Consider the following 71,807-nt stretch of genomic DNA (forward strand, 5'->3'; position numbering starts at 1 on the left):
CAATACATAACATTTCAGGTAAAAACATGTCTATTTTGATCTTATACATTAGAATTTATCTCATTTCAGTACGATAATATGAACATTTTCGATATTCCCATACATACAACAGTCACGCAATTTGTGTGGATTCCCTGTTATATAGATGGAAGCAAAATGCAAATTTTTGCTTAGCCTCAGGGCAGAAAGATCAAAACCGTACAAAAACCAGTGTGAGCTCTGGTGATCTGCTCAGTTTTGGCCGGACACGGACCCTTTTGCTTGCAGTTTATCACCGTGGCTTATAGTCAGTTCCTCGGCTTATTTGCCATCATTAAAACAGTTTAAACACGTTGACATGTGTTAGGCTTACAAACTGACATATTTTTAAATTAAAATTTGTAGTTCCACGTCGCGACCCCTTATGAGCCTCTTCGGATTCTTTTGATCGCATACGTTCCGGACCAAAGTTCGATCTCAGCAGGATGCGATACAGGCATACCAACTGAATGGATATGAAATTTGCGGGGTCCCAGTTAGTCTCATAACACAGATTTGAATCTAAATGTTCAACGAGAGCGTCCTATGAAAGGGAATCCAAGACAGTCTTGGATTTTGAATTTTACGCCACGGATTCCAGGTTATTTATTTCAGTCTGTCAGTGGAACTTGGATTCTGGATTCCAATCGTTAGTGGGATTCCGGATTCTTTGAGTTGTATTCCGGATCCCAAGGCCCAGGATTTCGGATTCCACGAGCAAAAATTTCCCTGTTTACGGTATTCGGACTCTCTTGCATGAGGCGAAAAGTTCACCTCATAAAAGACAACCCAGGACAACCGGGGCCTACCAGCAGACTGAACCTTGCCAATGAAGTACATACCCAAATTATACCTAAGTAAAAGAAAGTCTGACTGTTTTTTCTAAGTCATAAACATGTGAATATTTGATAGATGTGCTTCACAGGATCTCTGGGGATTCAAGGAGCTAAAACAGGGAGGAGCCGTAAGAGTCGCAATGCCTTGGTGAGTTGACAAAAATATAGATACTGACAGAGTGTGAAGTTCAATTGCTGTTTTCAATGCTGCAAGCATGAACGGGTTAAGGAGCACGGTAGGGATATTAAGCTCTCACGAAATCAAACTTCAGTTTCTGAACACGCCAATAAGACCGGGCATTATCCGCTCTGGGAGAAGGTTAACTTTATTGACCGAGACCCTCAGAAACATTGCATATGCATACCGTACGGTTTGAAGACTAGACGATGAGATTTCATCAATCGAAATACTTCACACTAATAGACTTATCCAAGGCTAACAGCAAAGCTCTCCTTTATACACTTGAACAAAAAATAAACTTGAAACCACTGCGAAGAAATCTGTCTGCAAATCTGTGCTTAATATTAGTTCGATTAAAAACATGCAAGGAAACTGAGCCACTCTAGCATAAAAATGTCAAGCGTGTACAACGTTATCGCGTTTAAAAAAAAGAAAGCACACTGCATGTAGAACTGCTGTATTTATCAAAAATCAATGGGTCTAATTAGAAAAAAAAAGAAAACAACTTTGCAAGTGCATCACGCCTTTTTGTACATTTCAATGTCGTTGTTGCTGCACGACTACAACGTTAAACTTGACAAACTTCCTAGTAGTAATACACGTTTTATGCATGAAATGCCGTATGTGCTCACAAAATGTCGTATGTGCTCAAAAAAGATTTTGTTGCTTGTGCTCCTGTTTGCCTTTTTCTTCACTGCCGCTCATTTTCATGCTTCTGGTCGCTAGCATTTCTCATTTTGAATTTCTCGCCGCCGCTATAAAATTCTCATGTTGTTTTTGTGACGAAATACATCCCCTTTGTCTCACTTTAGCTTTTTCTCTGTTTAATCCACCTTAGTGTAGACATAATTAAAGTTTAGTCGAAAAAAAGACTCGGCTTTGTTTTCTTTTTCTCTCTAAAAGTCCGGATAGCCATGCGATTTACTGCCAAAACGCATGAGCGCTTGGATGAGAAATTTATTATTTAGTGGCGGACGTACGGTCGGACGGTCACGTGATTACCAAAATTTCTCACATCTATAGGCTACCATTTTTTCTTACCCATGGTGCTCCGCTATAAATGATGAGCACAACCGGAAAAACTTATGTGATCCCTCCAGATCATTTAAAAGCCATAATTTATTTCTAGGTTGGTACCTTTATGGGCTTTGCCATCATCTCAACTTTTTGGGGGATTGTGCTCATTATTTTCTACATTCCTTCTAAAACATCGGTAGATGAGAGCATCGGGGTTTTAACAATTCCTATCCTGATATTTGGCATCGCTGAGTTTGCTACTGGATTCGTGGGTTCAGTTGTGTCTTGCTTAGCTCATGATTGCTGCATTGCTCAGTCCTCTGGTCAGGTAAGTAAGAAGGACAACTAGCGATTCAAACCTTTTTTTCAGCAGCTGGGATAATGTTTGTAATGAACTAAATAAGACGAAAGGTAAACGTTATATCAGAAGCATATAACCAGCTTATATGTAATAAATTTATTTAGGGAATTATTCTTTGACAGTGTAATAAATATCTTTCATACATTTCTTAACCAGGCTGACCACATTTCACGTTTGAATATAATCATTTCTTATCCAGCGCTTATTTTATTTCAGTCACTTTTCATATGAAGCGTTTTCAAAACAAATTGTCTTGATGGAATATCCGTAGGAAATTTAGCTAAGTAGTTAATTGTGCTGGTAGTACTGTAGTTTATTACAAACTAAGGTACCGTTAAATCTCAAAATTGATTCTAGATAGGAACTTTTGCAGTTTTTATTTGTAATTTCCGTTCAGTGTTAATTATAGTGTATTTTTATAAGGGACTATAATAACGTGTATGTAAGGATGTATGCATGTGACTATTATCCCTATCTGCAAATCCAGTCCTAGCTTTGTGTTCTATGGAAAATTTAATAGTTTAATTTTTTGGTCAGGGAGCGCGGGGGCGGGGGGAGGGGGGGTTGGTTGAAGGAGGTGGGGGGCTTCTGCCACATTCTGTTGGTACGTTATATACTATAGCGACTGTGCTGTTATTTTGTTTGTTTGTTTTTTACTTTTTTAACAGTCCACACCAGCTATATCAGTTACGAGACCAGAGTTTGGTCAGGATGCGTTCCCTAGTGGTCACGTCATCGGACAAGAACATCCCGTGGGAACCCCTGTGGTGCTTCCTGCGCGGCAGGCTGAAGGTGTTGTTACCTTTCCTGGTGACCAACCTGCATCTCATCAAATTTTCACAACTGGAGGTCAGTTAACTGAAGCAGAGCGGAGAGACCAGCCTCCTCCCTATAGAGGAAGCGAACAAGTAAGAGTGAAGTCTTGGGTCATGTTCCTACTTAAAATATTAGGGGGCTCGCTTAGCAACAATAAAAGCGACGGCAACGAAGTACTGAAAACAAGAACAATTTAAAAAGTAAGACAAGAAATTTGCATAGGCATCACAATTTTGGGCTTGATTCTTTAATGTCTCTGCTCAACGACGATGTGAAACTTCTTAACATGACCACAAACGTGGCCTGCATAGCGGGCGGTTTTGTGGTGTGTTTTCCGTTTGTGGTCATGGTTCATAAAGTTAGAGGAGAAGCCGCGCGGAAGATAGACAAAGGTCTAACGAAAAAACGATGGGAAAGGGATCGAGTGGAAAAAGGCAAAGAGAATGTTTTCCTTCTCCCTCCCTGAAAATCTGTACGGACGGTCGATGGACGTACTCTGACGTCATTACCAAATTTCCTTGGATCGATAGGTGTTCAATTCCTATCAGAATGTTTATATACCATTCAATTCCGCTTTTATATGTTCAGAGCCACCTAAATTTCGAAAAAGTTATGACCCTTTTCAATCAACACTCTGTCAAATTATTTTGATCCATCAGTTACTTAATCTTATTTGCGTTCTTTATTTTCCCTAGTATTCTGTAAAGACTTACCTGTGAAGTTGGAGCCTACAGTTATTAACCCGTTTTTCATTGTCTGCGTCACAAACATTTCACGAAAGACAAGCGACTGGAAGAGTGTGGAGAGTAGACCCTGGAGCGAGGAGGGGGCGAGGGGCGGGGGGGGGGGGGGGTGTTATTTTCTGTAAGGGCCTGTACCGGGAGGTTCCACCCGAAAGGGTACCTTTTTCATGCTTTAGGTATATGAAAGGGCTGGGATTTCACTAGTTGGTGTGTATGAAAGGAAAGGGAAATCTGTCATTTCTGTCGGTAAAAAAATCCCCACTAGCTAACAGATGCATTTTATTGCTGTGAAAAAGTCAAAAAAAACGTTCTGATTTTGCGATTTATTCATATTTAAAGATAGTGCATTCATAGCAGTTTAAAGGGAAGCAAAGTATGTGTGAAAGGGCTACCATTTGTCAATAGAAGGTCCGACAGGAGAGGGGTACATCATTCTGTCGAAAATGGTATATACAAGGGTAAGGGGTTGGACCTTGGGGCAGAGCCTCCGCGTATAAAACTTTGTTGAGTAGCCCGCCTCGGGGAGCAGAACAGGCTGATGTTAATTTATATCTTCCAATTAGTGACATGAATCAAATAAACCAAACTTCTGTGTTAAATGTTTACGTAGCTTTTGTCATGAATATGATGAGTAAATTATTTCGCTATTTTCATACACAATGCAAAAAAAAACTAAATTTAAGGTCTTAAGACCAAGTCAAAAACATATGGATTGTGATGCTCAAGTAAGTATACATGTAGATATTCATCGTTCGCGTAAAGTACACAATTCTCCCAGGAGTAATCTTGACTGAAAACCGAAATTTTATATCCCGTGTAAAGTTGCGAAATCAGTCGGTATATAAAATTTAATAAATATTTGCAGCTTCTTATTCCTAATACTTCTCTATTTAAGGCATACTGTACTACTCCTAAATTCATTTTTATTTTCAGTACTGTGATTTATTATATTTTATTTATTTATACATTTGCCATATGGAATAAAAATTACAGAAAAAAAATTACTAAGATTACAAATTTACGGGGCAGGAAGAGCTACAGATAAAGTGGCAAGGAAGCCCAAAAGAAGTTATATAGCTGGTAGAAAGTGGGATCCTCATATTTAATTATAATTTATTGTAAGCTGCCACATTATGGTCAGGTAAGTGATGTAATAATAGTAATAATAATAATAATAATAATAAGATTATTAACGAATTTATTTAAGAAAAAAACTGATTGGAGGGCTTCGCTCCTCCCATCTCGTTGTAAAGCTCATGTTTATAATCGTAAATGAATTACATTTCCATGCTTATACAGACCCCATTTTAAGGAACTTGGTATACTAGAACTTAATGATAGCTCCAGTGAAGCCAATTTATGTATTTTAGCAAAACTTCAAGTTTCCTTTAAGGTTTTGTAACAACTTCTCCCAAAAACTAGAAATTTCCATGTGTAACGTCTACCCGAGTGTCGGACAAACAATGAGAAGTTGACATCGAAGTCATTAAATCTAGACCCCTTTCTTTCTTAGTTCCTTATCAGTAATGATCTTAATCTTTCCATCTTAGACTCTACGCCTTCCGTTTGCTGTAATACATCCATAGTTTGTAGTCAAGAAGGTTTAATAATCTCTTAGAAGTTTTCTATAATTTCTTTTAGGTCTCATCGCCAATTTTCGTTTCTCTACTTAGCAATAAAAATAAATAAAGAAACCAATAAACAAATATGGTTATTGTTGTTGTTGTTGCTGCTGTTATTGTTGAGCTTTAATTTGCTGGAAGCTCTGTTGTTAGCTTTCGGCTAAATCTGTATCATTACCATTACCATTATAGCTAATAAATTGTGTGACTTGACGTAACATGACGTAACACTTGGGTTTACTTGTCCCCCGACCATCCATTTCAAATTTATTACAAAGTGCGACAAGTGTTATTACAAAGAGCGACAAGTGTTATTACAAAATGCTACAGCTTATTTTATTACAAAGTGCGACAGGTTTTTTATTATAAAGTGTGACAGGTATTACCACAGGGCACCCACACAATCTGTTTGTGTAGCCGATCGTTATTTTATAGTAAATGTAGTGGTTTACCGTTTGCCTCACCTATACCGATATATCGCCAACTATGTATATAAATCAATGATAAATAAACGTTGAATTACCTTACCTGTGGTATATAGTCGTCCTTTTACCCCAAAAGCGGTTTTTTGAGCGATTTTGAAGGAGTTTGAGTTCGCCGTTGACAAAGTGCGATAGGTATTACAAAGTGTGACAGATAGTCAGAACACGCGTGATCAGATTACGAGTGGTAGAAGGTCCAAACGCGCGTGATCAAAGTGCGTTCTGTGCATCAATACATATCCAAACGAATGCTGGCTACATAATTACGAAGCATGTGCAATAACAACCTGGAGATTAGGATTACGGGCTCCTCTTGTCGCCCGCAAAAAGATGGTGTCGAGGAAGCCTGAACTGGAAGCCTGGGGCTTATATGGGGTCTAGGGTCCCTCTAGGTTAGTTTAGGAAATGACAACGCGATTTTACGAAATAGACTTAAGTCAGTAAACTAAGATGCTGTGAAAAGAAGAATGATAAAACTTAATTACATACTACTTTCAAAAAGGAGAGTCAGGCTAATAATATATTTTAACTAGAATATTTAAGTTAAAGTTCACATTCAACTGATTTAACGGTAAATTTTAAATTAGATAGACTAGTCACAATACATACGGTACTTAAATGTTTGTATAAAGAGCTTCAAAAGAGTCACGTTGGGCCTTGGTAGGAATCAAGGTTATGCGAAATTGTGGGATCGAAGGCACTTGGAAAATCGAGTTTTATAAGGCAGATGTGAATAAATTGTCGAGGGTCGAAGGCAATAGTGAAGATCATTAGATGGTTACTATACCGCCGCCCGGTTAGCTCGGTTGGGAGAGCGCCGGTCTGCTGAGCGGGAGGCCGTAGGTTCAAACCCCGGCCGGACCAACACTCAGGGTCTTTAAATAACTGAGGAGAAAGTGCTGCCTTTGTAATAACATCTGCAAATGGTTAGACTTTCTAGTCTTCTCGGATAAGGACGATAAACCGTAGGCCCCGTCTCACAAACCCTTGCACATGTAATAAATCTGTGGGACGTTAAAGAACCCACACACTCTTCGTAAAGAGTAGGGCACGTAGTGCCCGGTGTAGTGGTCTATCTCACTTTCACACTCATGTATGGGGGCGTCATCACTCATTCCTTCAGTACTTGTAAACTGCACCTTAAGCAGTCTGGCAAAGTCCCCAACCAGTGTTGTAAGTTATCCCTGAAAAGCCCTGTGGGGAGTGGATAATAAGATATTTACACTTCATACGAGAACATAAAAGTGATCTCGAAAACGTTTAAGACGAAATGGAATCCAGCAAGAAATTGAGTAATTTCAATTTCAGTCGACAAAAACCTTGTACCAGAATAATTTTAAGCATATTACATTCTTTTTCACATTTTTTAAGGGCTGTAGTGTTTTCTGTAATACCACCAAAGAAAATTTCTTTTCGGAACCCGAGAAAATAAATGTCAAATTTCACAAAATGACATCTTTACACATGAATTTTCAGAATTTTACCTGTGTTTTTCACATTTCTTGTAAAATATGACATTAATTTTCTCAGGCTCCCATGAGAAATTGTCTTTGGAGTTATTACAGATAACTAATTATATCTATCGCCATTGAAAAGTGTAAAAAAAGAATGCGATATTGTTCCACTTTGTCCACTGGAAATTATAAACTTACTCAGTTTCCTAATGGACTCCGTCTTAATATTTTTAAATTCTTAAAGTAAGGTTCCGAACGAGCTCGATAATCTTTATTGTCAATTATTTGAACAGTGCGTTTCTGTACAAGAATGAGCGCGACGTAAATTGGTTTTATAAGTTGAAGCCCAGCAGAAGGTTGCAGTAATGTAAGTAAGGACATGAAGGATAAACAAGTGAATATATAGTAAAACGAGCGAAGAGATTTCTTGGGTAGACAGTATTTAGGCTTATAAATCATACCAATTGTTTTGGCCATCTTAGTAAGTAGCGCCAAATATTTCTGATATTTCAGTCGCACCGATAATAGTAAATGTTCCATTTGACTTCAGACTGAAATCGGCTCCGGAAATTCTGCTTGAATGGATCGCGTTCTAAAATATGCATAGTCATTGAGTAGAAATCACAATGGCGGAAAGCACACCAAACATATGGTTGAAATTCGCCGCCATAGCACACATCATTTTCGGGGTGTTCTTGTTTGCCTTGGGAATCTTAGATTATGTCTTCGGCGATGTCACAGCTGATGTCAAAGTCAGAGGAGAAATGTTACTTGGTGTTTGGTCTGGAATTTTGGTAGGCCTAAGCTAGAAGCAACTTCAGAATACCGGCCACCTTGAAACGATATTAATCAACTATTCAGTTCCGTGGTCGTTCAGTGATCTAGTAAAAGACGTGATTGCGGTTTACATTCTTGCAGACCATCTTACAGACTCCTTTGAAGGGTCACCGATTTCAAGTAGTGGAACGAGTGCCCCTGCATTCAGTAATGTATTACATAATTAGTGTAACTTTAAAATGTCGCTTTACTTAAGCTTTAGAACGAAGAACCATGTGAATCACAATGTAGGATTAATAACTCCCTTATTGCAAGTCCGGCTTTATTTTCGCATTTTTTATATAAATTTTAAAATAATTTGGCGACTGCCGGACTGTGGGAGCAGAGTTTCGACGTATAAGAGTGGCCGGGTATTCTGAAGTATAGACACAGAGAGTCCACCCATATTGTGTAGCTCAGGTTAATGTTTGAATTCAAAGGAGACGTATGGGAATATCGAAAACGTTCATATCATCTTAATGAATTGAAAATCGGCTCGGAGGTGGGCGCTAGACTGGTCCAGCGCTGGGTCGCCGAGTTTCCTCCCATGTCTCTCTTCCATACTCGATTGTAAAACCCTTCAAACCGCTATAATTCGCCGTTTTCAGCTGCGAGAACGACAATACACAACATTTCAGGTAAAAAGATGTCTATTTTGATCTTATTAAGAATTCATCTCATTTTTTTACGATAATAGGAGCACTTTCGATATTCCCATTCATTATATAGACACGAGTATTTTACTGGAAAATATACCACTCGTAAAATTCATAAAAACTGCACCCGGGACCCGAGTGGTTTGTTTTCCATAATCTCACACGTGAGATTATCGATGACGTAATTTCTGTCATTTACCTCTATTATTTTATCGATGTCTTTTTGTCTATATAATAAAAAGAACATTACACGGAGGCTTGAAGAGATGAATTTTATTTTCTCGCGGCAAAACTAAAATATTGTTTTTGCCACTCGAAAATAAAATTCATATCTTTACGCCACCGTGTAATAGCCTCTATGTATTGGGCTTGCAAGCTGTTTTTTTATTCGGACTTGCACGTCGACCCCCTCAAGAGCCGCTGCGGATTCTTTTGATCGCGTACGTTCCGGACCAGTCTTCGATTTCAGCAGTATCAATACAGGCATATCAACTGAATGGAGATGAAATTTGTGGTGGTCCCAGTTAGTCCCAAAAAAAAGATTTGAATGTAAATGTCCAACGAAATTTTCGCCCATGAAAGGGAATCCAAGACAGTCTTGGATTCTGGATTCTACTCTGCGGATTCTGGATTCCAGGTTATTTCAATCTTTTGTCAGTGGAACTTAGATTCTGGATTTCAATCGGTAGTTGGATTTCGGATTCTTTGAGCTGTATTCCGGATTCCAAAGCCCAGGATTTCGGATTCCACAAGCAAAAATTCCGCCGTTTCCGGAATTCGGATTCCCTTACATGAGGCGAAAAGTTCAGTAGCAATGTTAGCCTAATCATGTGTCATAAAAGACAACCCAGAACATACCAGAACCTTGCTAATGAAATACCCACCAAAATTATATCTAAGTAAAAGTAGGTCGGTACACACCCTGGCTCTCATAGCGGGCGACAAGAGGAGCCCGCAATCCTAATCTCCAGGTTGTTAGTACGTATGCGTCGCATGTATGTAGCCAGCTTTTGTTTGGACTTCCACAAAGAATGAATGGAATGCACAGAACGCAATTTAATCACGAGCATGTTCACCTTCTACCCCTCGTAATCTGATCACGCGTGTTTTGACCACCTGTCACGCGCGTGAAACCTACGCAATTAACGCAAAGCACAGAGACAGAGCAAAAGTTTCTGGACCTTCAATCGTTGTCGCCCTCACTCTTTAACCTTTGGTTATTACTAGTTTCGAAATCATAATCATGTGAATATTTGATAGATGTGCTTCACAGGATATCTGGGGATTCAAGGAGCTAAAACAGGGAGGAGCCGTAAGAGCCGCAATACCTTGGTGAGTTGACAAAAATATAGATACTGACAGAGTCTGAAGTTCAATTGCTGTTTTCATTGCTGCATGCACGAAGCACGTGCACGGCAGGGATATCAAGCTTTCACGAAATCAAACTTCAGTTTCTGAATAGTACACGCCAATGAGACCGGGCATTATCCGCTCTGGCAGGAGGTTAACTTTATTGACCGAGACCGTCAGAAACATTGCATACCGTACGGTTTGAGAAAGTATCAATCGAAATACTGCCCACTATAAATGAGCAACGGAAAACCTTATGGGATTCCTCCGTTTAAAAGCCATAATTTTTTTCTAGGTTGGTACCTTTATGGGATTTACCGTCATCTCAACTTTTTGGGGCATTGTGCTCATTATTTTCTACATTCCTTCTAAAACATCGGTAGAAGAGAGCATCGGGGTTTTAACAATTCCTATCCTGATATTTGGCATCGCTGCGTTTGCTACTGGATGCGTGGGTTCAGTTGTGTCTTGCTTAGCTCATGATTGCTGCATTGCTCAGTCCTCTGGTCAGGTAAGTGAGACAGACAACTAGCGATTCAAAACTGTTTATCAGCAGCTGGGATAATGTTTGTAAAGAAGTTTCAAAATATGTGATCGCGTGGTTGAACTGCTGTTTAGCCAAAATATTCTGTGCCAGCCATTAATATTGTTTCGTTGGTGTTTAACTTAGCTGATTGTTCCCTGGAAAAGCAACTCTCGACTCAGGAAAATTGGATCTAGGTCTAGTTTCAGCGGGCTCTAATGGCATTGAACCATAGGCCGGTTTTTGCAGATAAGAAGGTGATAATTTGTGCACAATGTTTCTTTCAGTTTGATGTCTATTCGATGCGAAATCCTATTGTTTATCGGACCGCGAAAAAAGTAGTGTTTTGCTAACTATTTAAGTTGTTATGTAAGCCTTAACCAGGCACTATTTCGCTGCAGTTCACTCAATTTTAAAATTTCTAGACTGAGATGACACCGGTTTGAAACCTCGCAAAGTCAGATTACTGAATAAATGTTCTAAAATTTGCTTCATTTTAAACTTGGACTCGTTGGAATGTTTCTAGGGACCATTAATTTACTGCCCGGCGTTAGATAAAGGCTTTTAACCGGCCTTTGAATGAGTTTTATTGTTTTAAATTGCCAAGTAGTAGAATGAGTTGATATTTTTGCTAACCCGGTTTTCAAAAATCCCGGTATACATAAGAGACTATACTAGGGTAAACGAGCTCATGTATGTGACCATTATTTCTTTCAGCAAACCCAACCTGCATCTCATCAAATTTCCACAATTGGAGGTCAGTTAACTGAATTATAGAGCGTAGAGACCAGCCTCCTAATTTTACCAAAGACGAACAGGTAAGAGTAAAGTCTTGTGTTATGTTTTATTAGGGAGCTCAGCACTTAGCAACAATGAAAGCGATGGCAACGAAGTGGTACAAACAAGAAAAATTTAAAAAGGAAAACAACAAATCTGCATAGGCATCACAATTTTGGGTTTGTTTCTCAACGACGATGTGAAACTTCTTAACATGACCACAAACGTAGCCTGCATAGTATAGACGGTTTTTTTGTGTGTGTTGTTTCCGTTTGTGGTCATGGTTTGTAAAGATGACGATTGGTAGACAGAGGTCTAACTAGAAAACGATGGGGGACGGGTGAGTGGAAAAAGGCAAAAAGAATTTCTTCCTTTTCCCTCCCTGAAAGTCTGTACGGACGGACGGCGGACGCGTACAATGACGTCATAACCAAATAGATTTCCATTGTTTATAGCAATGGAGGCTCCTCGCGTGCCTCGCGCACGCGGAAGCTTTGCTATTATATGTATTTCGAAAACGTTATGACCCCTATCAATCTATACAGTGTCAAATTCCTTCGATTCAGTTACTTATCTTAATTGCGTTCTTTCTTTTTTCTAGTATTCTGTAAAGACTTACCTGTGAAGTTGGTGTCTCCAGTTTTTAACTGTTTTTCATTGTCTGCGTCTCATTTCTAACACTTCTCTACCTATACAGTAAAACCCCGCAACTAAGAACCTGGATTTTTCCAAGTTAGCCTAAACAGGTTGTTAGTCGCGGGGTTTTATTGTATTGTACAACTCCTAAATTCTATATCTTTATTTTTACTACTGTTATACTACCACATGAGAAATTTCTGCAATTTGATTTGCTCAAAGCATTGGTATTTCAGCTTAATTTGAAATACTTACATGTGAAAATTACAAACCTTTTGCGGGTAGTAGTATAAACAAATAATAGCATGATTTGTACGTGATATTTGGCATAAATACCACTTGTGATATTTCAAAATTGTCTCAAATTTCACTCGCCTAACGGCTCGTGAAATTACGTATAACAATTTTGAAATATCACTCGTGGTATTTTTGCCAAATATCACTACAAATCATGCTATTACCTAATATAATAACTAATATAATAATGTAATAGTAATAATAATAATAATAATAATAATAACAATAATTACATTATTGAATAATTTATATAAGAAAAGAAAACTGATTAGCGGGCTTCGAACCCGCCGTCTCGTTGAAAAGAGCGTTATTAGAATCAACAAAGAAACAAATATACCGGTACAAATATTATTGTTGTTGTTGTTGTTACTGTTATTGTTGAGCTTAATGATATCGGAAGCTCTGCTGTTAGGTTTCGGCTAAATCTACATCATTACCATTACCATTACCATTATTGCCCCCGCACGGATTTGGCCCAGAAGGCGAAATCCCGAGGAGGCACTCCTGTAATTCGCGCGTATATTAAGAAAAGTACTTACAGTTGAAATATACAGACATACAGCCAATATAGAAAAAATCTTTATTTGCTTGAACAGGGGCCGCGAGGAATCGGTAGGTAATGATGACGTTTCTATTGTTTGCGCCCGCAAGTACGAAATGGTTAGGATGACGTAAAGACAGAAAATCCTGAAGGGACCGCTCAGGTAGATTTTGTGACATTTATTGTGCAGTCATACTTCGGCACTCTTTTACGTTACGCAGACATTCTGTGGAGCAGTTATTTTGAAAGTTATGGACCAAAGACACTCGTTAAGCGCTGATGAGGTTATAAGGTGCGTTTAACTGTGTATATATTAACACTTGGAGAGTTTGCCAGACACGAGTTCACAAATCTTTGATTTATATTGGAAACCTTGCCAGACACTCTTTCTCTCTCTTTGACCGGAATAAGACTCAGCCCCAAACAACCAAGACCAGTGAGCAACGGCTAGCTTATGACTAGCAGAATGATGGACGATTACAGAAATTCGCCCACAATCAAATTCTGTGCTGACTTTTAGGGCCTGTTTACGTGGAAGCGGGGGACCCCAGATGGGTGAGGTAACCCGCTTGGGTGGGGTAACCCGCCTGTCCGTATAATCTCTCATTTTAATTTGATCACGTTTACATGATAGGTGGGGTGACCCGCCAAATGTTACCTCACCTACCTGTGGTCCCCCACCTCCAAGTAAACAGGCCCTTATTCCGTGCTCACAGATGTCCTTCCGTTATAAAGTTTCAAATAAGACTAGAACGCGCGAACGTGAATCGATCAAACGTCCTTAAGTTTTAATTTCTAAGGCTTATTTTCCGGCAAATAAAATGAACTGAATGTAAAAAGTGAAAGAGAAATAGCGAAAAATTCAACTTCTAATTAAATCTTTTGTTATGATTTAGTATAAACTATTCTCGAAACAGAGAATGTTTTGATCAAAGCTGTGTAAATCGAGCTAAAACTGTGCATGGAACCTTGCGTTTCCTGTATTTATCTCACCTATTGTCTGGAATATGTGTGAAAATCTTCATTATGAATCGGTATATTTCAAAGAGCTACACAACGAGCAAGAATACTATTGACCGACAATATACAGAACGGGGGCAGCTGTGGTGTCAACTATTACTAGTAGCTAAGAAATTGTGAGACTGGACGGGGCAGTTGCGGTTTGATTCACAAATACGGTATTGCAGGTGCCTCAACACGGCGAATTCCCTGGGGAAGTGATCACCAAGGTTTTAAACCAACATGCTCTATCATCCTTTTCCTCCCTTCGTAGAAAAAGGTTTCCACTTTTGGATGTTTTTGTTTTTCAAATGAGCGGCTCACTGTCCTCTCGAGTAACACTTTAAGACAATCATCTTTAAGTAGTTGAGTCGTTTACAGGTGCGTCATAATTATCTTTTCGGCTACTCGTCTGTTTACTACGTTTGAGCTCAAGGAGCAGAGGAATTAATGCTACAGGAGTTATGCTTGATCTTGATTGTCGTTTAATTCAATGTGCGACTCTACAAACAAACGTGGCCGGTAATAGTGTAATGCAACTCTGATGAAGATTACCTGAGGAGTACCCGACAGTAAAGACTTTTGGGTTCTAAGAAGAGAACGAGAATTAGAACGAGAACGATGCTAAGTGTTGCGCGTGCGTGTGAACCAGGGTCATTTTGGCGGGAAAACGTGACTGCCGTCGTCATTCTACAGTGAGTTTTAGCGAGAATGTCGTAGTGCCATTTATTTTGCCTGTAACCTCCTTCAATAAAGATAAAAGTGCTAACTTTTCTAGAGAGACAAAAAGACTATGAGGCTTTCCGGGGGGTCTATTTTTTTGAGAATACGTGAAAAAACTTTAAGTCAAATCTAGTCCTCCTCCTCAAATCTAAAGGTTTCTATTGGCTGGTTGGAAGGTGACGTCTTCGGAATGCGAAGCTTACTCTGTCATGCGTCGACTGCTGTGAGTTTGATCGCCATCCTGGCAAACCAATTCAATATATCGCACGAAGATTATTTTAGTAGATACGCGTTACAATGAAACCCTTTATCCGAATCCTTGAGTAAACAGTCCCAATTCATTAAAAAATCTTTATTTACATGAAAGACTATCTAGGCTACTTACAAGGGATAAAAGATTGACGTCCGTAGAAATTTGCACTTTGTTAGGGACCAAAATGTAAACACTATTGTAGCAAAACCAATGTTAGAACGAACAGAACTGGCTCCCGATTTACATACATCGTACCTGACTTAAAGATTTAGCAGAGTACGTGCTTTCCAAAAACAATTAATCATATTTTTTTTCACGTTGGTGCTCTGTAAATAAATGTTTTCACTGGCACACACCCTTTAAGATTTTCACATTGTCTTTTGCTCAAAAATAATAACTACTTTATTCAATGAGCAAGACTAAATTTTGGGCCTGTGATAAAATCGCCGAGGGATCATTTTAGTGTAACGACGAACACTTACAGTGTTGGTTTCTGTTTTCCAGTGTCCAACAAAAGTGAGGGATTTTCATAAAAAAATGACGTTTTTATCCCTCTGTAGTAACAAAAAGAAAGAACTGAAAAAAATCATATTCGTCTGCATTCCTTGAATTAATATGTACAATACCGACCAAAGGTTTTATTTACAGTTGAAGTCGTTGACAAAACTAGACATGTTTAAATACTATTGTAATAATCCTTGAACAAACCAACGTGCCGTCATCTTTCTTTGTTTATCTTCTGATAGTTTTCCACCATGCGGTCATAATAGTCACGTGACAACCAGAAGCACTGCAGGGGGTCCACGTGACTTGAGCTAATGAGAACAACACATTCTTGGTAAGTGGTAATGTCGTTTAATGGGTCTCCACTGTCATGTAGAGATCTGGTTTAAGATGGTTAGTCAATTAAGTAGCGACGTTATTGGTCGTCTGTAAGTTTTTAAACAGTCGTTTATTGTTATTCAAATTGTCGGTTGTTATTTAAATTGTCAGTCGTTCTGTCGTAGTTAGTTTTGGTCTGAATCCGTCAATAAGTCGTTTGTACAGTGCCGGTAACTGTTGACTGCTATTCAAAGGCGTTTGTTCCAAGTTAGCAAACCAGCTTTCTAAAATGAGTCGTTGATAGCAGTTTGTGGAAAACGTAATCAATTGCAACCCACAGTTTGCATTAAACTACAGAACATTTCAGTGTCAAATTTACAGTCAAACTCTTGTCACAGACTTTTTTAAAGTACTGTCGTGGAATCATGTTTCATAACATGACTCAAAAGTGACGCACCTTTTGCCGTTACAAAACTTGATCACCAGTCTTCGGCCATTTGAACCAGCAATCCAACCGGGGAGGTAGACATACAATGCTGTAATAAACAAACAATAGTTACAATAATAAGTACAGCTAAACTCTGAGGAATCGCCGAGAATTTACTTCAGCAGGCTGTAACTCACAGCTTTCAACCCTCAAACGGTTCCCATAGAGACGCGAAAGTAATCAGTGACAAACAGTTGATTAGAAAGCTTACTAAAATAAGATATCAGAAAACTAAGTGATGAAATGGCCGAAACAACTTTATATATATATATTTATCTTGTGAATGCAAGTATGTTCAACTTCACGAAGGATATACTGCCTCAAATTCGTTACTGAAGTGGTTTTAAGCACAAACAGTACACTTGAAACGTTGTTTAGTTGTTGCAAACTTTCGTTTCGAGTTCAAAATGTTGGCTCTTTACCTGGATCACAAAGTGCGAGCACGCGATCCCCTATAGTCAGCGGACGGCGTTTTGTATGAGCACCGAACATGTAACCAGAACTCTGAAGAAATAAGCAAAAACAAAACCTGTTATGGTAAAACTAGGGTCTCCTTTCTTCCACCCCTGCCCTTTTTGTCATGGCGTCGTTATTGGCCGAACGACCAATTCAAACGGCGATCGGCGCAAATCCAGGATTAGTTACCAAAACAACTGTTTACATACTATTATCCAATACTTGGAGCTTAATGGACTTCAAACAAATTGGCGAAAGTATTTTCAAACTACAACTTTCGTGTGAACCATACTAAAACTTTAGCAGAGTGATTTACTCATTTATTTGAGTATTTCGGTTGTACCTGTAACTGCACAGACTGATCTGCCCACTCGATAATGTACTGACGCCCATTTCCAACACGTTCTCGCACAGTTCCTAAACAAAGTAAAGTGCAAGTTAGATCTCATTGCATTTTACATAATACGTACTAAACCCACCAATGATTAAAGAGAAGGATACGACATAACATGTACTTAACACGCCGCGTGTTAAGTTCGTGTTATGTCGATACCTGACCGTAAATTACTAGACAGATTTGTGCGCAAACAAAATTTAAAGTTCCCAGCGACATAAAATAAAGCTTAATTCACTGCGCGATCTCTCTGGTCAAACAGCCGTGTTTGATCGTTTTGTGTCTCGCTTAAAGTTTTTGCCCCAGTAGACCACTACTAAGTAAACAAATGTCGCAAAGAAAATTTACCGATCATACCCGATTAAAGGTCGAACGCCGCTTATCGAAACACAAAAGAATGTGAGAAACAAAAGCACTATTGTCTTCCAAAAATGCAACCCGAACAATACGCAAAGTTTGATACGCGACTGTAAACCTGAAAACCAGAATTTTTCAGTCCAACTTCCCCGGTCAGTATAACTTGGCCCAAAATTTCATATCTACTAAGACTTACATACGCTTCGAAATCTAACTTCAGTGGCGCGTAATTAATCGCGCACAACGTGGCTAGTTTACAGGAACTTAAGAACAAAAATTACCCTGAGCAAACCGCGCATGCAAAGTCTCTGGCACCCAAGGCATAGAAAAGATTGGAATTGATCGAGGATACCATTTGATGAAGACAACCGAGACCCGGAAGGGATGCCTAACGAAAACACGTCTACATTAGTAGCCTTTAGCAACTACGCACCAAGGTGAAACATGCCGTCCTTCTCGTTCCGGGCAACCACAGCCTGGCCCACTAAGCTCTCTTCACACTGAAGGATATACTGGCAATCGCTCTCGAATTTCTCAGGAGTTATTAAGTAGCTTTCTTCTCGTGGTATAACGCTTTCTATTCCATCATAATGTCGAACGTATAGTCCATCATTTTCCAACCTCAGTACAGTACCTGAAAAAAGAATAAAAGCTCAACTCACTAATCAAAAGCAGCAATTAATAGGAATGTTTCCTGACAGCAATATCGCCTGCTTAGCTGGCGTTTTTTTGGGGGGGAACACGCGCGTGAACGAGCGAGAAAGCCGCGAACATAAGCGGCTTCCCCATACTTCTCTTCCCTTCGCCACTCAGTCGCTCGCGCGCGCTTCCCCAACAAAAGCGCCAGCTACGCTTGGTAACGCAGGCTACTGGCAAGACCTGCAGTGTAGACCTACGTATGGTCTTTGATTTGAAGTGGAGAAATTTAGATTAAATATCTCAGACGTAGCTGCTTCAAATTTAGATGTGGTTCACAGGAAGCAAAACACCGGAAGCGTCACGCGAAAAGCAAGTTTAACGCAAAATCCCGCAAACCACACACGCCCTGCCCTGTTTCTCTCTCCGTTTTCACGCACGCTCCAAACGCGGGTCCTGGCATATGGCCAACCCGAGAAAACTTGTTGGGCATTTCCAGCAAAATAAGTCCAGAGCCCTTGCATGTGCAAATAAACAAATAGTGTTTGATTTTTAATGAAATACAGGGTTCAACTTCCCCAAAATCATGCACAAAGATAAATCTTCATGACTGTCGTACCTGGTGCATAAGCGTAAGGAAATGAAGGATGAAGCGCAATCACAGGATCATGTAAACCGATTTCATTTTCAGCATCATCTGCTTCTGTGATGATATCCGGTCTGTAGATTTGTTCCAGGTCACCTACGCTGTCCTCTACGAAATAACTTCCATCTCCATAATCTTGCTTGATGGTGCCTGATGAAAGCAATAAAAACGGTTAAAACAACAACAACAACTTTATTCAACCAATATAAATACGTAGTTCTTTGTAGCCCAATACTAGAAGAGCGCAAATATTGGTATTCCAGACGGGCTGATTAGACTGGAAACAAAACAAAACTCGTCTGCGTTAAACTCAATCATAAGAGAAAAGCAGCCTCTTTCCTGTTCTCCTATCGACTTGTTCGCTTGTCTCGACTCCACTGAAAAGGGACCGATCGCAGACATTTCCATAACAATTAAGGTTTCCCAGGGCTAGAATCGCTCATTCGTTTTGTAGGGGCTGTTCAAATAGAGGGGGAAGATCCTAGAAGGCGGAACAACTTTACGTTGCGTTTACATGCAGAAATTTCGGTCCGTGTAGTGCCCGAGAGGAGAAGGTTCGAGAAGGAATTAAAAATGACGGGCGACAAAAATAAAAATGCAATTTGGGCCCTTCTGCTCTCTTTACTGGCAATAATAACCACCTTTCAGCAGAATTATCACAATGATCAGCTCTCGTGCATGGTAACGCCAAACGAAATGGTCGGCCTTTATTGCCGTGATTAGCCACTGAACGACCCGCCGTCATTTTTGTCTGGTTCGTCCCTAGTACTAGGATCTTCCTAGCGAAGGCAGTTTACATGGTGTTAGGATCTTGCTAGTACAAAGATCTTCCTACCCCTCAGCTTGGAAGATTCTCGAACTTATAAGGAGTCCTAGGAAGATCATAGTACTAGGGACAAGTACAACCCTTTACATGATGTAAACTGAATACAGCAAACATATAGCGATAGGATGATCCGCTTTCTAGGATCTTCCTGGTGTTAGAATCTTCCTTCCTCCATGTAAACAACCACTTAATTTGTTAGTGATGATAGTGTCTTCCGGGTTCTCAAAATGCTAAAAAATTTTACTGTAAAAGATTAACTATGAATATAAGGCGGTCTATTGGCCCCGTTTAAATAACATTTAATCTTAAAGTTTAGGACATAAAAACTACCTGCTTTGTACCGACGCAAATTAACATAGAACAAGCTAGGGATACCGAAAAAGGTAATAGAATTGGGAAAGTCAATTAAGTTTTACCTCGATAATACCATCCCTCGTCCGACCACCGTGCTAGAACCTCTTCTCCCACTTCTAGCGATCTTGGAACGCGGCCTGTTTCTACTGCGGGGTCCTGGTCCGGAGGAAGGCGAGCTGAAATGGGAAATACCCACAAGACGTAAATAAGTATGTGTTATCATGAATGGTGCCGGCTGAAATAAGGAAAAAATTTCAAGCGCGTTATTTTCCAAATTTCACATATATACCATTCTATTACCTAGTAATATAATGATTGACCAGTAACGCTCACAATCGTAGGTTTTTTTGACTTGTTTATCCTATCGAAAACTCCTAACATTTCGATGTTTTAAGCATATATGTAACACATGACTTTCCTGAAGTTTTGCCGAGAAAAGGCCTATTCACTATCTCCATGCAGTTAAGCTCTATTGCGCGTTTGATTTTTCTGCAGCGTTTTTTTAACGCTGTGCCATTTTCATCCGTACCATCTTTACATCACGACCCAATTTTAAACTGAGTTGTTACATTGAATTCACTGAAGTTATGATGTACTCATATTTGAGGAATTTAATGTGGTTTTCATAAGTTTAGTATCACTACTATTAATATGGGAGCCGCCAAGTGTTACTGCTGATTAAATTGGAGGTACATACAGCTATTTCGAGAAAGGTTGTCGGAAAAAATGTGCACGCAACAATCCCGAAAGGAAATATGGGATATGATCAACACGCTGTTCCTGACCCTGTAGCTGTCGAATCTTCTATTGTTGCTTTCCTTTAGCATTCGCAAACATACGTCCATGGCCTCTCGTGCAATTCTTTCAAATTTCTTTGAAGAACAGTTAACTCAAAACCGCCCACAATACCTTTCGGGATTGTCGCGTGCACTTTTCCCGACAACCTTTCTCGAAATAGCTGTATACAGTCGACTCTCTCTCGACAGACACTTCTGAGAGACGAATACATAAATAAAAAGGACATCTACAGCTGGTCAACGCCTTTCTTTTACTCTCTCTAATTGACTCTATAAGACGGACATCTTTCTCAGAGGGACACTTAGGGCCAGTCTCAAAGGTGTCCGTCTTTGAGGGAGTTGTCGACTGTACTTGTTTTGGTAAAACTTACATATCAGGAGCCCGTGAGATCCTTTGGTCAAAAGACACGCTTCGTTCCCATTGGATACATGGACCTGGACCGCGGGAGGTTCATCTTCGCTGCCAGCGGCGAGGGCAGCGGTCGGCACCTCATCGTCTCCGTCGGGCCTCTCGTCATCAGAAGAGTCTGATGATGAGGAAGATGACGACGACGATGATGACGAGGAGGATGATGATTTTTCTTTTTCACTCTTTGTAGACATTTTCTCGCCTTCTTTGTCGCTTTCCTCTTCTTTGTGTTCGTCATCAGATCCTGGAGGCAGGCTGTTATGAGAAGATCGTTTAGATGATTTTGATCGAGCAGACGTTGGTCTTGAAGACTCAGCCAAAGGTTTTCCAGGTGATGAAGATTTCTTTGATGATTCTTTCGAACTACGAGGGGAACCTACAAAAAGAGGAATATATTGGTAAACTGAACGGCAGTGCCAGTAGATGGGGGAGGCAAACAAATTCAAAACGTTCCACTTTAAATCAACCACGGTAACGTATTTTATGCATCGGACCAACCTACCCCAATATCCTAGCCATTTAAGCGTTCCCTCAGTTGCTAAAAAGAACCCTAGGATTAGGAAGCGATGGCATCGGCGATAGCAACGAGAGCGGCAAAACAACAACTTTGCGCGTGCATCACGCTTTTGAGTTGTACCTTTCTTTGCCGTCACTGCACGACTACGACGTAAAACGTCCTAATTTCACGTTTTATGGAGGACGTGAAGAATAGACGACGGTTGTCTTTTTCTTTTTATGAACTTAGATAAAGTCCTTTATAATTCAACTCCTGAAAAAATCGCCAACATCTGACAAATCAAAAGAGCTGAAATATAAGCGATGGAGTTTGAAGCAGCACGATGGGTGACGTTTTCGCTGCCGTCGTCGTTGCTTTAGCTCCCTATTAACACAAAGTTTATCCCATTTTTTATACATTGTAACAAAACCCGCCATCTAAACTATCATCAAATCAGCAAAAACAAGTGAATTCAAACTAGTGTCTCAGAGTTACTTTCTATGCATGAGAACTGCCAAGAAAGCAGATAGTTTAGATTGGAAAAAACACTTACTAATTTAGTTCAAATATCCCTCGAATAACGAAATATCAAGGTGTACAGATTATCTAAAACCACTGTCTACATTGTACTTTCCTTTAAACAACCGGCCCTAAATCGACCATAAATGCTTAAAATCTCTACAGACATACCAAATCAGTGAAGTCAAACCAAGAAATTTCACTGAAAATGTTTTCAGCTTGAAATTGATGCCATTTAGTCTTACCTTTAGATGATGACTTCTCCGAACCTTTCACCGACGCCCTAGGGGACGACCGCGACGACGACCGCGGAGTTGACCGGGCGGACGACGGACTGGGCGGAGATATTGAACGTGATCTCGGAGGAGAGACCACAGGGATATCCGGAATCTTTACGCGGGGACGCTCGGGTCTATTCTGAGCGGCTTGGAGGTTGTTCGCCAGTTGTTGTAAAAGCTGTTGCTGTTGTAACTGTAGCTGCTGCGTTTGGTTGTACTGCTGCATCAGAAGCTGCTCTTGTTGTTCTTTTTGTTTTTTAAGCAGTTCCTCCTGTTGGTTTTGAAGCCGTTTTTGTTCATCCTGAATCTCTGTTTGCCTGTTTGCGAAAATTGAAATGAAAAGAGGTGCTATGAGAACGTAAAATTACTGCAACATAACACGGGCGGAGACAAAGATTCAATTCCTGATTCTAGGGCTCGAAAAAAGTCCCGTCCGGTAGTGCGGAACAAGTTGCTGGGCATGTAACAGAACTATTAAAAGCTTACTTGCCCAGTGGGCAAGGGTCCAGGCAAGTCATTCTCTAACAAAATGATTAACCCTTTAAACCCTAAGATCAAATTTTGAATTCTCATTTGTAGAATGGCCCTATTCATTTTCTAAAGAAGTAGTGGGGAGAGGTTGATAAAATATCAAGCAAATTCTTGTGTGATCATGTCTGTAATTCTCATGACCACTCTGTTTTACAAAGCATTGATATTACAAGGATAAATTTGATGCTGATCACTCTTAGGGATTAAAGGGTTAACTAAAACGAGCAAGAAGTAGCCCCGGGCAAGAAAATGGTGAGAGCTGCTTGACCAAAGGACAAGCTGGAATTCAATTTTTTTGTTTTTGTTTTTCAAGCCCTGAGACAGATTCATAAACAAAAATCTTTGCCACGAGGACATTGCTCTTTTTGGTCAATTCTAATGAGTTTTAATACCTCTGCTGTCATAAGTGCACAGACAACTTGCAAAGAGAGGGGCAGATAACAGTCGATCATCGACTCATTCCGACTAAACTATGCCCAGTGTCCGACAAAATGTCCGATATGAAGGGACCGGACAGATGCAACACCACAAAGGTTACCAATAAAGGAAGCCGAAGATCTGAATCGAACATGTAATGAATGGCGGACAATGTTCTGATTTCATTTGTATGCATAAATGATGAGCTGGTTAGAGGTACTTCGATCATAAAACCAAAAATTATTTGCAGCTCTGCGCAATTATTCTCCATCAGAATAAATGATGTATCTAAGTACCGATCAAAGTTCAAACCTTTTATTTTGCTCATCGATCTGCTGTTGTAGAAACTTCTGTTGTTCATCGTCCAATTCTCGCCGCTTGTCTTTAAGTTCTTCTGTTGCTCTCTCGTGTCTTTCCTTCTCCTCTTCCAGCAGCCTTTGTAACTCCTGTATTTTTCTGTTGACCTCATCCAGCTGCTTTCTATATTCCTCCTCCAGCTCTTGTTTCAGTTCCTCAAAAGATCTCCTCTCCTCTGCCGGCTCGCGGGGTGACGCCCCTTTAGATGACGGTGCAGTGCTCCCATTAGCGCTTGGACTGCGGCTACCGCTTCTGCTATTGCGGCTGCTTTTGCTGGAGTGACTGCTGGCCCGACTGCTGGCTCGACTGCTAGCTTGGCTCCGAGGCGATTCTTCTCCCTTGCTTTTGTCTAATGGACCAAAGAAAGTACTTTAGAAAGAAAGTGGTGTATGTTAGTCGTAGAATCAAACAGGCGCACACTATTCGCCACTTAAGAAACGAGAAGATAACTGGAGCCGAAACGCGGTTCGCAACTGTTTCTGGGATTATTGCATTTTTTTTTCTTGTCCTTAGTAACAGTCCCATAAGTCTTTGCGAAAGATTCCTTCTCGTTTCTAAAGTGGTGAGTTGTGACTGTTTACATACCTTTATCCTCTGAAACAGCGTCTTCTTCAGCCTCTTTTAAGTACATTCCAAACGGCGTTGTTCTAAAACAAGCAACGGAGGCGCATTGATTAGAAACCCCAAGATAAAGTCAGGCAACTGAAAATGTAGTTTCAAAATTAGCACTGACTTCTACGTTCGCCACAAAAAGTACTCGTGATACCTGCACTTTTGAAGTAAAAATGAACTGAACTGGAAACCTCTCTTCCAAAAAGATTAGAGGGTAATCTTAGTTTACTTCAACTTACGATCGATAAGCAGAAAGCAAAGCATCTCTGATGTAGCGACAGGCGAACGTGTAGCGTGCTTTAGAAATCTTCACCAAATCATTCCTCACGGATGTTATCTGAATATAATGTAATCAAAAAGGTACATCAGTTGAAACTGAATGTAGACATGACAACAGGACACGACTTTTATTAGGAACCCAATGAGTTTATGTTTTAATAATAGGGACCTTTAGCATCAGGTTTTTCGTGGGAAACGGCAAACCGCAAACCGCAAAATGTCACGTGACCACGGCCTTGCGGTCACGATTGCAGTTTGCAGTTCACGTTTGAACCGCAGAAAGGGCTTCCAGCGGTAAGTGATTTACGGCAAGGTTTTTTGCCACAAAAAATTGTACAGCCTCGCGTTTAAAGGTATGAACTAGCTTTTTGTATCCGTTTGCGATGTGTTTGTTGGATTTCTGATCTCGAATCAATGAATTATTGCTGATTTTAGGGCGATTAAAGTGATGCACTTCGACTTGATGAAAACAACATGGCGGCCCTAAACAATGAACGCGTAGTTCAAATCAATTTTATATTCCTTTCTGCCGTACTAACAATGGAAAGTATTCTGTTCCAATCCACAGTTAAATGTTTTTTTCTATCTTGTTACTGAATTCATAACTTAACTCAGTCTCTGTTTGGAACTTCCTATTTTTAACGTATCACTCCGCGAATATCATTTTATTTTGCTTATTTCTTTAAGACTGGGGAGCTCAGGCTTCATAAAGCCTTCTGGTTTCTTCTGGGCTCCCTTGCAACCTTACAATTTATATATGTATTCTTGTATTGTATTGTATTTTGGCTAAATAAAAGTGAACTGAACTGAACTGAACTGAACGCCTTGCTAAAGTTTGAAATCTCCGCAACGCGAAACTGCAAACGCGTAACTGCGGTTTGCGGTTCGCGGTTTGCGGTTTACCTGATGCTAAAGGTCTCTAATCTCGACAGAACGGCAATATTACACATAGTCTCCGCTAAATGGACCAAGTCGTTCATTACTAGGAATAAACACCTCTCGGATAGATTTGTTGTCGCTTTCATGTTAAAACAAGGCAAACAAACAAAAATGAACATAACTCATTTACCCCGAAACGACTATGAAAGATTTGGCAGTGTTTGTCAGGGGCGGATCTAGGGGGAGGGTGCAGGGGGTGCGCACCCCCGCCTCCCTGAGATAACCTGCGGTTTTCTAATACAACTGGTATTCTGCCAAAAAAAACTATGTGGTTTATTGGTGTTGAAGTAGAGCAAGAGACGAGTGCACCCCCTCCTAAAAAAATCCTAGATCCGCCCCTGTTTGTTAGGAGAAAAAGAGAAAACAATACAAAACATAAGAGAGGTCGTTACGTCAGGTTGCTATGGTAGCAAAATTTCTGGATCTCAAAAAACCGTGGTCCTGCAAATGTGGCGGGAAAAACCAAAAACAAAATTGACATGTCTGACTTTCCTGCGCATGATTGCACTCAGGAACAAAGCTCGGCAGCCCAAACTTTTCTTCCATCGTTCGACAAATGGCCGTCTCTGTCAAGAAAGATTGTTGAGATCTAGAAATTTTGCTACCATGATAACGTGGTCACCCTTCTCCTCTCTATTGCTGATTCGAACTATGACCAAATAGGTGAGAGGCCCGAAATTCGGCCACTCTAGCCTTTGCATGCACTCAGCGCGAACAAGTCTTCGCTTAAGAGAGGGTCTCGTTACTGTAGAGTTGACCTTTACCGACCTTTTTACCATTAAAGCGTAGTATTGTGTAGCACTTGGTGGCTGTAGCTTTTCTCAGTGGAACAACTTGAACGATTCCAGGGACGTAACACTGCACGCCGTCAATTATCTCATCATCTTCTTCCTCGCGCGGAACGAGGGTCTTGACGAGAACATAGTCGCCAACCTGTTGAACAAAAAACACATCAGTTAAAAATAAAATACGATCAGTGAAACGTACTCTGAGGGTAAACTTGGTGGAAGCTTAGTGACTGACAAGACTCGTATTTTGCGATACTGGTAGGCTATAACTTTTCTACCACACATCCCCAGGCTAACGCCCTAAGGTGAGCATTGGATTAGCTCCAAGAAGACAATAAACAGATAAAAGTGCGACCACTTTGATGAAGAAAAAAAAAATGACTGCTTTGCATGATACACATGAGCATAAGGATAGGTAATATAGCACAGGAATATTGCACAAAAAGAGAACGTATAAATGGAGAGTTACCCTATTTACTTGACTAAAAGCCGCAGATGGAAGCAAAATACCGTAAAATTCGGAAAATAAGCACCTCCAAATATAAGCCCCCTCAACCGGTAACGCAAAAAACCCTCCGTTAAATCGCCCCTCCAAATGTAAGTGTCTCGGGGGCTTGTACTTGGAAACTTGTCCTCAAATACAAAGTAAAACAAAGCAAAAACGGTAAGTTTACTTCCAGCTATAAGGAAAGCCCAACCGATTTCGAAACGCAAATTTCCCTCCGAATATAAGCCCGGATAGCTTAACCAAGTTATGCTTGACCCCTCTAATACAACTCGACCCACAACAAGGTAATCTGTATTCTTTACAGAAAGTAGGGGATACTGAACCTTAAGTGACGGACAAGGCCTGGCTCCCTGCATAGCAATGACGTATCTAGAGGAAACAACCTGACGGTCAAAATCCCGGAAGTCAACCTCGACATAACGTGAGTTCAAACAGCGCACTACCAAGCCTGCGTAGTAGAAGCCATCCACCTCGTTTCGCGCCAAAACCTTGTGGTGAAGAAGACGATTTTTATTGGAGGTTGACTGGGCAGGCGGAGCGGGCTTGGGACCCTGTTGAAAAAGAAACTTTTCAGATATGGCAAGTCAGGAGTTTTTATGAACAAGGAATAAGGCGCGGCGAGTCCATAGACAAGATTATTCATTTATCATGTTGCACTTAAACTTGGACGTCTTGAGGGGAGTCGCCCTTTCACGAATTCGTCACCCCTAGTTTTCGAATTGTGATGAGCAAACTGGAACTACAATCCTGGACAAAAGTCCCTGGGACAGTACTGCAATATTCATATTTTTCTGTCATTTCTCGGTTTCCTCATAAAACAGTGCATCCTCTTCGAAATTTTCTTGCAGTTCTCCGTCCCCCCACCATATACAAAGCTGAAACTTGGAAAAAATTCCGGATATACGCGTCCAACATTGTTTGTGGGGTGAGGGGAGGTGTTGAAACTGTCAGTGAATTGGAAAACGCCCCCAAAATGCAAAAGTGTCCCAAGACTTTTGTCCATGAAAGTAGCTCACAGACGGAGTTTACGCGGGAGAATCGGACTAAAACTAGCATTGTTTGTTGGCTAGTTCCAATTCATTGACAAGAATAGGAAAGTAGTCGACATCCTTATATTCTTGTATTGCCAAAAACTCAGTAGAGATACGAACCATAAATGGATACTAACCTTGGTCATGATTTGCTCGATTCGCTTGTTTTCTGCTTCTTCCCGAGCTTTTCTTTGTTTTTCCGCTATCTCACGGGATGCCTGCCAAAGAGTTGTACGTCAATTCAAGATATGTTTTTTCTCGAGTGGTCATTTACTGTTCTGACCTTTGGAATAACCTTTTTCTAATTTTTCGTTCTGATTATAAGCTCGAGTCAGGCGTGAAGGAAATGAAAATGACAAAAGAGGTCTCAGGCGCACAACTGTTACGTATGTGTAAAGCTCTCCCAAATTATAAAGGTACAGTCGAGAAATTCACCAAGATTTGGTTCTCGCGGACGCCTGGCCGTCTTTGAGAGGTTCAAACTTCTTTAAATGGGAGAACTGTTAGATAGAGGGTCGCTCACTTATGAAAGGCGTACGCCAATAAGATGGACAAATATGGAACTTTGCCTGTGTATATCATTGTGTATTTTGTGATCTGTCATGTTGCTAGTACCGGAATGGCCTCTAACAACATCATCAGCGCGACTTTTTACCTCTTCTGATTTCTGTCTCAAGTCCTTGGATTGCAGAAGAAACGTTTGAGCTTGCTGTATTTCTTTTTCCAGTAAATTGATATCATCAGGGTCGACAGGCCAGTCTTGTTTCTCCAAGTCATCCATCATGGACGCTTTGTTATCGAGAAAGGAAGGAAGTTGATCCTCAGGATACCTGGCTCACAAAAAGAAAAATGGTAAGTGAACTACACGTTGGTTAACATCGCAAACTACACGACGAGGAAACGACAAGGTAAGAAATTAACGCTAAATAGATCCGCCATCTTTGCACGCGCGTGATGAATTATTGGAAAAAACAATGCCAGGTAGCCTCTCTTGTAATTACGTGTAAACGTCACCTCTTTCCTATTAACAAGGTAGTGCGTATGATTTTTAATCATATTTCCAGGAGTTCCACACGGTTACCGTTAGTATTAAAAAGAGCTGTGCGTGAGAAGAAATTAGAGGCAACGGCTGTTCACTTTTAATAGGCAATAACCGCATGTGATTGAAACATGTTCGTGCTTTTTTGACGACATTCTTCAAGGAACCTTTTTTCAGGAGTCATTTACGTTAAAAGGGGCTTCACCTGCATGAGCGTGTAAAAACGCAATGACCAAAGTCGAGCGAAGCAAGTGTGCACTGTTAGATTAAAGAGTGTCTTAGGGTGTTTAATTCTTTGAAATAGAAGATGGTTTCAATTGGTATTTAATGGGGACCAAATTGAGAGTTGGTAACGGAGAATTGGCTTGTAAATGCGGTTCGCCCCTACGACATAAGATGATCACTCACTTTATTCTTTCTTCGTCGCTTAGACAGACGAAAACAAGCTCATCGAGGCGCCTGAAAGAAAAGCAACCATAAAATAAGGGTAAGCCTCTCTGATTCATGATGTCGTCTGGGTAATTTGGTAGTGAAATACGATGCTGTAAATACCTGGTGTAATCAGTAATGGCTGATTCCAGCCGAGCCTCGTAAGATTTCAGATTAACCGCTTGAGGATTCACCAATTGAACTTCATCTCTGTTGCTTCCTGAAGTGTGAGCCAATGGTAGAACCTAAAGCAACAATCCCGGAAAAATATGAGCGTTGTTTGGCTGGTGCTGAATCCAGGATCCTGATCGGCTACCCACAAGCAGTCAAAGATGTGGCTAAATGGTTTGTTCGGGACTGTCCGCTTTTTTGCTTCAAGAAAAACTTTTTTCTTGGTGATATAGAAAACTCTCTATTGACAAAGCTTGCTCAGTCGATACGGCTGGATACTGGCCTCGATCTTTGTAATTCTTTGCGCTTTTATGGGCAACCTACCAACCTTTGCTAAAGAAAAAGTTTTTATCATAATGAAACTGTACTGACCTGGTCAAAAACCTTGGAGAGCACATGTTTGTCCAGTATTGGTACATACTTGGTACTGTGTGGAATCATCGTGGGTGCCAATGCGTCCAGTATGGTCAGTTTCCTGGCCACAAGGCCATGCTTTTTAAGCCATCTAAACAAACAATGAAATTATCTTACACCCGCTGAGAAATAAAAGAGAGTAAAAGTGGCACGATACCTCTAATTTGAGGGAATTTATTATACTTTCATATGAACGTAGTGTAATCCTACACATTATGCGTCGTTTTCTATTATTTCGAACATTTTGGATTTCGGCAGAAATAAAAATTGCCCTAGAAATGTTATCGCCACTAACAAGAACACCCCAATTTGCAAAGACTGTAAGATGAATAAAAAAAATATGTTTCTCGTTTGTTACCTCTTCACAGTCAAGTCTTCGTCGCTGCAATGAAGAGAAAAAAAAATGTGCGATAAGAAATGATAACTATTCAGAAACGACGATAAAAGAAAGAACGACATTTTGGTTCGTGCTTTTACCAAGACACTCTGCAGACGAAAACGCACTTAGAAGCGACAACCTGAAATTCGTCAGCGTTCGCAAGCTATTACGAAGACATTCTATCAAAATTTAAAATGTAATAAAATTTTACTTGAACATTGCATCCTCATGGTTATGTAAGCTTTAAAATATATTGGCCATTACGACAGCTTTCTAAATGCTGCAAATACCTTTATATGCAAGAAAAAGCAACGTTTGATTTTCAGTGACTACCATAAGATCCATGCCTACTCACTTAAGGTCGTCTTGCGAGTTTGTCCCATTCTTCTTCTTGGTTTTACCTAACGTGATACAAAAATAAAGGTTTAATAAAGTACGTTTTCGAAATGGCTAGGCCTAGCTGGAAGCTGCAGTCTTTCTGATTTTCTGTAAAGTTGCTTAATAGTTGCCTTCACTATTAAGACATGAGCACGTTCGAGATTTCTTTCTCCTTGTCAATTCAGTTTAAAAGCAGTCGCATATCCAGTCGAGGTACATGTAGCTATCTGCAAACGTTTTTGACCCGCATTTTGTGAGATAGAAAGATACCGACCGACTTATGGCCACGTGAATGTGAGGATCGCTTTAATTCTAAACAGACGAAAGGGGCAATTGTTTACGTTTTGGGTTCCGTTGTTTGAAATCATCTGGCTTCTTTGCAAGGTACTCCCGTGACTCCTTAAGCATCCAATCACTTGTCTTCTTCATCAGTTCCAGTCTCATCTGACTCGTCTTTGTTTCGCCTACTTTGTAGCTAGGGGACTGGGTTGTAGACTGTGGTATATCCCGGCATGCGGTGCTCACAATGTAGTCCTTGTGACTGCTATACTTTAACTTAGCACTTGCTGGGCGAGGCCTGGTACTGGCTGGGCGCGGTCTGGCACTAGCTGGGCGAGGTCTAGCACTCGCTGGGCGGAGTCTGACAATACCGGATTTCTCAGAGCTAGGCGGGGATGGAGTCATGGCGTGTTTTGCTGAAAACGGTCTGTGAGAAGACGCGCTTACTGAACGGGGGTGACTTCTGTTAAAGTTGAAACAAACAAACAAACAAACAAACAAGGACTGTTATACATAGTAAAGATTCTCAAGCTGAGGGTGACTACAAATTCGAGGTTATTGAGTACAACTAAAATCTAATGTAACTGTAATTTTTTCCCTAAGTCCTTTGGCCTGGAGCTCTCCACTAAACTTTCCCGCAGGTAACCATAAAGTTTTGCAAGGAGAGGAGAGGTTGTAACATTTGCATCTAAAAGAAGGAACAGACTAGTCAGAAAATAGGATTAATATAGGAAGGTCACTAGTCAAGCTTACTAGCTTTAGTGACGTGGAAGTTAAGTTACGTTGTCTTGGGAACAGTGAAAAGGCTGACTAGTCACCATTCCTCTTCGTAACGCTTATGGCGGGAGCAGTGGGTGTTGGGAAGAGAGAAGAGAAGAAGACTCTCTCTCTCTCGCTTTCGTCCCATCACGCCCTGCGCGCCACTTAGGAGAGGTTCAACAAAGCCGAACGGGTACGAATCAGGTGAAAAGTCGTTCTTTTGTACTTACTTGGAACACCGCCCAGTGTTAGAACCATACCAATCAAGCTGCGCGCATTCGTTTCTTATCAAGGTTATTTTACGCAAATCTGCTAAGCCTTTCTCGATTTCTTCTCTTAAAAGGCGAAGATCTTCGCTCTGAAATCAAAAGTGTTTATAACTGATTAATAACTGATCTGTTACTAGGAAATTTTAGCAACAGCTGAATCACAAAGTAGAAGTTACACTTACCAAGAAGAACGGTTTATTTATTTAGTCATTTTTTATGGTCAAATATTTTCACGCCCTCTTGCCTGCTTCGTTTTGCGCACAATTTGATTATCCTCAGAACAACGCGATAAAACTGTGATATCAGCGTATAAATTCCCGTTACTGATATCCAGACATCTAATATAGTACCTCTTGAAGGAATAAAGCTTTCAAGAAGTGCTCGGAACGCCTTTCCTTTGTTTGACAGCGAGAAGCACACTACGAATAGGTTTTTATTTTCTTCCTTCTTTAACCGCGACAGGACTTTAGCTCAATCGATAGAGCACTTGACCACAGAGCAAGAGCTCACGGGTTCCATATCCGGGACCGGAGTGACATGTAGGGTCTCAAAAAGATTGAAAAATGAAGGTACTACCTTTGCCCTTCAAAGGGCTAGACTTAAGCAACGGATGACCTCTTAAAAGAAAAGTCCCGTCTCCATTAGGAGAGGTAGAAATAGTCTCCTCAATTAGTCTTTGTGTGATAAATACATTGACGCTCAAATAAAGCGTGTCATTCTCTCCAGGGATAATAAAGCGAGTGATCTACGTGGGCGCGCGGGAAGATCGCCACACGTAATTGAGAGAAAAAGCGACACGCAGAAGGAACAGAAAAAAGTGAGCAAGGGAGAGGTTTGAGTATAACTATGACAAGAGCAGTTACCTCAAACGGCCTGGGACCATCCACGTCATATCCATCTTCAGAGAAATAATGAAACCTGCGGGTTTGGTAACAAAGAAAATTAAGTTTTACGAAAAACGAGGTATAAATCCATTTTAATCTCATTGGCACAGCCTACATTGCTGGCGGTCATTTGTTATAATTAAGGAGGAGCAATGGCGAGTGACGAAAGCGAGGAGAACGAGGCAGTTCGCGCGTACTTTCCTAGCTTCGCCGCTCATTCGAGCGCTTGCCAAACAAACTGGAGACGAGGTTGATTTTCACCCAGTGCGTCGCGCAAACTTTAAATGGCCAATAAAAGAAGCCACGACACTAAACCGACCCAGTAACAAACGCTATCTCAAACTGACCAGCATGGGTTTCTCAAATAAAGCGGTTACTTACCTGCCGCCAGTTTCAGCTGCTAGTTGACAGAGAAACTGGTTAGCCTCTGTGTCAGCACAGTTGAAAGAGATGGTATGAATGGGGACTGGGTTCAAAAGCTGGACTTGAGCCAGTATGGATGATGGAGGCTAAAAGGGAAAAGTGAACGTGTAAAAATTTATATTGTTTGTTGTAATAGGGACCTAATATGATCAGACAACAGCGACGTCCGCGAACATGTCGCTGAAAAATATATTCCGCATCCTTTCAAACCATTTCGCGATTATCCCAAGTCGCCCTGTTACTTAAAAGAAGGGAAGCTAAGGGAATTTAGGTTGGAGCTGAAGAGAGGGGACCGCGCCCGAGTTCAGACAGAAATGGTTGAATTTATCGCCATGCAGTTCCCTTAAAGAAAACTTAGGAAATTTACCATTTTACGTCAAAGTTGTGCAGGGACGGCAAATGAATTTACAAAAAAGCTTGAAGGACATGCAGAGTTAGCGCCACTAGCACATTGCTAATTCTAAGTTGTTGTGGTCTCTTTTTTTACTGATTGTCAACCTTGAATTACTTTTCTGTATGTACTAAGTTGAGCACTGAAAAAAGGTTGATTGAGTTTTTGTTTTGCTCATTGAACCTATTGCTTTTTTGACGTTCCCGTTGCCGTGGTCGTCGTAGTTTCGTAAGGTCCCTAATACATGAGAGCTAGACAAAGCAGTGGCGTACCTGGTCAGGCCGTCCGTCTGTGAGAAGATAGATTGCGTGACACTGTGGATCTGCAAGGGCGAGTTTAAGTGACGCCAGAGTGTTTGTAGAGCCTCCAGTGCTGAGTCCCTTTACCCACTGCCACGCGTTATCAAGGTTCTGAAAGATAAACGTCAGTACTAAATTACGGTGTGTAATAAACCAGTGCTGTGGCTCGTGATTACTGCCCAGCCCGTCACCCAGTGAGACTACACTGAGACAGACACCCAGTTCTCTACTTCACTGGTTACCCAAGGATATTACACAACTATCCTCCGAGGGGAGAAGAGGAAATAAAAATCCAAGGATATTCCGAGTTACGGACGGTGGCCGATCAAAACGCGCGAAAGTTGCCATTCTCTGATTGGTTAGTTCTAAACAGGAATAAAGTTTGTTGAGTTCCACTTCTAATAATATATCTGCTGTTGGTAAAATCAATTCTCAGTTTGAACCAGAATTTTCTTTGTCGGCTCTTTTGATTAATTACAGCTAGAAAACAAACGAAAATCATGAACCAAACTAGGCTGACTACTGGTTTAATCTGTGAATGGATTTTACCTACAGCATATCCACTTGTTTCGATGTAATTCCGGCCCATAACGCTATCTAGCAGGCCCCAGTTGTTCAAAAACTGGATAGCGCTATCCACCGGGTTAATCACTATCCAGTGGATAAATATTAGGAAAACCAATTGTGCTATATATCCGTTCGATAGCGCCATCCATCTTTTTTGAACAAGTGGGGCCAAAATCACTATACCTATCTACTCAATAGTGATTTATCCGCTGAATAGCGCTATAATCCACCTTTTGAACAACTGGAGCCTGCTTTTTATCAGTGTCCTGAATTAGTACTTAAGCCCAAATACAGTCAAACTTTCTTTGTTACAGAACCCAGCTGACAATGAAGTGCCCGCATTAGCAAGGTTGACTTTCTATTGGTTGAATCTCGGCTCGTGATTGTGTAAGAGAGAAATGTCCGCAGTCCATATTAAAGGAGGTCCTTATTAGGCGGGTTGAATTTAGAGAAAATGTAAGGGCTTAGCCCAAGGCCAAAGAAAACTGTCCGTATAATAACGAGGTGTGCATATTAAGCGGATGCCCGTAAAGCGAGGTTCAGCTGTATAACATTGACACCTTTCAACCCTTTAGGCCCCGATATCCAAATTCAAATTCTCCAAACTGATCTCTATACATTTCCATAAAGAATAAGTTGAGAGAATTTGGTAGAAGATCAAAGCGTTTTCTCTCAGGTGATTATTTCATTAATTCTCACAACCTTTGCTCTTGATTGTGTATTGATATTGTTAAGGAGAAAATTGATGTTTGTCACTTTTGGGAGTTTCTATACGTACATGTGTATTGCAGTCCACTAGTCGGTCTCTCCAGGCCTGTACTCTGGTATCAAACTTCACAAGGTTAAACTTCACCTTGTGTCGTAATTGTTCCTACAACGAATGTGGAATGCAAGAGACATAAACAGAGAGCAAACTGACTAAACATGAGAAGGGAGTAGAGAGATACAACTATGTCTTTCCTGGAGATCGTTATAAGCGTTTCCTGTAAATATATGGTTAAAATTTAAATCGTTTGTTCGCATTTCTTATAATAAAATTCTTGGAATAAACTCGAGAGAATAAAACACGCGCTTCAATAAGGACGTAAATACCCTGTGTACCAAAAGGCACGAATTTGACCAGTATCTTCTAACTTATGTTATGAAGCCCTGTAGAGTTAAAAAGTGAATACAGTTAATAGGCCATTTTTGAGTTGCCCTAGCACTTAGCCTCGCTTTGAAAGTGAGGGTTTTTGGAACCCGCAAATGGTCTATCGACTATATTTTCAAAACAGCGATAAAGTGAATCGCTGTGAGATGACCCGTGCGTACCTGCATGAGTCTGTAGAGTTTATCCTTCACAAGAAACAATCTTGAAGCCATAGAAGCTGAAGTGTCGATCAAAACAGCCACCTGCAAGAAGCAAATAGAAGAACGACTCAGTGTTCGTACGTGACACTAATTGTAAGTAACTATACAAGACAATGCCCAAAACGTTGGCTAGTTTTGGGAAAGAGCCTTCATGTGCAACCCACAGATGTAATGAAGTTCGAAGGGAGTGGAAAGTTTTGTTCGGTTTAGCGAGGGTAAATTAGAGAACTTTAGATTTGGGGACAAGAACGAGTACGAGTACGAGATTTAACTTAAAGTTTTTGCGCATGTTCTCAAAAAAAAGACACCCTGGACAGCTTTATTTTACTTTTTTTCACCAAAAAGTTAGTACGGTTGTCTGTACTGAAGGAGGTTAAGCCCTCTCCCGATAGCAGAATGATAAAACGTCTTACATTTGGTAACTTGTTCCCGCCACTACGACATTCTCGCTAAAACCCGTCGTAGAATGACGACGGCTATCACGTTTTCCCGCCAAAATGACGCTGGTTCAGGCGTGAGCAATACTCTGTATTGAGAAAATCTCGTACTCGTAGTCCTCCTAGTCCTCGAATCTGAAGCCCTCTATCAAGTCGGAATCGAGTGGTTCTATTGGCCATTTTCAAGGCGCTCGTGAGACTCGACCACTTTGTATTATGGGACTGTTTGGGGATATCATCGAGCGAGTTTTTTTAATGGCTATTACGAAGTTGTACAGAAAACTCGGTGAAATTCTTCTCACTAAATTTTTTTGGCAACTAAGCTCTTCTTAAAACTAACCACCGATCTTATAACAGTACTGAACGACTAGAAACTCGACTCCCAAACACTAACGGAGTACTTTGTCAGTCTTGCTAATATTTAGATTGACAATAGACGGGGAACTTTATTTTGACTTGCGTTTGTCACACTGTTGCCTAATAACAGACCTGGTCTTCAATAATTGTACCAAACAGCTCTCTGCTTCCTTGCTGTAACCATTCCATCCTGAAAAGAAAATTCATGGAGCACTCCTTAACTACTGCCTATTGTAAGGGCTGTTAATTCTGCCGGGAGAATTATTTTTTTGAGAAGTTATTTCAACGAAAAATTAAAGTAAACTTGATTTAACTACTTGCGTTGTTCTTATGCTTTATTGTAATGAATAGTTATTTCAATGACTCCCTTAATTCTATCAATGACTAACATTTAAATTCTTTAAGCAGATTTAACAACACCGCAGAATCACCTTTCGAGCCAAGGTTGTTACTACGAGCATAATCCCTGGCTACTTTCATAAGAACAAAAGGAAAATATATAATAGTACAAAAAAAAAGTCCTAGCTGTTCCGTTCCCCGCCTACTAATTGCGTATACCCGTCAACTTGAAACATGAAAACCTTAGCGACAGCCCTGTTAATATAGGCAACTTATACAGCAGTTTTAATCCGTTCATTCTTTCTTACCTCTTCTTATACGAGTCTAAAGCTGACAATATTCTCTGTTCGTAATTCCTGTGAATTGGTCCGCTAACATGAACATGCATGATTGTACCATCTTTCCACCGCACGTGCGCAAACTTATCACAGTAACGGGCATTGACCAGTTTTGGGCGCACAATCTGTGAGGATAGAAATAAAAGGCGAAATTTCAGTGTACATGTACATCCCTTCCTTCTTCCATCCATTTATCTTTCTCATTCATTCATTCATTCATTCATTCGAACTTACGTCCGTCTATCTGCACCTCACCTCGCCTCTTCAAGCTCTGTTTATACGCTTAAGGCTTCGTCCGCCTATCTCCGCACTGAATTAATTCAAAGAAAAACTCTGAACCAGCGGCGTTAATTTTTACTGGCTACAGTTTCGGCCTGTTCTTTAAATTTCAAGACAGCATAACTTTACCAAACTTAGCCTGCGAGTAAGCTCACCCCCTGAGTTTCGAGCAAAGCTACCCGCAGTCTCCTTTTGTGTGCTCCTTGTACGTGATTTTACACGACATCCACCAAATGTAGAGCTTGTTCTTAGGCTTTACCACAATCCTAGCTCTGGAAGGGTATTCTCGCTTGTTCCGGGATTTGACCGGAATAAAGTGTGGATTTCGGATGATGCAAATTTCTTGACGGGTTACGAGATTTGCCCGCTACTTGCGGAGCGGGATTCAATACAATCTTGGCACGGGAGGCGGTATTGGGAAAGAAAACGGAATCCGGCAGTGCTGTCATTAAGGGCTAACTAGCGGCTGGGAATTTCCCCAGCTACAACGGATGTAGCCCCCGGCTACTTTCAGGGGAAAAAAGGAGAAAAATAACAACCAAAAGAAATCCCAAGCTGTTTGATTCCTCACCAACTTGAAATCTTAGTGACAGCCCTAGGTATTCAGAGGGTCCCCAATAGGGTTCTTCAATTCTGTGATCACGACTTAAAATTTCATGCAATCCCGTGATCCCGAGGGTTATTTTTGGCATCCAACCTCGCGCGCATACTTTTCAATCCCAAATCCTGCCGCCATTTTGCTTCAAAATCCCGAATCCCGAGCTTAGATTAAGGGACATCCCGAATCCCGAAACCTATTGGAGACCCTCTATTCAGGATAGAGATTACAGAAGTTCGGGATGCGCGTTTGTCATTAGAAAGGGGAGGGACCCTGACACTCGATGTGCTTCCAATAAGCCTGCAACACGAACACGAACACGAACTACAGCAGTGGTCGGCCAGCCAGCAGAAAAATTGATTTGCACGACTAAACGATTCACTTCGATTCATAGGGTCATTGTATGTTCGTTACAAGAAACAAATATGCTCCGTTCAAATCAACAGTTTAGGGTTAGGAACGCTTATAATCTGTTGGGAGGCAAGCTTTTACTCACTGCATCAGTGCTGTCTGTAGTAGGAGCAACCTGAATGTCTACAACTCCATCGCAGTGTTTAAAAGCCAGTGTCTGTAGCAAATCATAAAAGCCCAGCTTTTTTGCCTTCAAGCCATGTCTCTGTGAAGAAAGGAAGGAATCATCACGTTGTTTTTTAAAGGCCAAACACGATATTACTAAAAAATACACGCAAGTAAAAACAATGCACTTTAGTTGAGTGTCAAAGTATTTAGCACTAAAGTACTAATTGAGGAAAATAATTTTACGTCTCATTCTGCAAGAAGACGGGACCACCATTTTACGTGGTCATGCAACCAAGTCACGCGAAGGTCTTGCGAATTGAAGTAATATATCAGGTATGAGACGCAGTGTTTGTAGTAGATGAAACATTGAGAAGAGAGTTGAAAATACGGCGCGGAGCGGAGCATTTTTGACGAACTTAGAGGTGTCGAATGCTTCATACTACTTCTCGAACAAATTGATTTTAGAAGGAGAAATTACGGATGCAAAAATCAGCAGTTTTTCATCTGATTTCCAAACACTTTTTAAACATTAATTGCCGTTATATTTTCTTTATGAATAATTAATGAGCTTGAGAAAGGCAGAGGTAGTGGCTTCACTTCTAAATTAAGAGCCTGAGTATTGGTCCGGCCCCGAGAACCGAACTGGGGAACTTCCGCTCTGCAGTCAAGCACTCTACCGACCGAGCTAATCCTGCCGTGGTTCTAATCCTACCGCTTAGATAAATGAATAAATAAGTCAATAAATAAATTTTAGCACATTTTCTTGCTTTTCGGTTTCTTACAATACACTAAAATTTCTTGCTACAAACAAATACCAGATCATTATCAAACCAAATTAAGGAATACTAGAAAACTTCCTGGAAGAAGGTAACTTCAATCTTCAATAAAACTCTTGGGCCAGAATGCGTAAAAAAACTTAATTGCTTAATTTATGGTGCTTTAGTACGGTCATACCCTGAGCCAGTCTCTTGAACTCATGTACATCTCACTTCTGCCTCTTGTGTTTCCTGAGCCGCTCCCCCTTATATGACCTTGCTCTGGGACGGTACTTGGAGAAGTAGATACTGCAATACCAAACACATAATTATGATCAGAAAATTACATCACTTCTAATCACAACAAAGCAACTACAGATGTACATTTTTTTTCCTATTGTTCAACAGTTTATGCCGAAGAGAATGCCGGAGGGATACATTGCCTTAGTGGTAGATTCAAGCACCAGATTTCAATCTGAAAGTTGGCTGGAGGAGGAATTACACTGCGGCGACGTTTCCTTTGAGCGTGAAACTTTAATCCACACAGTCTTACTAATGCACAGGTTTACTGCGGGTAGTGGCATAGAAACAACATCAAACAGCAACAGTTACATATTGCCATAATAACCTACTGGTATTTACTGATCCAAGAATTTTCACCGGGAACTCAGTTGGCAAATCTTTGCGTTTTGCGGAAAAAAATTACTGTTAAACTCAATTTTAGGTCACAATGAAGGGAATACATTTTTCACTTACAGTTTATCGGTTACGGTTAATTCCTGTCCAATATTTTAGGCACCATACTTGAAAAACCATTGAGGGAGTTTTCTTTTAATTTGTAGGATTATTAGCCAATTATGATGATTATTATTTTCTTGTTATTCTTTTATTTTCCATCTTGTATTCTTCGTCAGTCTATATCGTTCTCGCAGTCCACAAGCGGAAGGAAGCCATTTTTCTTGCCATCAAATTTACCAAACCTTAGTTACGTTATAAATTATAAATAAAAGATCGCAAGTTTTGTATTTTGGGCTCAGTTACATTGATCAGTGAGCAATGTAAAAAAGAAGTAAATGTTTGCGGACTTTTGGGAAATCGAGAGTTTAAATTGCACGACACCTAATTCTTGTGAATAGCTGAAAACCTGCTAAATTTCGGAAAATTTTATCCCTAGAAATTTCATGCCATATAAAAATAAAGTCCACTTATCTTGTAACTCCCTCAATATAAAACGTACCAACATGAACAAATCTTACTTGGGGTTTCTCTGGGATCTTTTATTTCACACAACAGAACTTGAATTTCAGCTAGTGTGTTTCTTGCTTCATCCAGTTCCTCCCATAAAGTGATCACGTCTTCTCTTACACCCACACCAAGGCGCAACGACGGCATTCCATCACCCCTGCCACGCCCAGTGGGCTGATTAACACTATCAACTTCCATGGATTGGGTGAAGCTATCAAAACTGTCTTCATATTCAGTTGGAACGGAATAAGCGTGGAATCTGGAATTGGGCACACATTCATTCAGTTCAGGAATTTCAATGACTTAATGTTAGCTGCAGCCTGAGAGAAAAGCCGACATTTTGCTACGTTACCACTGTTTTCCCTGCGAAATGAAGTCTGAGGAATTAACATAGATATTGTATAATGACGGAGTGCTACTACCCAGATGAGGGTGGTGACAAGTCATCGGTATGGAGTTTCTGAGCTCGTTCCTCAGACATCAATTTTGGGGGAAACCAAAGGTGCTGTTACAAAATGTTGACTGTTGTCTCAGGAAATGCAACACGGTAGCTGTAGTAGTGAGATAATGGAGACAATTATCCTGTAATAGTGGACAGCAAGCACGCGAAGGGCTCGAAATTAAACTGGCTTTGTTTATGCGATTTGGCACACTTTTTATAACGAAAGCAAAGCAAGATAAGATGAAATGTAAATGTTTTAACTCTACACTTTTAATTTAAATCTAAATCATAAAGAAATCTGGTCGCCAAAGTGGCGACTAAACCAGACTTTTCAGTCGCCAAGGAGAAAATGTTAGTCGCATTGGCGACCGTATCAGTCGCAATTTCGAGCTGAGTTCTGATCACTGATTTTCTGTGTACTTTCACTTTCTCAGTTATAGTGTTGTACTAGTGATAAATGGATTTTCCTTGAAAGATATATACAAACTAAGTAAAAGGAATAAAGGAAGTTATATGATGTGCACAAGGTGATCTGTTTGTTGAAATAAACTTCAGTGGCCTTAACTATATTTCAACTCTAGAACAGCTGTAAGTATACAGAAAGGGATGGACTGCCTGTAAGTGTCTTCAGTCTCCTTGGGAAATATTTTGCTGGTGTAGAAAGGCAGCTATATATCCTCCTTGTGCTCTGCCCAAACCAGTTTGCGAAGGCTTTAGAAAGAAGTAACTAGTTAAGCTAACTTTGAGGATACTGTAGATTTAGTGTCATTTAATACAAAGAGCTGAACACATCAGGGATTACAACTGGTGGCAGCACCTTTGTTGGTCACCTACCTCCCTTTAGTTATCCTTGATATGTCCTTCAGGAAAGTCATGGTTGCTGGATTATTGCAGTTGAGTGATACTACATGAATTGGTACACGGGATCCTTGTATCTGTGAGGAAAAAAAAGTGTTGCTCAAATAGTTTTAAAATGTTACAAAATTGGGTTAAAGTAAGGACACACCTTCCTCTTGAGCATTTCTTGAGATTCATCAGAAGCACTTCCCTCAGTATACAGGTATACAGCTTCAATCTAGGAAACAGAGATGAGAGGCAAGTCGATAGAGAATGGACATTCCTTTAACAACTATGTAGAGTTATGTGCAGGGCATAACCCTAACAACCTTGAACCCTGTAAGTGTACTCGCCACGACACCATCATACTACTAACCAGTGGAAGTCCTTAACATACTTACAATACACTTACCAAAGGTAAGGAGGGGAGGATTATAATACTTACATGTTGATCAGCAAGTGCCTTGATTATCCCTTCCACAGTAGCTGTCGCGGAACGTGGTACTATTTTGTTCAAGTCCCAGATCCAGTTAAGGGCACCCTCCATACTGTCCAGAGTCACGTTCACAGCATGATCCTGCCAGCATTGGGCATCCATGGCACATCTGTTATTTATAATTCATTTGATCAAGTTATATTTATATATTATATTTCGTGGCTTCATGTTCAGCTTATTAAGCTGATCTGTTAAATATGGTTGACAGGGCAGGCACATTTTGACCACTGCATAATGCAGTTTGTTATTTTCATAATATTATTAAAGTACTAGTAGTACGTGTAGTGTTAAATTTACCTAATGAGGTTAAACTTTGCAATAAACATGACTTGTTCCTTGAGTACTTGGATCAGTGCATGAAGGTAAGTACTGAACTCAGATTCACTTTCTGTGTTCACATCCAGTACAATGGAGATACACCTCTCCTCGATCACTCCAAAAACTCGTCGACTATAAGAAAAAAAGATTTTAATCAGTCAAAGACCAGGAGATGACTTCACAAGTTCAATTCAAATAACTGTATTGACAATCACGTGTATATAACTATAAATCTTTTAGAACTCATTACCTCTCAGAAGTAAGCCACTCAAGTCGCCGCTTGTAAAGTGATATGGCCTGGGTGAGTTGGCTTTCAATCATGCGAAGTTTTTCCTTGCTGGCAACAAGCTGTTAAAAAGCCATAAATGATGTGAATGAGAGTCACGTAATTTTGATGACCAGTAACTTAGTACATATTATAAAGTCATGTGTAATGTGTACTTACATTGTAGACAGTGCCGTCTCTAAAGGGAACCTGGGTGAATAATCCCTTGCAGTATCGCGCACGCACAGGTTTCTTCAGTGGCCTAACATAATCTGCAAAGGAGGAATCATGCAAATACAGAGTTTGTACCTATAAATTACTCCAACCAGAATTCAACGCCAAATTCTTTATCACACAGGGTTCTTAACAGACAATTGTTAAAAAAAAGTATTTGAAAGGAAATATATATAAATAATGACATATTTTTTTCATGTCATCTCCACCATTGGGTATATGATGAACTCACAGTGGCCTGCTCTCCAGTGACTTGATTAGCTTAATGGATAGAGTGTTGTGTCCGGTCATCACTGAGGTCAAGGTTCAATACCAGTCAAGCATGAATTTTTTCAGCTTCTTTTCAACCGTTTACAGCTGTTGGTTGTTTATTCAACTGTAAGGATCATTAATTTCCACTTTCATAAAAAAATATTGTTGAAATACTCATCAGAATAATTATTTATTGTTGAATTATTTCATCTTACCATCAGAATGTCTAAACCCTATGGAGGGCAATATCTGACCCATATCAAGTTTATGTCTTTTAAGGCCATGTATCTGTAAGAAAAAGATAGCCTTGCTGCATTTTAGTGAGAATTATGTCCAAATTGAAGTGAGTAATTATTGAGTGTACAAGGCATACATGTATAAAAGAGACTATGCTAGATTTCAGGCTGACTCCTTTGTTAAAAACTGCCTGGATGATTATGTAACCTTCAACATGAAAAGCTCAGCAGCATACGCATGTATTTGAAAGTAAACATTCCACTGGGACTGGTACATTTAACAATAAGTATATTATAATAATCATTCAAAATATTCTGCCGTTTGCGATTGGCTCCAATTCCCTGGCTTATTCTTCACAACCAACTGGTGCTAACCATACTATTTTGAAAAATGCAAGTAATATATACTATGGATTTGATGGTATAAAATAATGTTACTGCAACAATGTATACAAACGATCAACTCGTTTAGGCCAACAGCCTACCTCAATGTGCATTTACAATTCTTCACACCCTACTCAGCCTCATTCAATAATATTACTGCTAAATATCTGGGGACAATACATCTTAATTATAATAAGTATCACTGAAGGCTGCAGGAAACTCAAGACTGTCAGGACCGATTATAATGTACTTGAACACACCTTTATCATCTTGATTATTTGTTACACATGCAATATGTACCTTAAGCCATTGAGATGTTGACAAAAGCATGCGTACATCTGGTTCCCATTTGCTTGTGTTGGGTGAGTTCAGTCGTTCACTTTTGGATGGTGCAGTGGATTCATATGGTGATGTCCCATTTCCATTTTTGTGTTTCTTGGATGCAGGAATGACTGCTTGATGATTCCTGGCTGAACTTTCAATAGGCCCTGAAAACATAACATAAAAAGTATTTTGGGCCTTGAAAGGGAACTTGTAAGCTGTACTTACTGATAAGGTCTAATGATGCAAAAGCACAGCTGTCCAAGGCTGCTAATGAAAGCCATGTAGTCAACTGGTCTACTACTATGTGACTGACTGCATTTCCCTTAATTGCCAACTTCTCCCCTTCTTGACATGCAAATATACCCAATACATACAGTCACTAGATGCACCTTAAGTTAACATTCTGGGCCGGGTCGTTCACAGCATTTTTGAGATAACCCAGGGTTAGTGCGAAATTTGAATTCAGAGATGAAAGCTTACACCATTGTAGAATTAAAGCAAATTTAGTTTAATTCTTTTCGTCTTCAATTTCAATGATGATTGGCTACTCTTAAAAGAATAGAGAAAACTATCCGAGAAAATGCTTTTGATGAAAAGAAAAGAAGCCCGGGTTAGAATTCAACCATGGCTTAGCGCTTGGCCTTCGAACAACTGGGCACCAAGGACCAAATCCTCACAATAGGTACACTACTTTGAGGCTCCTCGTCAAGTGATTGGCTTAGTACAAACATTAAAGGATACTACTCAAAACATTATACAGAAGATAAAAAGAGCATAAAAAAATTAATTAGGATCTCAAATTTGTTTCAAGCTGTTTCAATGTCTGGTAGGTTCAGTGCTATATCCCATTTTGGCATGAAATAGGTCACATGACCCCAAACTTCAAATGGTCTTATAGCCACAAATTCCTCAGAATTTTCTTTCATGGTAAAAAATGGATGCTGAGTGCCTACCCCAACAATAACTACTTTGGGAAAAGTTGAATGGGGATCAAGAGAACAGTTTTGACACGTAAGCAAATTGATTGTTATTCCTGCTTATAGCTTGACTGGATGGTGTATTATTAATTCAGGGCTCGAAATAATTTTCGGATAGTCTCCGGTCACGATGACCGGCCAAATTCATTTTTGCTCGGTCACGTATCGTTTCTGGCCGGTCAAATGTATATGATGAATTACTCTTTTAGGGGCCCATAAACCCAAAATGTTACAAATTTATTTCCCAAGAGTCGTTGCTAAGAGCTTATAGCACTTTAAAGTGCTTTACAATAAAAGTAAAATACAACGGCGAAATGAACATGTTCCTTGATAATCACAACTAGTTTTTACTTGAATGTTTTTCATTTAATGTTTATCTACAACCCAATAATAGCTGGCAAACATTAGAGTGTTTGTACATTGTTTATCAGGTTCACGGTTGTACAACCTTTCATGTTTACATTACGCACGCGGCTGATTAACACATCGATAAACTTGCGAAGAGTGAAATAATTATTGTAACGTTGCTATGAATTATAGTCCCTTTGCAGTACACTGCTTTTGATAATATTTATTCCGCTTAAGGAATTAATTTATGCGCAGGGACAAATGTACAACTTGAAAATTACTAATAAAAGTGGAAATATTTGGTAATTTTGTGACCGGAAGTGGGCGAATCCCGATGTCTGTTTCGATGCGCGAATTGTAAACAACGGCTCTAGTTGCATGTCACCAGGATTTCATATCAAAGTTCCACAATACACAGCGACTCGATAAATAACAACTGAAACAACTGAACAGCAGGAACCTTAAATTTATTTCATTTTCAATACGATTGAATTTTGACCGGTCAACATGACCGGCAAGACAAAAGTTTGACCGGTCAAATCCACAATCAGTCCGGACATTGTCCGTTGACTGGCCGTTATTTCGATCCCTGTAATTTGGAGCTGCTCAGGTCTGAGCAAAAGGCTAAACTACTTGCCATGCCAATAAACAACAAAAACCTCTTTCTATATCACTTGTTCTTCCGTGCCTTCCAACAAGGCGGACCCGAATGGTCCTTTATTCTGTATAGTTCACATCATTATGTAACTTGAACCCTTACCCCATTCCCAACCTTTAAAGTTACACTATACCTGCCCCTGCAAAAAACCCTGCAAATATCGACTAGCTATTTTTCTGGAGGAGGGTAATCTGGAAATAAAACTCTGTTTTTGTTACAATGTAGCTGTTCATCAAGGACTCAGCTTGGAAGGTAAAGCTTTCAGATCATGTGTTGACCAATGTATTGGCCAACATCTAAGTCGACTGTCGATCAACTTATTGGTTGCTATGTTAATCGAGTGTTGCTCAAGTGTTGAACAAGTATCTGATGAGTGTCGGTCGAGTATCAAACAAGACTTGACAGGCACACTGTAGTTGGCTGCTACAGTGTATCGGTCCAAGGTATTGCTTGACACCCTCCCATAGGACAGTGATCCAAGCTTTCTTGCAGGCTTATCAGCACCAAGCATTAGTCTCAGCTAACACAGATTTGAACAATAAATTTGAAAATAGTTTCTCTGAGCTTCAAGTGACTTCAAAAGCTGGATGGCTACTATTTGTCAATACATTTTCGTTTTAATCACATTAGGGTGACAAAGATACGTCAACAAGTATTAAAACAAAAGCATGAAAAAGTGTTTTCTTGATACTGAACTTTCGCCGTTATGAGGCGTTTCAAACAGTGCACTGTCAATAACGCGATTTTGTTATCTGATGATCAGCCTTCCAGGCGTGCAGATAGTAGAACAAGGCGCGAAGTCATCTCTTTGCGCCGTCACAGCAATCTGAACGCATGGTACAGGCTAGTTGATCACAGACAGTGTACCTTATTAACACTGCTCTCAAGGCAGCTTTCAAAACAAAGACACGTTATTAACTACATAATGTAGAAGACAAATGATCTTGTCTGACAATGTACACTGAAATTCGACAAACTACTCTTTGTATCATCTTACCAGCTCCCGATCCACTGCCGTGAGTGTGGCGAAAATTTTCGTACATCATCTTTCGAGACTGAATACCACTTCCTCGATAGTGTTATCCATAAATCTGAGCACTTGTCCAATCCTTGCATAAATACGGCCGGTGCGGAGCAAAAAGGCTGTATTCCGTCGTTGCTACACAAGCTGGTTTCTATCGTCTTTGAGAGGTCTGTCAATAAACCAATCACGTGCAGAAATTCGCGTCACATGATTAGTCAGTCAGCGGTTGTAAACAAAAACAAAACTTGAACTATGTTTCGTACCTAGTGTAAAAAGATCGATTACAACAAACATCAACATCGCTGTTTGTTTGCTCACACGGTGTTGTTTATATTAGACGAACTTTGTGGAATTGTATCCTAATACTGTAGTGAGATTTCTAATCCAAGACAAGGGAAACAAGACAGGTATTTTAAAAAAGATCCTTATCGTTATTTATAATTTCGATATCGGAGTTTCGCCGCAGGAAAGCTTTTTCATTTGAAGAACTGTTCGCCCACTCACATCTTCTCGCATATTTGATCTCCATTAAAAGCAAATTGTCTGCATTATAATTCTGAAGCTACACCCTAAACAACTCAATATTTTATTAAGTTTTCGCAGGGTGAATCTTTATTAGATCGGCATGGATTTTGACCGGGTCCTTTCAAATGACATTTGTTCGCCGCAACTCGACGATGACACGGTCAAATATGATGCTGGAAGCAAGCATGGCATAAAAGCGTTGATGGTGATGGACGACTTGAGAAAACGCCAACAGCTCTGTGACGTGACCATCTGTGTTGGAAGCAAAAAGATCCACGCACATCGTTTAGTTCTAGCGTCGTTTAGCTCATATTTTCAAGCTATGTTTACTGGGGGAATGATGGAAAGTCGGGAAGAAATGGTAACCTTGAAAGATGTCGACTGCAAGACCGTTGAACTGCTTATAGATTTTGCTTACACGGGGAAACTCGATATATCGATCGATACAGTTCAGTCCCTCCTTTATACTTCTTCTTTGTTACAACTCACCGCAATTCAGAAGGCTTGTTCTGACTTTCTAGAACATCAACTACATCCATCCAATTGTCTGGGAATTCGTTCTTTCGCAGATGCGCACTCTTGTACTGGTCTGCTTCAAGCTTCGGAGAAATACATCTACGAACATTTCAATGATGTTGTAAAGAATGAAGAATTTTTACTTCTTCCCCGCGATGAACTAGCGGCGTTGTTGACTTGCGAAGAACTAAATGTTGATTCTGAAGAGGATGTTTATAATGCTCTTATTTCGTGGGCTAGGCAGGATGTAGACGAGAGACAATCCTTCCTAGCTGAGCTTCTTGGCATAATTCGCCTGCCATCATTATCTCCTCATTTTCTAGTTGACCGGGTAGAAAAAGAAGAACTTATCCGCCAAGACATTGCATGTAGAAATCTCTTGGATGAAGCCAAGAACTTTCATATGTTACCAGATAGGCGGCGTAAGCTTGGAGGTCAAAAATCTCGACCCAGGCGGTCCACTTTTGGCAAACTGTTTAGTGTTTGTGGAATGGATTCAACAGGACACCCAGTGAGGACTGTGGAACAGTACGACTTTCACAGCCGCAAAGTAAAGAACCTCTGTCCACTCAACACTCCACGAAGTGGGGTGGGTGTTGCAGTACTTAATGGAAAGCTTTATGCAGTTGGAGGACATGATGGGACTAGATACCTCAGCAGGTGTGAAGACCCTTAAATTATGAAATGCAGCTGTGAATGTTAAGCCCTAGGGTGGCTGAAGGGTTATTTTCTTGAATGTTATTGGGGTATCATGTATAACACTCATGCAAGTTGCCGTTAACCTTTCCAGCTTTTGTTATTGGCCAGTTAACATGCACCTCAAGAAAGAGAACCTTAAAAAGTCAGCTAAGTTTCCAAGTTTGGGATTCGTGGGTTTGGAAGTAATGAAGATAATAATTTTTCTCCAATGTTCATCACCCAAATTGATTATATAATTTATAGGCTTTTGTACAGTGTGCCCCCACCACACCATCTACATGTTCCATTTGCATCTGTCCCCACCCATGTTACGGTAGAAACCCAGTAACTCAAACTCTGAAGGGAAACAAAAAACAGTTTGAGTTAGCAAGGGTTTGAGTTAACAGGGTCGATTGCAGAATTTAATTTTCCGTATTGATAGTTACTGATTTTTCAGCACTCAGTGTATAGTGTAGTGCAAATGTAACTTATTCCATTAGAAATGGTAACATGATTAGGCATTTTTTATAGTGATCTGTTTGTTGCTCTAATTAAAATCAAATTGATGTAGTGTTGGCCAGTGTTAGTTTTAGTGTTTTTACTGATTATACAAAAAGAAGAGCTAATGGGATGGCAATGAAGTGGAGTTACATGTACTAGAACCAGAATTCGAGTTATCGGGGTAAATTTCAGGGAATTTTTAATCAAGGGAAATGGAATTTCATTTAAGCTAGTGGGGAATTTGAGTTAACCGGGTTCCAATTCACCTAATAAAAATGACTGAAAAGTGACGTAAAATCCAAGAAAAACTGATCTTAGTTCAAGTTAGCGGGGAGTTTGAGTTATCTGAGTTTGAGTTATGAGGGCTCTACTGTATATATTCCCTTATTTTACATCTATATGATACAAATATCATTCCAAAACTTGGCAACATTACTCATTTTAAGGTGCTCCGTCCAGCAGTGTCGGTGGATATGTGCCACAAACTGATCCATATTAAAATTTGAAAAAGATAATGTACACTGTAAGGGTCTGATGGCACCAACTTTAGTTTTTTTTTTAATTTAGATATTATTAATGTTTGAAAGGAATCATCTTTTTTTTTCACTAAACCCAGTGTTGAATGCTATGATGTCACCACAAAAGAATGGAAGTTTGTTGCTTCCATGAATCATCCACGTCGATATGTTGCTGCTGCAGCTCTAGGAGGCTTACTGTATGCTGTTGGAGGCTATGATGGCATTTCAGTACTTGATTCTGTGGAAGCATATGATCCAAAACTTGATCAGTGGAAGCGAGTGGAAAGCATGTCAAATGCTCGCAGGCATGTGGCTGTTGGTGTCTTAGAAAATGATGAGAATGATGGTTCTGGGCCAGGTAATTAAAAAATACCATATTTCCTCAAATAAGTGCCCACGCACTAATCGGGCCCTGCCCCGATCAAGCACCTACACTCCAGGCCTAAGTATCAAACAAGTGCACCCCCCTCAAATAACAGTCCCCCTCCCCTCCCCATCACTTTTTTTAACAGTGCAGATACAAGGAAAACCTGTTTCTATTGCCACTTTATTGATAACTCTGTCTGTAAACAATACAATGGAACTAATAGGTGCGCTTGATCACCAACAGTCTGAGAACTTGATAAGTGCCCCCCTCGATTAAGGTCCCTCCTTCCAATAAGCACTCATCCTTTTAGCTGAAATTTTAAATAAGTGCGTGGGCTTATTCAAGGAAATCTGGTAATCATTGTTAAAATGCATTAATATATTTTGTATTCCCACCTTATAGTGTTGACGGAGCTAGGTGTTTTCTTAGGGAAGTACACAATGTATTAAAGCAGTTAACCTCCACCATTTTTTTAGCCCTCAACTTTGACTATGGAAGTGGTCTGAAGAGCTAATCTTGAGCTTGGCTTTATGTGTTAATTTTCTTTTGGCAATCTTGCCAAAGACACTTTAACTATTAAACCTTCCCACACAACCTTCTTTGGATTTGATAAATGTTATTTTACTTTGGACATTTTCCATCATCCCCAGTTACTTATTCATGTATTCTGTGCTTGAGTGGAAACATTTATTTCAGCCATCTGAAATGTGTCTCTTTCTCCGCAATTCTTTTGAACAAGCAAAAAGTTGTATCTTAACCTAGTGAATTCAAAATAGTTCAGACAAGAGAGCAACTTAAGTTACAGTAACTGATGCGATAAATTTTTAGAAACTTTTACATGTAATGGTGTCATTACTGATTTCAGTTTATTCAAATCTGTCACAATCATTGTGGTAACTTTTTATTCTATGAAACTGGCCTTTTTTTTTTTAATTCCATGATTATAGGTTTTTTTTTATATCATACCACACTGAAGCTGTGCTGTAACTGACTAACATACAGTGTACATGCTAGAAATAGTGAAAACTGAGAGAACAACTCTTGAAAGTGTCGAGTATTAAAAATGCGTTTTTCTTTTAATAATGCAAATGGTACATGTACTTCAGCTACCTAATAATAAGATTTCTTTTTCTCCCTCTTTTTTCATTGTATGTAATGTATGCCATCCAGCTTCAACCCAGGTCTCTTTTTTTTACTTTTTTGAGCATAATAATTTTACCTTCAGTATTAAAAGTGTTCTGACATTTATATTCTCAGGATATCTGTTTGCCGTTGGTGGCCATGATGGGATCATCTATTTAAAGACAGTTGAAAGGTACAACCCCGTCATTAATGAGTGGACTTATGTTGCATCCATGGGAGCACGGAGAGGTGGAGTGGGTGTGGCCACCCTTGGGGGTTGTTTATATGCTACAGGTGGATACGATGGCACTTCCAACCTCAGTACTTCAGGTATGTCATGACTCCTCAGCCATGCTATGGTCAACTCTGTATATTATATAGCGGTCACCCTGTATATTATGGTCACCAGACAACTTCCCAAACTGTTCATTGCCCTATATTTTCTGCAAAGTTGACCTGTATACATGTTTAGCAGTCACCCTCTATATAACAGTCATCTTTCCATTTCCCAAGGTTCACCTTGACTGTATGACCTGTATTCTAGTTTAAACCTGGGCTGGGTTGTTCAAAGCTGGGATACAATAATCCAGGTTACTGCGAAATTTGAATTCAGATATGAAAGCAAGAAAACGCTTTTGATAAAGAGAAAAAAACCCGGGTTAACGCAAATTGCCTGTCAAACAGATGGGCCCTGGAGAATAAGATAAAGTCATTCAAAGTCAAGTGTCATTTGTATCCGTCACTGGCCCTTTATTTGTGAGTCATGGATACTTAACCTTAGGGTAGGACCAGCAATCCAAAGATGATGCCAAGGATGGCCCCTGTATACCTTCCTTTAAAGATGTTTTGAGTTGTTATTACGTCCCACCCAATATTTGGCTGCAGTTCCAACTGTTTGAATTTTGATAAAATTTATTTTGTTACACAGCTCCTTTAAGACAGTATACTGTTGACTTATAATAGATGAGTTTCAAAGATAAGTGTTAAAAAATCTGGGAAATAAGATGATGATGACTATAAAAGAAAGTCCCACAGCCATCTGATATAATCCTTGGGTATTTTTCTCTCAAGTTATTATAATTCAACACCCCTAGAGTAGGAATTACAGCTGTACTAATGAATTAAAATCTGTTTTGTCTTCATTACATAAGAGCGCTACTACCCTGAAGAAGACAGATGGGCTTTTGTGGCACCAATGAGTGTATGCCGTAGTGGACACGGCGTAGGAGTTGTTAATGGGTGTCTGTATGCCCTAGGAGGTCATGATGGGGTGTCATACCGCAACAAAGTAGAATTCTTTGACCCTCAAGTTGGTGAATGGACTAGTGTTGGTCAGATGGGAATGTGTAAGGCTGTGGCTGGTGTAGCTGTTATGAAGGAACACTGACATTTGGAGCATATCAGTTTTGCAAGAGTTAGAGTGATTTTCGTATGACTTTAAAATGAAAACGCGCGAACAGAACAGAAACAACGAAAGAACGGAAATAGAGCGATTTGATTGATCTTTTCATCCATTAGCTGATAAAACAAATAACGAACACTTACCGAAACCATTTTTCAAGGACATACGAAAATCGCTTTATGAAAAAAGGACGAAAAAAAGGAGCATTTACTTTTGTCCCTTCGTTATTTCGAGGTCCACTGAGCATAAATTTTGATGGAAACGAGATCTTCCACAAACTTAAATCCAAATCATGGTGCTGGGGAAAATCATGCATGGTGGGTACGGATCCCTGAAAAATTCCAAGACAGGATACTAAAAAACGCACCCTACCCTAGTGGCCCCTGTTTTCTTTCATTCATTCAATACTGGAAATAACTAGCCTGCTGAGCAAAGAAAGACCAAGGAACGGGATTTTCGGTTTTGGCCGCGCGAGAAATGGAACGAGAGCCCTTCCCCGCTCTTTTACTCGCGGTCTTTGACTCTCGTTCCTCGTTCTTTGCGCCGAAACCAAACGGAAACGCTTGCTACGCAGGCTAGGAAACAACTGCCAGGAATAATTTGCAATAAATTTATAAATTGTTTGGACGTGTTGTCCAACCAAAGGTGTCTCCGCCTTTCCCTTGAATGTATGGTGGTCAAAGAAGAAGAAGGAAGTAACATTGTGTTTTCTTTGGGGAGGTCTCGATTTAATTCATTACTTGATTGAAAACAGCACTGCAATGCTCAATGGAGCACAAAAGTATTGATTTCCGTGAGGAACATGTATGTATGTGCCCTGTAGATGTTAACCTTTTCCAAGAGTGTTATAAGATTGTCGTAGCTATTGTAAAAGGTTTACTTGGCAAAAATTTGATATGTTTTCGAGACACTGCTGATAAGTCATGCTCTAAAAGAAATGGAGAGCTCATACTTAATAATATTTATTTGTGAAAACACTCTTTAGTCGACTAGAATGATGATAAGATATTACTGTCTATGTTAGACGCACGATGAATTTTGGCTTTTTGTTTTACATTTTAAGCCGTTATTACTAAGTATGTTTTGTGTTGCACAACGCGCCATTAAATGTACAAAACAAAGTGTTATTAAAAGGATACAAGTGCAATTGCCACTAGATTATTAAACTGGAATCAAGGTTGCAATTGTTTGATGGGGCACTGAATATACTGTCATGTCGGTGGTAAATTGTTCTCATCTTCCAAATTTGGTAACCTTCTGCTGGCTTTGAAGAATTAGCTGGGGGATTTAAACCAATCAGAAACGGCGGAATATTTTTTTAAAAAATGAATAATTTTTGAACTGAAATGATGAAATAACGAATAATGGCCTCAAGAAAATTTTCGAGCGGTAAATCATGGAATAATTACACCCAATTGTTCCTCTTCACTCCTTTATTGAAATAGTGCAGTTTCAAAATTCAATAGCCACAAGTTCACGGCCAAGCAAAGTTTGCTTTAAAGGGGCTATGCTACATGAGAAAAATCCAGCTAGTGGTCTATTATCAATGCTGCGTTCTAATTGGTTGATCTACTACTAGGTTATATGTTATAGCCTACTATAGTAGCGAAAAGCGCCGGCTTCTTGAAGGCATAAAAGGATTAAAGTCTAGCTTTAACTAGCTAAAAATGTTTTGTCTCCATATTTTTGACCAACTAGTTGGATTTTACTAAAATTATTATTTCCCTCGCTCTCATGGCCTCTGAGTTAATAGCCCATTCGGCCTTCGGGCTCATGGACTATTGACTCGAAGTCCATTCGGGCTCGAGGAATAATCGTTAATTATTTGCCATCTTTGTAAAAAGCTGAAGCATTTTTCACATCAGTCGAGTTCCAAAACTAATGCTCCAGTTTTGTTACTATAATTAGGCATTGAAACTGTTTCCTGTCGTCTGCTGCGGTGGATGGTAAGGATGGCCATGTATTAAAACTAGAGAAAGTTGGGCCAACTTTTTCAATTTTTTAAAAAAATTGAAAAAATACTATGCCTGCAAAAATCACCAAAAACTTTAATTATGGTTATTGCTCCTAGTGAAATTTGTTTGATATCTTCTTTATATCTCCACAGGAGTAAGGGCCGCAAATGCAGTAAGGTCCAGTCAGTTCAAACGTCGATCTTTTCATGTACCGAACCTAATCCCTTCAATTAAGTACCTGAAAAGTTCGACGCTTCAAATATTATTTGGTCGACCCATGAATTAAGATCCAGTGGCCCATACAGGAATTTGGACTGTGGCGTAGACTGCAAAACAGTCGGGTTTTTTTCTCAAAATCATTAAAGAAATCGGTAAAGCGTGGTTCGCGCGCGAGCCGCGCGTACTTGAATACGCAAAAATACGGAATGTTTTGCAGTCTAATTGTGGAGCGACTTCGTTTAAAACGTCGAACTTCTCATGTGCCGAACCTAATGTGTAAATTACTAATATATTTATTTAGCCAGGGCTAAAAGCGTCGGAAGGCTCGATAATATTTTGAGTTTGCTCGAACAAAATATAAAATCGTGTAATGCTGAGCGGCGAAGGCAACGAGAACGGTGAAAAAACAAAAATAGGTCTAATTAGCAAAAAGCCAACTTTGCACGTGAACACGCTTTTTTGTATATTTCTTTGCCGTTGTTTTGGAAGACTACATCGTGAAACTTCCTGGTTACACTTATGGAGGAACTGTCGTACGTGATCTTGTTCACTTTTTTTTCACTGCCGCTCATTTTTACCTTGGTGGCCGCTAGCAGTTCTCATAATTTCACCGCCGCTACAATGTTCATGTTGTTCTTCCAACAAAAAAATGACTCCTTTGTTTTTTATCTCTCGCTGTAGCTCTTGATCGCTCTTTTTCTTTCCTTGAGCTTCGCTGGCCTGCCGCCCACTTTCTCCTTTTCTCTGCCTTTCTCTTTCTCTATATTCCAAATTTGTGGACATGACATTTAATCTAAGCTTAATACTTCAGACAACACGGACACAAAAATAATTTCCGCTTTCCGTTTTCGTCATTATTGACTCTACGTTTAGTTGTCTCTGCTTCACAAGACGCGCGTGGCTACGCGATTTCCCGCCAAAATAACCTCGAGTTGCATTTGGGTTGCCATACCTGTTATTTGAGTTATTTTACATTGGTATGCCTGTGATGCGGACGGATGGGCGCACGGGCAGACGGTCACGTAATTACCAAAATTTCTCGGATGGGTAGATTACCACATTTTCTTAGATATGGGGCTACGCCTGCGCGCGAGTGGAGCCCCGCTAAAATTTTTTTTCACTTGTAGACATTTTATATTAGACCATTAAACATCGTGAAAATGAATTGAGTCCGACTTATTAAGTTCGACGTCTGAATCAACCGTCGAACTTATATCATTTGGGTCGACCTAAATTAGCAATTAATGAATGAGGCTGAGTAGGATATATACCTCTTATTAGCCGAGTTTTCGGTCCGTACTGTAAATTACGGACCGAGTTTTTTTTGCATCGATTTATGGCCCAAGCGCGAAGCGCGCGGGCCATAAATCGATGGAAAAACACGAGGATCCGTAGTTTACACTACGGACCGAAAAAACGAGGCTAATAAGATGTTTATTATATGGCTTCTTCCTGTTTGGGGGACCGGAAACAGGTGCAGGACGCACGATTTGACAGTCATTTGACTGGTGTCCAAAAAGAAAGTTTTTATTGGCGCACGAAAACAATAGCACAAAACAAAGGGTTTCCGAGAAAGTAAAAACAAATTCGCCATGTTGAAAAAGTTTATTCGGTCAAAACTAAGAGCACTGTAAGTTTTAGCTCTTTAATGCAACGCTTGGGTATTTCGGAAACCGGACACTGTGTCTGTCTAGAAGTCTTTTCCATCTTTCCTCCGTTTGTCCTTGTAAAAAAAACACTGAAAAAGGCAAAGAAGCTTTTCAAGGTAAGTTTGTTGTCATTGTCGTAGGATTCGCTCGTAAATTGTTTTTGGGACAACCTCTCTTTATGCCAGTTCATTCTCGTCTTCAATTGTGATCTGTGTTAAAATTTTCAAACACTGACTAGCATTCTCTTCCTCGGCAAGGTTGCGATTCAGTGTTTACATCAGCTTCGTTCTCATTAAAACAAACCTAGGTTAAAATTTCGAAAGGCAAAGTCAACATCCCAGTCCTCAAGATTTCCAGACATATTTTAAAGTTTATTCGGTCAAAACTAAGAGCACTGTAAGTATTCACTCGTTAATGTGACGCTGGAGTCTTTTGAAAACTAGACATTGTGTCTGGCTCGAACTCGTTTCTATCTTTCTTTCGTTGGTCTTTGAAAAAACACTGCAAATGGCAAAGAAGCTTGTCAAAGATGATCGGGTGCAGGTATGTTTGTTATCATATTTCAGATATTTGTCGAAGAAATTACTCATTTTCTCTTAGGCAAAACATCTCGAATCTCTGCCAGTCGATTTTCGTCTTCTTAACTGTGTGCTACGACGAAATTTTCAAACACTGACTAGAATCCTCTTCCATAAGTTAACGAGTTAGTTTCTTCATCGCCTTCGTTCACAAATAAAGATAGTTTAAAATGTTGAAGGCCAAAGTCAACATCCAAGTCCTAAAGGTTGACAGACATCTTATAACTTTATTTAAACCTTTTTTTGCGAGCTAAAGAGATTTAGAGCTCCGAAATGAGCATTTTCTTTAAAAAGTTTGGTCCGTATAGTAAGTTACGGACCGCAAATTGACCAATCGCATGGCGAAAACAGACTCAGTCATATAATCAGAAGAATTATGCAGATCGAGGAGGATGTTACCCATCGAGGCGTTCGGTCCCGGTGGATAACACCCTTCGAGATCTGCATAATTCTTTATATCCTACGAAAGCCGAATTCATTAATTGCTTTATTGTTCATTCAAAATAATTCCTAGTTTAAAACCAACTAAAACATGCTTACCTTCGTCGATGTTAAGTTCACCTCGATAGTGCATGTTTAGAAGATAAAGGGCTGTTCAGCTCCAAAAAACAGATGTTGTCCTTCGAGTTGTCTTCTTGCTATGTTTTTAGACAATAGTTCGGCGTGAAAGGAGTAAAATGTTCCGCCGACTGTTCGGCCATTTCTCTTTTCACAACCAAAACAACTCAATCTCATTCCCAGGTCTTCTCGGTTAACGGTGCATTTTAATACGGTCCAGATAAGAACGATAGCAACAACGGCAACGAACATGTTGGAATGCAAAAAAGGTGCTAACTTTTCTATTGTCTGTACTTACTTCTGATTGGCTTAAACAACAAAAGTTAACAAATCTTCATAAAGCAGTACATATATTCATCCTTACTTTCCAACCATCTTCCATATAACAAAATCCGGTCTCAGTGTGAATAACAAAGAAATCCTATGTGGGGAACAAGTAAAATTGTAAACTTTTCTTGGCTATTGCTTTCAACTCTTGTGATTGGTCAAAATCTTTTGACACAGAAAAACACCCTTTGAAAGTAGAGTGTAAATGCATTTTATTGCGTAAACGGCCTTCATGTAGGTTTATGCATTCTCTGTGTAAAAATGATAACATTCCTATGTGGGGAAAGCACCGTCCCCGCATAACAAAAGAAATTGCTATCCACCTTACCCGGATCATTACTTAACCTGCAACAGTGCTGCACTTTTGACGTCTTTGGTTGATTAATCGCAAAGTTCTTCCAAATTTGGTCAACAGTACCTGTTTATGGTGAATTATGCATGTGCTTTTAGCCAATCAGAAACGGAGAAATATTATGAATGAATAATAATAGGTATTAAGTTCGGCAAATGAAAAGATCGACGTTTGAAATGGGCCTAAGTAACGATTTCAACTCAGAATTGACCTAAAACAGCAACGTCCTCGTGACATAATCCCTTTTTAAAAGAACTTTCGTTTTTCATTCTTGGTAACAAATGAAATGAATTTATACACGGATAAAAATGCAGGTTGAAAGCTACCACAGTCAGGAATAGTGCTAACTTCACCAGTTTCTAACCCAGGGCGGGCTTACTATTATCCGCCGTGGTCTGACCCGTTTAGGGTTACGTAAACAATCAGGGATAATCTCTCAGTCGACTCTCACGCTACGCTTCATTGGGCTTAAAAAGCGTCCTATTTGTAACAATAAGGTAAAAGCGCACGCAAACCAAGGAGGTCAACTTCACGCGGTTTGAGCTTTACCCGGCTCCTGTAGCAAGAGAAAGGTACAGCTGAATCACCAAGAACAAATAGCGTTGGTTCAAATTCGCTCAAATAATTAGTTTTAACCGAGTAAACGGCGACGACGATATCTTAACGCAACCCGACACTAATCAGCCTGTTGCTGAGGGGTCGGTGACCATTTTCGTTGAAGGCCACACCCTTGTACCCAGGATTTGTGGAGGCTGTACGGAAGTAACGCGATGTTGTATCACCACACCACGAGTGACATTGCTTGTAACAAGAATTAGTATAAGCGGAAACGAAGAAGCCCGAAAAGAAATAATTATCACAGATAAGCAGCTGGTAGGAGTGGTAGTTACTTGCTTCTAATCCGTCCGGCAAAACTCCGTCCCACAGTCCATAGACTCTGCCGTTGTTATATCTGTAGTTGTCAGCGGCTGTTATTCGTGTCTGGCTACGTCGTGTGAAGTAGGCCTTCCTTCCAGTTTGGTGGTCAATAAAAATGATTTCTGTGAACTAGAACGAAAAGCCACAGCGAAATAAGGGGAGAATGAAGCTATGATATTCTAAGAAATTTTAAGTTCACCTGCATTTTTTGGAATTGCTTGTTTTGATTGGCAAGATGATTACACTAATTGTCAGAACTGTTTTCCACAACTTTGCCAGTTGGTCCATCGGTAACTCATTAAAGCCATTTAAAGCAATTAATCAACTTACTTTGATGTTGTTGCAGTTTGTTCTGTACCCGTCAGTTCCATATGGAAATGTGGCATTATACTTGACCTCAGTCCTGGGTTTGGCGTATTCATCGGTAGTGTAACACATGGTCCATCCTCCATTGTATGACTTCATGTCACAGTAAGCTAGGAACGCGTTTGAATGGCTTCCACCATCAGGGTCTAACCAGTACATACCGTCTCCCTTAGAATGACCTTTCATTTTTATATCCCTGCAACTGACTTCTATCACTGTAAATAAGGTGATGAAATTTCAATCCAGCAACTAAACACCGTATGGACATTTTCTCCTTAGTATGCCATTAACATGAAAAATATAATCGGTCCCTAAGGAATTCACAGAAAACAGCTGAGAATTTAATTGCGGGCGACAAGGGGAAACCGCAATCCTTATCTCCAGGTTGTTAATACGCATGCGTCACATGTATGTAGCCAGCATTCGTTTGGACTTCCACTAAGGGAATGCACAGAACGCAATTTGATCTCACGCGTTTGCACCTTCTATCACTTGTAATCTCATCACGCATGTTTTGACTATCTGTCACGTGAAACTTACGCAAAGCACAGCGATGGAGCAAAAGCGTTTTGCCCTTTGATCGTTCTAGCCCGCACTCCGTAACCTTTAGTTAATTCTAACGGTTTATAAAAATGTTTAAAGGTTATATCTTGGCTTCGCTAATTTAAGATTACACAAACCCATATGTCGCGAAATTAACTTGCACCCTTCCAGAATGAGATATTGAGTTGTAGTCATTGACCTGGACATAGCCTCCCCCGCAGAGGGGGAGGATTACGCCAGTGACGAGCAAAAAGGAGGTCTGCGTGGGAGGCTCACTTGGACACCGCTTCTCAAAGACCGGCTAGTGCCGACCAGACCCAGGGTTTAAATTTAAACTAACAGTTGGTGAGTCATTAGCTTTACTGTCTCACTGACCTTTTTGGACTGTCATGTTGTGTAAGCATAACTGGTTGTCTCAGTTTAGGCTCGGCACTCTCATATAGAAAGGAGCGTTTTGCTTGAAATTTTAAGCTTTAAAACTTGGCTTCAGTTACATTTCGAGCTACCCTGGCCTAACCCAAAAATTCAGGTGGGTTAGGAAAAGTTAACATTTCCTAGGCTGATATTACGAAAAACAGTTTAAACGTTCCCTACCGTGTTCACAACGTATACCAATGACATGAGCCGGGCACAAACAACGGAATCCTTTTTCTGTAAATCCAGCTTGGCATGTTCCACCGTTCTCACAAGGAGCTTTATCACAAGCACTCTTTAGATAAAAGGAAATACTATAAGTTTTTTAGTAGAAGAAAATAATTTGAAATTATAAGAACCCAAAGAACTGAAAGAAGAACAAAGTCAGGTTCAAGTCCCGCCTGACTGCTTGCTGGACTCACGGTTCTCGGTGGTTCCGAGTTCAAATCCTGGACCACACTTGTTACTAGCTAGCTAGCTTGACTCTAGTCTGCTAATCAGCCGTTTTTAGTGTCGTCGGAGCGTTGCGTGACGACACTAAAAACGGCTGTGTAGCAGACTAGCTTGACTCCGGCCAGTTGGGTTTCTTAACCCTATTACGTTTGATTTGAAATGATTTGTCTAAGGCAATTGCTTAGCCCCACTAGCGTTAAGGCTATAAATACTACCGAGGGTAAATAACGGATTGTTTTGTTAATCTGGTGTGCTGACCACTCAGCCATGCTGCCAACTTTCTAATTCTAATTCTTATTCCAATTTTAATACAGTATACAGATTTAGCCAGGGCTAAAAGCGAAGCTCTTAATAATATTTCTACTTTTTTTAAACAAAGTATAAAATCGTGTAATGCTAAGTGGCGAAGGCAACGCTGGAGAACGGTGAAAAAAAAAACAACAATAGGTCTAATTAGCAAAAAAGCAAGTTTGCACGCCGGTGCCGTACACTTTTTTTTGTACATTTCTTTGCCTTTGTTTTGCACGACTACAACGTGAAACTTCCAGAAACTTCCTAGTTACACGTTTTATGGAGGAAATGTCCTACGTGTTGTCGTTCACCTTTTTTTCACTGCCACTCATTTTCACCTTGCATTGGTGGCCGCTAGCATTTCTCATTTTCTCACCGCCGCTACAAAATTATCGTTGCTCCTCCAACAAAAAATGTCTCCTTTGTTTTTATCTCTCGCTCTAGATTTCTGTCGCCCTTTTTCTTGATGAGCTTCGCTGGCCTGCCGCCTAATTGTTCTCTTTTCTTTGTCTTTCCCTTGCTCTACATTCCAAATTTGTGGACATGAAAATTTGAGTACTTTAGAAAACACGGAAACAGAAACAATTCCCGCTTTCCGTTTTCGTCTTTATTGCCTCTTTAGTTGTCTCTGCTTTACAAGACGTGGGTGGCTATGCATACGAGTTGCATTTGGGTGGCCATACCTGTTGATTGAGTTATTTTATATTGGTATGCCTGTGGTGATGACGGACGGTCGGCCGGGCAGGCGGGCGTACGGTCCCGTGATTACCAAAATTTCTCAGATGGGTAGATTACCATATTTTCTTACCCACGGTGCTCCGCTGCGCGCGCTTCGCGTGCGTGAGAGCTCCGCTACAATCCGAAAAGGGCATAGACATCACTGCAGATATTCCTTCGTTCCGTTTTAGAGGAACTTCATAACTGCTTACCTCTGCTCCACGATAAATGTATCCTTTTGCGTTCACGAAATCCTGATCGTGTCCCAGATGAGTTGAATTGTTTAATTCACAGTTGTAGCTGCCTCCTGCTCCCGAGCGCACTTCGTATTTAAAATTAATGCTAACACAGTAAGGTTCCTGGTAGCACAGCAGTTCACAGATATCTATGTCCAGGACTTGGCTTGTTCTAATCGTGTGGCCTTTGAGAAGTTTATCAGTGAAGGAGAAAGAAGCAGGGAACTTCAATTTACGACATTCACCTGAAAAAATGGCTATTATTAATACTGATTACCCAGGAAACCTAGGAGAGCTTGCTCGCGGGCTAATACTGATTGTCGGCGCTGTGCAGGTGCACAAGCGTGACCACGTAAGAGAGGTTAGGCTATAAGCACCTGATTTTGCTTGATATATCTGTCTATTCACGTCTGTCTTACCTCGCCCCATGCAAGGGGAATCCGCATCCCGAAATCCGGCAAATTTTTGCCACTTTTGGAATCCGGAGTCGTGGGCTTTTTGGAATCCATAAAACAGCTCAAGGAATGCCATTAAAGATTGGAATCGGGAATTTGAATTCCTTTTACAAGGTCAGGAATCCACTACCTGGAATGTGGAATCCACTGCGAGGAATTTAGAATCCAATCATGACTGTCTTGGATTCCCTTGCATGGGGTGACATTGCGCCTTGGTGCAAATAAGAAGCTTTCTCCACTTTAATGTCAAAAAATTGTTGTTTGTCTTTGCTTAAAATCATGTTTAAATGTGCGCTGGTGAAATTTGGGAAACTGCCCACCTACCACCTCCCCTAACTCAACGTTAACATTTGCGTCTCACTTGGCGCAAAATGTTGGGTTGGGGGGGGGGGGGGGGGGCGGGGTATGTGGGCAGTTTCGCAGAAACCTAAATTGATCTAAAATATAAAGTTGTCGTATATTACGCAAATCTGTAAAATTGAAACTTTTTCGTCGGAATTATAGCTCATGGAACATAATTTTCTATTTACAGGCTACACAAAGTTGTCAGCTTTTGTGATAAGGCCAACAGAAGGCGTGACCGCACAAAAAATATAGGCAAATTGTTATGCACTATCTGTAAATTGTACAGAATGCGTAGTGACTCAGTCAATTCCAAATGTACCCATCCCCTGGGGCATTGGGAACGAATTTGTCATTGTCGAATTTCGTAATTTCCACCACTTTCCAAAAAGGAAAACTATTTCGTATTATGAGTACGTAACCACAGCTGTTTCAAGAAAGATGTTGTCACTCATAACTCTTAGGGGTTTTATTGTAATATTGCTGCTCTTACCGAACTGGCCAATGGACGGAGTAAGAACAACTATTGTAGACATTCTGGAAAGGCGAGCAATCTACTGTGGAGAAAAAACTTCGGCGGGCGGGGCTCAGTTTGGAAAGCTTTGCGAAGAATTTTTATAGAAAGTGTCACTGTTTCAAAGATTGCATGGAAGGTTTGTATAAAAAATGACCCTATCTGAAAAAAGACATCTTCACAGTCTGCAGAACTGCACAGCGTTGCAACATTGTTGCGACATTGTTTCGAAATGAAAGCGCTCAGGCCACCGATATTTTATGAATAAAATACAGTTTATTTTCATTAAGCACTCAGATGTTGTTGCCTGGGTTGTATTTGTGACAGTTAATACTGGTGCGTTCATTATATTCACTTCGTGGATTTGAGGTTTTACAGCCTCTTTCACAGGCAAGATTTTTGTTTTGTCTCCCAGAAGGTAGGGCATTTGTTCACATTTTCAAGCCCAAAATGGGCGTTATTATAACAGATCTGCTGGTCTCATCGTGGGCATTTGCAGCTAATTGTTTCGGCCGAAAAGATAACAAATGCCCAGGGAGGTAGGGGCCATTGGTTACCACGATGCATTTCGATTGATTGCTAATAACTACACCGTTATTTTTTGACGTTGTTTTTAATATGTGACTCTTTCTTGGAGTGACATATCTTAATGCACTTTCAGTTAATAACCGAGGACTGTAAAAAGATGCAGTTGCTGGCAACCAAGGCCGTAGCCAGCCCATAGACCCAGGGACTACAAATTTTTGTTTTGATCACTCTTCCGCTTGTAATACACTATGCGTTGTTGGGGCGAGCTAAAAAGCTTAAGAGCTTAAAGTGTTGGTGAAGTCATGCGTGCAAATTTCAGCATATGTGGAAATGAAAGCCAGCCACACAGGCCTGCAAACTCGAGTCGAAAAGTTGGCTACGCACCTGGCAACAGAGTTAAGCTGTCATCGAAATACCGCCTGCAAAACGGTTTACGCCACATGTCGAGAACTCAATAATGGCTTTAGTAAAAATATATGAATTGTCCCGTCATGATCATTGGCTTTACCACCACTTTTCTCTCTTCTTTCTTTCTTTTTTTAAAAGAAAAGGTAGTATGTAATGAGAGATGACTAAATTTTTGATGCCAATATTAAATTAACATAAAAGAGACCTCACAAAAATAAACTTCAGTCAATGATGTACATAATAAGCTTACTGACAGCGCAAATTATCTCTGAATACCCAGATGTGCTAGGTGACAAACGTACATAGGCTTAAACGAAAGCAATGTGCGGAAACTTTAATAGAAAGAAATTGAAGGCAAATAAATAGAGGTGTATAATTCTCATTTCTTAAAATGGAGCGAAAATTGCAAGCAACGCTTCACTGTGGTTGTCGTTTAAGTAATTTTTCCGTTTAATAAACGCAATCCATGTCATATTCAAAGATTAAATCAACTCAAAGACTTGTATTTCGCGATATATTTGGGGCAAACTCAGTTCAGTTTATCAGTAAACATAAAAATAAAAGTTGAGATTTTCATATGCTTCCCGGAGCTATTACTGATATTGTACTTTCAGCTGTTCAAGTGTTAATTCTCAAAAACGCCCATCACATATTTCTGCTCCTGCGAAAAAACTGATTAAGTTCGACAAAAAACTGATCGAGTACAGTTTATTTGTAGAGTTTGCAGCAAGAGGTTGAGGTTTTCCTAAGTTATGTTTGGCTGTGCTGTCTGTTTGTGAAGTTCTGAACTTTATTCATGATCACATTCTGCATATAGATTTAAAAAAATTATAATTCCGTACTCAACTTTGAAAAGTATTAGATGGGTCAAACAAGGGGAAGTTTTTACAGCCGAGAGGGAGTCATATGTAAGGTTTCCGTAATTTCGCCGTTATTTTCTAAACTATAGATAATTCCAACGTTTATCATGACATTTTCCCAACCACGCGTGGTTAGAGAAAACAAGAACAGTATTAAGAACTCAACACTTACCGGTCAAAGCTAAAAACAAAAGAGATACAAAAAACTCAAAATGACCAGATTAGACCATCCTAGTTCTCCCTCACTTCTCACTCGAATACAACGTTTAAACGTTTTAAAAATATAAGCAGCTGTAAGCACTGGTCGTGTCTAAATATTTTTTTATATACCGCAGGTTGCTTGTAATGATACCGTATGTAAGTTATTTTTTAACCAATCGCTGTTTGGTGTTTATTATAAGCAGCTGCCTGATATTATTTTCGTGTATAAGAATTAGTTAAGGTGGCTCGATGGGGTTTTTCAGGACCAATACCTTTCAAGCTTGAGCATGACTACGTCGCTATCGATAAAGACTGGAAAAATTACCTCCTCAGCTGTATTAGATAAAGATGAAAATTTGTTATGATCAGGGTTGAAATGAAATCAGAATTGTCATTGCAACGAAATGACGCCATTACCTAATTTACGTGTAGTCATATATCTCGGCATTGAGAACTATTTTTCCAAAATCGGTCATGGGAACTTTTTTCTGCAATAGGTGCCTCGATGTTAGCGAAGTTTGAGCGAAGTCTATGAGACCGTCATGGAGATATGAAATTTTAATGGTTGGAACTTCAGTGTACAGTTACGGTGGACAATCTTGATGTTCGGCCGTCATCTTTAGGAAACGAAGCGCTTTTGAAACGCAATTTTGCCTCAGGGTAGTTTTATTCACATTTAAACATATTTGAAAGAACCATGGGGATAGCTTTAGCCGATCGCAAGAAAGAGGGATTTGAATATCATACATTGAGGTGCTCTTTTCGGCGTTTTTTAAAATATTTTGATCTACTTTAACAAATGAGCGAATAATTTTGAAACTGCTAGATATTTTTTTTAAAAATGAGATTCTCGAGATAAATGGAAAGTCAGTCATAGCTCTATGCTCCTGTATTAATGACGGAGCCACCTTAATGCAGCAACGTTGTAAGCGGCAGACTTCTCCTTGTTGAAAGATCTTAATTCAAAATTTTTAAAAGGTGAGTGACCGAGTCCTTTCTGAGGCGAAAAAGCAATCGAAAATCCCGGCTTCGTCATCATATTCCTCTTGGGGTAAAATCCGTCCCTATGGTGCGGAATTTGTTGAACAGGCATTTTACGTCGATTGGGGTAGTCTCTCTGTCTGTTGAGCAGTAGTCCGTCTATTTTAGGTCATTTCAAAATGGATGGCCATGAAAAACCCGTTAAACAAGGTTTAGACCTACCTGTGAGCAAGTTTGACTTTCTATTGTTCCTAAGTCGGTGCTGAGACGCGGTCTAAACAAGGTTACGGAAGAACAGCATTTAAATAATCGGTTTTCATAGTTTACAGTACGGGCTAGACGATGACTTTCATAAACGCCGACCAGACTTGGTTTAAATAAACGGCCCTTTGAGTTCAAAGAAATGAAACAATAAATACGAAATGACTACAAAAAATCTCTTTTCCAGCGCAAAGGCCTCACGTTGTAGCTCAGTAGGAGTATTTTATGGTGAAAGAGGATTGGCGGCTTTTACTTCAAGCACTCTACTTTGTCAAAACGTTTGAAGTCATGTTTCCTACAGAGCGACTTAAGATTTCCAAGTGCCAACTTGAAACAAAAAAAAACTTGGCTTCTAGTGTAAAGCCAACAATTAAAGATGAAAAATGAGAGGCTCCTATTTGGCGTACTTTTCCTCTCCCATTCTTTTTGCTGGCTTTGCCGGCTCGTGCCGCTGGCAATTTCGTCGCCAAATTTTTCCCTGAATTGCTCAAGCGAGCCTACTCTCAGGCTCATTTAACCCGTCTAGGGTTATGAAATCAAACAGGGATAACCTCTCAGTCAACTCTCAGGCTTCCCAGTCATAGGGCTTAAAAAGCGTTCTGTTAGTAATGGTATAAGGTTAAGACGCACACTAGCCAAGGCTCACACGGTCGGAGCTTATAATCCGGTCACAGTAACATGAGGCACCTAGGAGAATTGCTATTCCCCCTCGGGCGGGACGCTAGTCCATCGCAGGGTTGCGTACCCCAAGAAACATAGAGAAGCTAAGTTTCTTGTCTAAGTGAACAACGTGACACTTGATGCCGGACCTACAGATCCGAAGTTCGAGGAGCCATTTAATAACCACTCGGCCACAACGTCTCCACCTGTTAGTCAAGAACAAAACTGAATCACTTCAACTTGATTGGGGTCTAATTTATGTGATGACAATGAGTTTCATTTGCCTTTTATGTCTATCGTTTATGTCTTTACAGAAATAAACAAAAAGCGAATTGTTCTCCATTCGATTACAGTAAGCTGTGTAGCCTCCGCCACAGACAATACGGAACTCTGGTCAAGTCCGTTTGCGAAACAGCGCCGAAATCCTTGTTCCTAACCCTTACCTCTGTCCCAGGATTTGAATACGAGCCATGATTGCCCTGTTGAAAAAGCCATTGTCGATTTGCCAGTCAGTATGAAACGAAACTCGAAACACACTTCGTGTAATTCGTTGAGTCCGTTGGGGGCACAGAAAAAGGGGCGCTGCTTCGCCGACGTTACTAACCGATGTTAAATTACGCCTGAGACGCAGGCTATAAGCTGTGACGTATCCTTCATGTCTTCAATCTTCTTTCAGCCGCATACACAAAAGCCTGCGTCACTAAAATCTAAACGCCCAAGGGTAATCTCAACCCATAGTCATAGTGATCTGTGATAGAATGGCGCGGAGGGAGCTTCTAACAGCCAAACCTCTCACACAAGGTACTTTTTTTTGTGAGTTTTAGGAAGACGTTATAGTTTCCCTTAGCGTTACTAAGAGCGGTGAAGTTTGAAACATCGTGAATTCACATTTTGCGTAACATTTTCGCTGCAGTTGCCGTTGTCGTTGCCTAAGCCCCCTAATACTGAATGAAACGTTTTGGAAAGGTAGCGATGTCTTAGATGTAGACAGTAGTACATGTCAACTCTCTTTGTCGACGGTCCCTGAAAGAGCGAGGTTCTGCGATTTCTTTGGCTGTTCGTGGCTCTGATTTTTGAGAATCATTTTAACAATATTTTTCGTCCAATTCCTGTTCTGCAGAGAAACAGTGAGTCGTTTAGTTTGCGCGAAAACTATTTTAACAAAGTGACGTCTTAATATAAACAGCTCGGGACGTAGAAAATAAAACGTGATAAGTGATTCAATATTTCGTTTTAACTTTTATTGGAACACTCAAAACATTATGTTAGAGGAAACTGGAACCGCCCTTATGTTTACCCTTTCTAATTAAAGGCCTCACGAACAGAGTGTGGTTCGCCTGTGTACAGATATTTGCTGAGTACCCGTGCGTTGATAAACTGGAATCAAGGTTGCGATTGTGTATTGGGGCAATATACCACCATGTCGATGGTAAAGTTCTCTCATCTTCCAAATTTGGTGACCGTCTACTGGTTTTGAAGAATTAGCGGGGGGATTTAGTTGTTTCAATTAACTACATAAAAAGATCGACGCTTCAAATCTTATTTGGTTCGACCCATAAATTATGATTTAGTGACCCACATAGGAATTTCGACTGTGGGGCGACATCGTTTAAAACGTCGAACTTCTCATGTGACGAACCTAACGTATAAATTACTAATATATTTATTTAGCCAGGGCTAAAAGCGCCGGAAGGCTCGATAATATTTTTAGTTTGCTCGAACAAAATATAAAATTGTGTAATGCTGAGCGGCGAAGGCAACGAGAACGGTGAAAAAACAAAAATAGGTCTAATTAGCAAAAAAGCAACTTTGCACGTGAACACGCTTTTTTGTACATTTCTTTGCCGTTGTTTTGGAAGACTACAACGTAAAACTTCCAGAAACTTCCTAGTTACACGTTTTATGAAGGAACTGTCGTACGTGTTCTTGTTCACTTTTTTTTCGCTGCTGCTTATTTTCACCTTGGTGACCGCAACAATTTCTCACTTTCACCGCCGCTACAAAATGTTCATGTTGTTCTTCCAACAAAAAATGACTCCTTTGTTTTTTATCTCTCGCTCTAACTCTCTGTCGCCCTTTTTCTCTCCTTGAGCTTCGCTGGCCTGCCGCCCACTTTCTCTTTTTCACTGTTCACAAGACCCGGGTGGCTATGCGATTTCACGCCAAAATAACCTCAAGTTGCATTTGGGTTGCCATACCTGTTATTTGAGTTATTTTACGTTGGTATTCCTGTGGTGCGGACGGACGGGCGGACGGGAAGACGGTCACGTGATTACCAAAATTTCTCGAATGGGTAGATTACCACATTTTCTTAGGTATGGGGCTACGCTTGCGCGCAAGTGGAGCCCCGCTAAAATTTTTATTTTCACTTGTGAGCATTTTATATTAGACCATTAAACATCGTGAAAATGAATTGAGTCCGACTAAGTAAGTTCGACGTCTGAATCAACCGTCGAACTTATATCATTTGGGTCGACCTAAATTAGCAAGTAATGAATTCGGCTTTCGTAGGATATGAAGAATTATGCAGATTAAGGAGGATGTTCGGCCTCGGTGGATAACACCCTCCGAGATCTGCATAATTCTTTTTAGTAAAATTCAGTTAGTGGTCTACTACTAGGCTATAAGTTATAGCCCACTAGTAGCAAAAAGCGGCGGATTTTGGCGGCAAAAAAGGATTAAAGTTTAGCTTTAATTAGCTAAAGTTGTTTTGTCTCGATATTTTTGACTAACTAGTTGGATTTTACTAAAACAATTATTCCTCTCGACCTCATGGCCTCTGAATCAATAGCTATTGACTCAAAGCCCATTCGGGATTGAGGAGTAATTGTTAAATATCCTACGAAAGCCGAATTCATTAATTGCTTTATTGGTCATTTCAAATAATTCCTAGTTTAAAACAAGCTAAAACATGCTTACCTTCGTCGATGTTAAGTTCACCTCGATAGTACCTGTTTAAAAGATAAAGGGCTATTCAGCTCCAAAAAGCAGATGTTCTCCGTCGAGTCGTCTTCTTGCTATGTTTTTAGAAAATAGTTTGTCGTGAAACTAATAAAATGTTCCGCCGACTGTTCGGCCATTTTTTTTTTTCACGACCAAAACAACTCAACCTCGTTCCCAGGTCTTCTCGTTTAACGTTGCATTAACCTGCAACAGTGCTGCACTTTTGACGTCTTCGGTTGATTAATCGAAAAGTTCTTTCAAATTTGGTCAACAGTAGCTGTTTATGGATGTGCTCTTAGCCAATCAGAAAGGGAGAAATATTTTGAATGAATAGTAATAGGTATTAAAATCGGCAAATGAAAAGATCGACGTTTGAAATGGGCCTAAGTAACGATTTCAACTCAGAATTGACCTAAAACAGCAACGTTCTGGTGACATAATCCCTTTAAGAACTTTCGTTTTTCATTCTTGGTAACAAATGAAATGAATTTATACACGGATAAAACTGCAGGTTGAAAGCTGCAACAGTCAGAAATAGTGCTAACTTCACCAGTTTCTAACCCAGGGCGGGCTTACTATCCACCGTGGTCTGACCCGTCTAAGGTTACGTAAACAATCAGGAATAATCTCTCAGTCGACTGCCACGCTACGCTTCATTGGGCTAAAAAAACGTCCTATTTGAAACAATAAGGTAAAAGCGCACAAAAACCAAGGAG

At 40.1% G+C, this 71,807-nt stretch overlaps 3 protein-coding genes across 3 annotated transcripts; 1 reads left to right on the forward strand and 2 right to left on the reverse strand.

Moving 5' to 3' along the window:
• Positions 1-15,215: 15,215 nt before the first annotated feature.
• On the reverse strand, positions 15,216-47,837 carry LOC140947698 (von Willebrand factor A domain-containing protein 3B-like). Its single transcript, XM_073396874.1, has 42 exons — positions 47,707-47,837; positions 44,703-44,890; positions 43,998-44,070; positions 43,477-43,568; positions 43,282-43,379; positions 43,011-43,163; positions 42,663-42,822; positions 42,387-42,455; positions 42,215-42,315; positions 40,950-41,197; positions 39,893-40,002; positions 38,916-39,035; positions 37,513-37,667; positions 36,998-37,055; positions 36,033-36,113; positions 35,500-35,592; positions 34,128-34,265; positions 33,423-33,550; positions 33,021-33,075; positions 32,119-32,246; positions 31,192-31,592; positions 30,828-30,873; positions 30,452-30,475; positions 30,052-30,184; positions 29,632-29,753; positions 29,488-29,538; positions 28,696-28,870; positions 28,178-28,258; positions 27,333-27,560; positions 26,482-26,646; positions 24,735-24,832; positions 24,469-24,530; positions 23,839-24,232; positions 22,546-22,895; positions 21,248-21,661; positions 20,142-20,255; positions 18,873-19,049; positions 18,051-18,251; positions 17,210-17,283; positions 16,833-16,914; positions 16,381-16,459; positions 15,216-15,916 (listed from the first exon to the last, which is right to left on the reverse strand). Exons 1-42 carry the CDS (start codon positions 47,753-47,755, stop codon positions 15,820-15,822), a joined length of 5,865 nt encoding a protein of 1,954 aa, XP_073252975.1. The 5' UTR covers positions 47,756-47,837; the 3' UTR covers positions 15,216-15,819.
• A 210-nt stretch (positions 47,838-48,047) lies between these two features.
• LOC140947624 (kelch-like protein 18) lies at positions 48,048-53,455 on the forward strand. Its single transcript, XM_073396771.1, has 5 exons — positions 48,048-48,140; positions 48,328-49,434; positions 50,570-50,829; positions 52,096-52,290; positions 53,112-53,455. The coding sequence occupies exons 2-5, from the start codon at positions 48,359-48,361 to the stop codon at positions 53,345-53,347; spliced, it is 1,767 nt and encodes a 588-aa protein (XP_073252872.1). The 5' UTR covers positions 48,048-48,140; positions 48,328-48,358; the 3' UTR covers positions 53,348-53,455.
• Positions 53,456-59,660: 6,205 nt separating this feature from the next.
• LOC140949272 (uncharacterized) lies at positions 59,661-60,482 on the reverse strand. The gene is made up of 2 exons (XM_073398497.1): positions 60,249-60,482; positions 59,661-60,047 (listed from the first exon to the last, which is right to left on the reverse strand). Exons 1-2 carry the CDS (start codon positions 60,468-60,470, stop codon positions 59,661-59,663), a joined length of 609 nt encoding a protein of 202 aa, XP_073254598.1. The 5' UTR covers positions 60,471-60,482.
• Positions 60,483-71,807: the final 11,325 nt, after the last annotated feature.

This window comes from Porites lutea, chromosome 9 (genome assembly GCF_958299795.1).
Source record: "Porites lutea chromosome 9, jaPorLute2.1, whole genome shotgun sequence".
NCBI lineage: Eukaryota > Metazoa > Cnidaria > Anthozoa > Scleractinia > Poritidae > Porites > Porites lutea.

Coding starts and splice junctions, on each gene's coding strand:
- LOC140947698 (XM_073396874.1), bottom strand. CDS start 47,755: ATGATGTACGAAAATTTTCGCCACACTCACGGCAGTGGATCGGGAGCT. Junction 36,114..36,997: donor GTACAATTATTGAAGACCAG/GTCTGTTATTAG, acceptor TGCTTCTTGCAG/GTGGCTGTTTTGATCGACAC. Junction 32,247..33,020: donor ATGGTCCCAGGCCGTTTGAG/GTAACTGCTCTT, acceptor TTTTGATTTCAG/AGCGAAGATCTTCGCCTTTT.
- LOC140947624 (XM_073396771.1), top strand. CDS start 48,359: ATGGATTTTGACCGGGTCCTTTCAAATGACATTTGTTCGCCGCAACTC. Junction 49,435..50,569: donor GGGACTAGATACCTCAGCAG/GTGTGAAGACCC, acceptor CACTAAACCCAG/TGTTGAATGCTATGATGTCA. Junction 50,830..52,095: donor GAATGATGGTTCTGGGCCAG/GTAATTAAAAAA, acceptor TTATATTCTCAG/GATATCTGTTTGCCGTTGGT.
- LOC140949272 (XM_073398497.1), bottom strand. CDS start 60,470: ATGAAAGGTCATTCTAAGGGAGACGGTATGTACTGGTTAGACCCTGAT. Junction 60,048..60,248: donor CAAACTGCAACAACATCAAA/GTAAGTTGATTA, acceptor TTTTCGTTCTAG/TTCACAGAAATCATTTTTAT.